The sequence below is a fragment of the Piliocolobus tephrosceles genome, chromosome 5, assembly GCF_002776525.5.
Source record: "Piliocolobus tephrosceles isolate RC106 chromosome 5, ASM277652v3, whole genome shotgun sequence".
NCBI lineage: Eukaryota > Metazoa > Chordata > Mammalia > Primates > Cercopithecidae > Piliocolobus > Piliocolobus tephrosceles.
This window is the reverse complement of record NC_045438.1, coordinates 47,601,183-47,673,271: the sequence shown is the minus strand read 5'-3', so window position 1 is coordinate 47,673,271 and position 72,089 is coordinate 47,601,183.

Sequence of the window (72,089 nt, the reverse complement as noted above, 5' to 3'; positions counted from 1 at the left end):
AGGGATCTAGGTGATTTAAGATATTAAGATGACTTAAACATTATCTAAACATTGACTCCCAAATTCGTTTACTTCAAACTTCTTCCCTGGACTCCATATTTGACTTGTGTATGCTTTTGATTTATATAAGAAGCTTATATCCAAAAGGCATGTAAAATTTAACGTCCAAACGCAATTCTTCACTTCCAATTGCAATCTATACCTTACACCTCCCCAAATCTTCCTATGTCTGGTGATTCTACCATCTCAGATGTTCAGGCCCACATCAGTAACCTCTAATCAGCAGGTTCCCTCACCTCTCACCCCTGGCCATCACACACATACCTCTATTTTAAGTCCATTGGCAAATCCTGTTAGTTCTAGCTTTACGATATATTTAGAATTCAACAAGTTCTCACAATCTCCACCTTCATACTTTGGTTCAGGACAGAATCATTTTTCATCTGGGTGGTTGCAGTATATGTTAAACCCCGTTTCACCTAGTCGAGTTTTTGTTTTGTTTTTTAAATTTGAGACAGGGTCTCATTCTAGATTGCAGTGGTGTGATTATATCTCATTGCAACTTTGAACTCCTGGGTTTAAGCGATCCTCCTGCCTCAGTCTCCTGAGTAGCTGGGACTACAGGTATGCACCATCACAGCTAACTTTTTTATTTTCTGTAGAGATGAGATCTATGTTGTGCAGGCTCATGGTCTCAAGCCTCCCAAAGGGCTGAGATTACAGGCTTGAGCCACCATCCCCAGACCCATGTCATCTACTCTAAAGAGAGTGATGACATTAAAATATGTCAGTCCTGTACTCAGCATCCCCCAGTGCCTTCTTATCTCCCTCTAAGTAAAGGTCAAAGTTCTTTACAATGGCCTATAAAGATGCTATAGGATCCATCCCCACTCTCTACTCTCTATCTGTCCTTATCTCCTCTCCCTCTCCCCTTGCCCATCACAATATAGCCACACCTGCTTTCTTGCTGTTCCTTAATGATAACAAGCAGCCTCAGGGCTTTGCATTTGTTGTTGCCTCTGTGTAAACCAGTAGTCAGCAAACCTTTTCTTTAATGAGCTAGATAGTAAATATTTTCAGTTTTGTGGGTCACATACAGCCCAAGTTGCAACCACATTGCAAAGGTGCCAGTGTTGCACAAACTGTGCAAATACAGCCGTAGATAATATGTAAACAACTGTGCTTGGCTGTGTTCCAGTGAAACTTTATTTACAAAAACAGGTAGAGGACTGGATAATCTGGATAATCCCTGGCCTATACTTCTCTTCCCCCGAATATTTGCATGATCCTTTTCCATATTTTCTTCTTGTCCTTGACTATTTGTGACAAATTGATGATATGAGAAGCTGGCATTGATGTCACCTCATCAATATAGCACTCCTTGACTTTTGCTCACAAACTAGGAATAATTTCTGATATGGTTTGGCTGTGCCCCCACCCAAATCTCACCTTGAATTGTAATAACCCCCACATGTCAAGGGTGGAGCCAGGTGGAGATATTAAATCACTAGGGTGGGTTTTCCCCATACTGTTCTTGTTGTAGTGAATAAATCCCATGAGATCTTATGGTTTTATAAATGGGAGTTCCCCTACATAAGATGTCTCTTGCCTGCCACCATATAAGATGTGGCTTTGCTTCTCCTTTGCCTTCCGCTATAATTGTGCGGCCTCCCCAGCCATGTGGAACGGTGATCACGTCCATTAAACCTCTTTTCTTTATAAATTACCCAGTCTTGGGTTTGTCTTTATTAGCAGCATGAGAACAGACTAATACAATTTCCCTTCCCCCAGCATTCACACATAGGCACTTCCCATATTCATACCAGTCCCCCTATGTGGACTTATTTTTTCCCCTTAGCACTAACCACTACCTGAGGCACCATACATTTATGTGTAAGGGACTTGGTTTTCTTCTTTGTGGCATCCCTGAGGCAGAGGACAGTTGATTAAGGAAGAATGAATAGACTCTGGACCAGAAGGCAGGAGTTCCTTTTAGCTCCAGTGTAACCAACATAGCCCTTACCACATAATTTAACCCATCCATTTACAAACATCTCTTTGTAAAATGGAGGAAAGTAAGACACACTGTAGCAATCAAATAGTAAATGCCAAAAAAGTCCTATTGAAAAGGAATCAAAATGTAAACTTTGTTAGTTGTTATACCCTAATTAGGAAAACTATAAATACCCTTCAAATCAAAGAGCTTTGAATAAATCTTTGATTTGAAGAACTGACTTATTTAAAGTTCTAAATAACCAGAGTAATTTTCCCTTTATGGTAATGTTCTCTACTTCAAACTTTATATAGAGAGAAAAAATGTAAATCTTCAGGAGTAATTTGAAGATCCAATGTAATTGTGTTCTCATTTCCCCAAACATCCTTTAATAATCTAAGCATCCACTGCACAGGTCAGGCACAGGTGATCAACTGGACCTCCATTTTATAATTTCACTATTAAAGGTTATTTAATTTTAGTTAATTAAACCTAAGGTCTTATCGTTGACCCACCTGTTTCTTTCACTAATTTGACTGGCAAGCTATGATTTATATTATCTCTAAAGTGGAAATATATGCCAGAATATTATTGTCTAATGTTTATGACTTCCAGTTTCTTGTGAGTTGATTATCGTATTAACTCTTATTCTGAGTGAACAAGTTTCAGAAAAACACAAAGCTCTGTCCAGCTGCAAACACTCATCTTCCACGGAAAGCCTTGGCATCTCCAGATACAGCACAATGAGCATTCCCTATGCCTGGGTGGAGAATCAGGATGCTATTGGCCAGGAAGATACTTCAGCGATCAGAGAACTGGGAATGAGGGAGTGTGACTAACCCAAAAATGCAAGCCAAACAATTCTGGCAGAGAGAAGCCCATTTTACTGGTTGCCCCTGAGCATGAATTGCTATGTCCAATTAGCAAACATAGGATCTGAGATTTTCTTGGCTGCCACACAACTCAGATTGCTGCTTTAGTGGCAGCCAAATGATTATCCAGGAGCAAGTTAGGGAGAAGGACAGAGATCCCCCAAACAGCCTGTTCGAAACATTATAGCAGCAGATACAAAGTTCACAGAATGCAGGTGAAACTTCCTTCATTTTCAAATGCTAAAACTAATTTCTAACTTGAAGCCTATTCCTCATTTTTTTTTTTTAACCTGATGTAGAAAATTAGTCTCGTCATGTCAGGTAAGCCAAGGGATTTTTTAGCCATTCCCAGTTTTAAACTCAGTCATTTCAAGATGTTTGCTTTTTGCCTTTCTCACAATGCTGCCATGGTGGTGAATGGAAATGGTGTTAACTTCTTAGCCTTGGTTTGTCCTGCCAGTTTCTCAGCACAGGTTATGAACCTCCACCTTTCAAGGGTAGGGATGGTCTTGGGAAGCTTACTCAACTCTGCAGCTGAGAGTTGGCTGAGATGAAGCCACGGACTCACCATAGCCATCTAATACGATACTTTTTTGTCTAATTCTAAGACCCACACTAGGGCCAAGAAGCCTTTCTCCAATCCTCCCCTCCCTACCATAGTGCTATGTTCTCACTTTATTGGCCATGCCAAATGAGTGGGGTGGGTGATTTCTTCTCTGGGAAGCTGGTAACTTCCTAGAGCAGGTTTGTTACTCTTAGCTCACCAAAATGAAAGGGGGCAAAGAGAAAGAAGACACTTGAAGAGATAGACATTGTTATGGACTGAATGTGTTCCCCCAAAATTCATATGTTGAAATCCTAACCCCTAATGTGACGGTGGAACCTCAGAAGGAAATGAGGTACTGAGGGTGAAGCTCTCATGAATAGGATTAGTGTCCTTATAAAAAGGACCCCAGAGATGTCTGTCTCTTTCTACCAGTCTGCAATCTGGAAGAGGGCCTTTGCCAGAACCTGACCATGCTGGCATCCTGATCTTGACTTCTGCCTTCTAGAACTGTGAGAAATAAATGTCTGTTGTCTATAGGCTACTCTGTCTATGGTACTTTGTTATAGTAGCCAGAGTTAAGAGAGAGATGTTTGTGAGGTGCCCTTCCTCAACTCTCCATCCACCTGTGGAAGGAGGCTTGAGGTGTAGAACTCCCCATACTTGCACCTAACACTTCTACTTTTCTCTTCCTTTCTTCCCTGCTCATATTTGCCTAGAGAGGGCAGAAAGAGCAGACAATTCTTTTTCTTTTTTCTTTTTTTTCCCCTCAATCACATTTGTCTGCTTCCTAAATCTTTTCATTTTAAATTAAGGATTGAATATTAAGACACTGCCCCTTTTGTTTGCCAGCAAAGTTTTCATGATCTCTCAGGGGGCCAAAAAGGGACCTACTTCTCTGACCCCAAAAGCAAGGAGGGTGGTTGGAGGGATGGACAATGAGTGAGAGAAAAATCATGCTCGTTACTACCTATTTACTTATCCGACCATATTACATTATATTGAACATTTTTGTAATATTCCAATTCTTATTTTACTTTGACATAAATTTATAAAACTCTTAAAAAGAAGGAACTCATTTATTTTAGTCTAAAATATTATAAAGATCCTAAGAGTTAGTTATCCACATTTAGCTTGGTTCTCTCCTTCATTCTTCCAAAAGTACCACACTTTTTCTCCTTTTAAAAGGGGAAAAAAATGTTATCATGCAGGTAATCTGAAGTCATGAATCCATATAAGGCAAGCGATGCTGTCAACAGCATAACATCTCACTTTTTTTTTTTTTTTTTTGAGATGGAGTCTCGCTCTGTTTTCCAGCCTAGAGTACAGTGACACAATCTCGGCTCACCACAACCTCTGCCTCCCAGGTTCAAGCAATTCTTCTGCCTCAGCCTCCCGAGTAGCTGGGACTACAGGTGCACACCACCATGCCTGGCTAATTTTTATAGTTTTAGTAGAGATGGGGTTTCACTATGTTGGTCAGGCTGGTCTTGAACTCCTAACCTCAGGCGATCTGACCACCTCAGCCTCCCAAAGTGCTGGGATTACAGGCGTGAGCCACCGTGCCCAGCCTAACTTCTCACTTCTTAAGATTATCAGACCGAGCCCCTCTGACATAATGACCAAACACATACCCCTTGACTTGACAGTGCAGTCACTTTTGTATGAGCACTCAGCTCTTCCACACAGCAATGACCTTCTAAAGGACTGAAGTCACTCACCTCTCCAGGGCCTTATTATTCCCCTCTCATTTTGTCTGGGAAAAGGGGTAAGTAGGGATAAATCTCAGAATTTATGGCAGGTAAGCATTATTTATTTTTCTCCACTTTTCAATTTCAATCTTCCATTCAATTTTTTAAAAATTAAAGTATTGTTCTAAAGCATTTTGTAAAATTTTTGTTAGTTTATAGCTTTATGGAAATGGTTAGAAGTTAAGGATATACCTTATTAATGAACATTTGAAGATTCTGAATCAAGGTTATAAATAGCATCAATAGCAAATATTCTATTAATTCAGTTTGACTTTGTCTTTCTTCCTAGGTTTAACTAAGCACTCAGCAGAGATTAGTTTTCTTCCCTTCCAGTTTTCATTGTATTTCACTTTATTTCACTTGTCCAAGATTTTAGTTGATTTTCTACCCAAGTACTGGAATAAATATCATTCCTCCTAACATTATCTCTACCTTTGTGATTTTTTTTTTTTTTTTTTTTTTGGTGTTGGCACTGAATTTTTGCCTGCTTTTTGATCAGTGACTTTTCTAAATCAGTAACTTTGAAAATGTTGTATAGATTCCCATTGCTTATAATCCAGATAATCAGAAAACTCAACTGACTCTAACAATCCTAAGACTCAGCATCATCTGGTGGTAATAGTAATGTTGCTGTCACAGTGGCTGAGGCTGACATCCCCAAAGAACCCTCTTAATAAATCTATGCTGAGCCCCAGCATAGTAAACTGAAACTTTACATTAGGCTGGTTTCCTACCAGCTGTCAGACCCTAACCTCATTGGCTCTGTTCCTTTGTCCTGTTTCACTCCATCTTGTGGAACCTGTTCTACCCCTAGAATTACTAGTGGTGAAAGTTGTTTGGTTGCAGTTACAAACATGCTCATTGTACTAACATTTTGTAGCAGAAATACTGTAATGAAGGAAATGAATGTAGTTTCCTTCTTGTTCAGGAGTTCATCATGCAGCTTATTTCTCTTACCTGAAATAGAAATATATTTCCTAAAATATGCAAGCTTAAGTACATTGTCATTATACTTGAAAATTGGAAACTTACAATAGAAGTCACAACACTCCAGTGAAGCCTGAGAAGATTGTGTAATAAAACTGCAACATAATTCAAAATTTACTTCTGTTTAATAAGGCATAATATGGAGTGGTTTCACATGTGCTCCTAACTTACATAGTCGGATTGCAATTTCTAATATCGAGTGCAGACAATAGATCCGTAGTAGCAGTTATCAAAATGCCTTCACATTGAGAGTTGCAACTATAATCCCCACTCTCTACCTCGAAGATCCAACATGTTCCCTCTCCCTAAGCAAATTAGCGCAATTCTCCTTTTATCAGGTTATCTTACACCTTCCTACAAGCCATTACCAGGCTACATTTTTTAATGTGGGAAGTTCTATTCCCAGAAACCCAAGCTCATCATTCTACAAATAGCCAAAGTGTTGTCCTCAATGATGCTTTTCTTAGTAGGTTGACAGGGAAATAACTATTTCTTTATATATATATGTATATATAGCCTCCGTGTTTTACTCTGAGCTAGCCATTTCTCACACTACATACTTTGATATTTGTGTGTGTTTGTGTTCAATCACTTTAGCCTGAGGTTGGTTGCTCATGTTGGTTTATCATTTTATAGTTGAAGTACTGTTCTCCAAATTCTGTTGGATGATGGACAGAGTGTAATGATTTTAACGGAATGCCTACCAGAGAGTTTCATCTAAATATATTCTTAATAAATGTGTTTTTGATACTGGTATAGCAAGGTAGGTGGTACTTATTTGTTTTTTCTAATTAGATGTTTTCAAATGCTAACTGTACACATACCTGGCTTCATTCGTATTTTTTGCAGATACAAGGACACAAGCTAAACATCCTCCTGATCAGAGAGAAGATGCATGCTCGATCCTGCCAGCATTTTCCAGAAAAGCAGCCTGACAGCAAACGATGGATGCGTTAGAAGAGAGTAAGTAAGCTCAGTGCTCACCTTGGTCAGGGCTAGCTTCAGTCTTCCCCACTCCCTTGTGAAAGCTGGCCCTGAGCTGCCAGGCCACTTCCCTCTGCAAGTTGCATGGTTCCCTGACATGTGTCACATACAAATATAGGGGGGCTATATAGATCCTGAAGTCACCAGTTCTTCAGTGTCAGTAAAAGGGAAGTGAGATTTAAATAGCCCGTTGTCATGTGGACATTTTTACATGAAGGCCATCTAGGCACTAAGTCAACATGTCTAAAACTAGACTGCTCATCTCTTCCCTTGAACATGTTCCTTTTCTTATGTTCGCTCCTTCAGAGAAGACTACCACTATTTGTCCCTCACCATCACATTCATTAGTCACTAAGCCCCAGGACTCTTACTCCTCAATAGCCCGGGGTCCGGTCCTCCTCTTCTCTCACTGCACCACTTGTCCTGGTTTGAGCCTTTATTATTTTCACTTAGATTATTGCAATATTGACTTCATTATCTTCCTGTCTCTAGTATGGAAACTCTCCTTGCCACCCAAGGATTATTTATCCAACATAAAAATCTAATCAGAGCTGGGTGCAGTGGCTCCTGTCTGTAATCTCAGGACTTTGGGAGGCCATTTGGACAGATCACCTGAGGTCAGGAGTTCAAGACTAGCCTGGCCAATATGGGGGAAACCCCATCTCTACTAAAACTACAAAAATTATCCAGGCACGGTGGTGGGTACCTGTAATCCCAGCTAGGGGAGGAGGAGGCTGTAATCCTCAGAAGGCTGAGGCAGGAGAATGGCTTAAACCGGGGAGGCGGAGGTTGCAGTGAGCCGAGATCACGCCACTGCACTCCAGCCTGGGCAACAGAAAGAGACTCTGTTTAAAAAAAAAAAAAAAAAAAAATCTTATCAGGTCATGTCTTTATTCAAAACTCTTCATGTCTCTTCACTCCCTGCCTCTGGGATACAACTTTTACTCTCTATATCCTCACCATCTGGTCCCTGCATGCCTCTCTAGTTTATCTCGGGTCACTACTCACCTTGCATATTACTTTCCAGAAGTACAGAAATCTGTCTTCTTTTCCCCAGCCCTGATTTTGCTAGTGCTTAGAACATGTCTTCTTTCTTAACATTCTATTAATCTCAAGCCCTAGGTCATCTGATACGTGATGCCTCTGTCTTTTCCTTGAAAAGACTGGGTGCCTACTCATCAGTGTCCCCACAGCCCACTCTTCTTTTTGTTTCCTAACTTTTTATAGGACTTCTGAGCAACTCCAAGTAATAGCATTCATTCCCTAGTCTACAAAGTAGATGCCTCCCCACCCCTAACCCCCAGAGTTAATACAGCACACAGCATCTGTGTGAGTAGAGGGTACTCCTGACTGTTTGCATGCCTGTGTCTCTGATAGACTGCAATCTCTTAAAGTACAAGAACTTAGTTGTTTTTATCGTTAGTAGCTAGCACCAGTGTCTGACCAGGTGTTCTGTTAAATGCATAGTGAATACACACACACACACACACACACACACGTGTATCTATGTATCTCTTATCCATCTGTCAATCATCTATCCATGCATATGCACATGCACACAAACATTCGCCTAAAAATAATTTTCCCTCCTCCTAAGGAATGTAAGCATATAGTATAGAGACGCATATTAAAATTCCAATTCACTTCAATCCAATTGGATCAAATCTAATCCAAATTAAATTAATTCAATTAAATCTCTTAAATGATTTCATAGCTTGGAGTTGGAATAATTAGAAAATTGTGTTACAGTTTATAGGAAAATTCCATTTTCATTTCTTTAAAAATTTTTAAATTAATGAACTGTATTTTTGAGAGTAGTTTTAGGTTCACAGACAAATTGAGCAGAAAATACAGAGCTCTGATATATCCTCTTCTCCCCACCACCATGCAAAGACCTTCCCAGCTATCAGCATCTGACACTAGAGTGGTCCATTTGTTGCCATCACTGAGACTACATCGACACCTTATTATCCCCTAGAGTCCATGGTTTACATGAGGGTTCACTTTTAATGTTTGGTTTATGATTTTGACAAATGTGTAATGACATGTATCTACCATTGTAGCATTATATTGAATCACTTCACTGCCCTGTTTTATTTATTTTAAATTTCTGCATTCAAATACATTACTTTTGATTTTCTTTTTCCTGGATCTTTTTATAAATGGTAGATATATTCTACTTTCCCTAAAGTTTTTATTTTTTCCTATTTCTTAGAAGATGGCACCAGTGGTGTCCTTGAAAACCTGTGTGAATGTAGCTGTGAAATGAACAACTCCTCCCAAATCCCCAAATCCCTTTTTTACAGAACCCACAAGGTGGAAACTCTCTTGTAGAGAGAGGGTGGAACTCTCCACTGCCTGCCTTATTTGGTGACTGCAGGCAAAGGAGACACTAGTCTCCCAAGTATATTTCTTATGTTGGCTTATCTATTTTTCTTCTTACCTTTTCAAAAGCTACATCTAATTTTCTTTTTAATGGTTATTACTGGCTTTTTAAAAATTGCAAAAGTAACTGCAACTAACATGGGAAAGTTTGGAAAATAAAGGCAAGATACACAAATGTAAGCCAAAGTCACCTGGGATACCCAGCAATAAGCATATTAACATTTTGATTCATTTCCTTCTATTTTTCCTGTATATACTTGCACAGGTGTACATGTCTATACATATGTATATTTGAGTCTTGCTATCTAATCTTGCATTCTCCTGTTTTTTAATGCATCATTATGTAATAATTTTCTTATCAAAATTCTCTGAAAATATTATATTCTATTGTATGTACCATGGTTTATTCAGTCTCTATTATTTGACATTTAGGTTGTTTGAAGTATATTTTTGCCAGTATGAAAAACATTTTTACATATAAATTTTGATATGCAATGCTAACTATTTCTTAGGAATAGATTTCTAGAAGAACACTCTTGGGTAAGAGGCTAGCCACATTAACTATGTAGTATTACCTCTACTCTTGTATGGAGTGTTTGTAGTCTTGAAGGTCTTTATGTCATTCACATGTAAGTAAGAAGGACAAGGACAAGTAGGCACTATTTTTGTGAATAGGAGCCACTGGGTTCAAATCCCAGTTCAAATCCTTATAGGGTGTGTGGACAAGTTATTCAATATCTTTCTGCTTTAGTTTCCTTATATGTAAAATTGTGGTAAAAATGATTTCTTTATAGAGTTCTTGCTAGGAATATAAATACACTAAATATATGTGATATGTTTTAAAATTCATTTAGTGACTGGTGTAGTTGAATTATAACATTAAGGCCAGAGTACTCCATTAAGAATTCTTCTGCATTCCATGTTAGCTATGGCAGTTGTGTCCTGAGGATGAAACTGCCCCAAGATACTGTCATGCCTGTAGTATATTTTTAGCTTATTTGGGATCACATTTAGTATCCTAAAACATATCTTTTAGATCTAGACTTGTATTTTTCTTTCTCTTTGAAATTCCATTATTGACAGCTGACTACGTAGGTGATTGCTGGATGATGGTCTGATCACCTTGGTTGGTATAAGTTAAAACATAAAAAATTATATCAAACAACATAACCAGGTTAAAGTAAATCAGAGTTTAAAATCTTTTCCATTCTTTAAATTTGTACATAGCAGATGGAAGCTGCTAGATTAGTGGATTATGGATTTATTATTTTTCATTCGAAGTATTTACCAGACTCGGTAAACAAGCTGTTGCTAACTATTGGGGTCAGATTCAAAACTTTTTATTTTTAGTTTCTAATTTTAACATAATCTTTTACTTACAGAAAGGTTGCAAAAAATTATAAAGACCTCTATATCCTCTTCCCAGATTCAGCAATTCTTAATTTTTGCCCCATTTAGCATTTGTTTCTTTCTCTTGGTGTTTTCTCTTTTGCACAAATACTTCTGTATGTATTTCCTAAATACTGTCTTACATAACTAAAGTACCTTCTTCCAAACCATTGATACAATATTGTTATGTGATTCGTAGATTCATAGTTTTTTTTTTTTTTTTTCTTCCTTGAGACGGAGTCTCACTCTGTCACCCGGACTGGAGTGCAGTGGCGCGAACTTGACTCACTGCAACCTCCACCTCCTGGGTTCAAGCTATTCTCCTGCCTTAGCCTCCTGAATAGCTGGGACTACAGGCATGCGCCACCATGCCCAGATAATTTTATATTTTTAGTAGAGATGGAGTTTCACCATGTTATCCAGAATGATCTCGATCTTTTGACCTCGTGATCCACCTGCCTCAGCCTCCCAAAGTGCTGGGATTACAAGTGTGAGCCTCCCCAAATTTCACAAATTCTTATAATATCCTTTTTTTGATTCTGGATGCAATTAGAATAACAGACTGTGTTAATCATCATGTCTTTTTAGTTTCCTTGAACTTGAAATGGTCCTTTAGCCTTTCTTTTTCTTTCATGATCGTGTTTTTGAAGAGTAAAGCCAATAACTTTTTACGATGTCCTTCAGTTTGGATTTCTTTGTTTCCTTACAATTATCTTCAGGTTTATATTGGTTGACTAAAGAAAAACAACAAGCTTTTAAAGAATTAAAGTTAGTTTCATTCAGATATCTTACTGATGCTTATACTCTAGGAACAGCAATTTAGAGAGGTTTGATCAGACTTCTCAAGCACGGGGTTTCAACCCACTACTTAGACACAGGTGCTGGGGGTTCAGTCCATGCAAAATCACATGAAACTTGCAAAATGGTATTTAGAAATAGATCTGAGTGTTTGATGTGCTCATTGCTACTGTGGTGGTTTCGCTAAGAAATGTACACACACATACACACACATACATGTTTATAACTCTATCAAATACATATTGGTAGTGTGTAATATGTAATTATACATAATGAATTCATACTGATACCTCAAATTCCAGTTCAATACCATAAGGATCACAACATTTAAAAAAGTTAGAATAAATGGGACTTGACATTAATTGGATGTGGTGGGAAGGGGGAAGAAGTCAAATGTGATTATAAGTTATAAATATGAGAATGGCATACCTAAGAGCTGAGTATACAATGTTTTGTGTACCAGTGTTTTTTGTCATATGTGCCAACAAACTAATAAAGCCCAAGACTGCATTACTTTCTTAGCAATTGTATCACAGCATTCTTGAATATTGATCTTCTGATTGAATAAAACTCAAGGTCTTTTCATATTAACTGTTGAGCAAGATCTTCTACCTCTTCTTTTGAATTCAGTTTTTTAAAACTGTACAGCATGTATGCCTAGGAAATTTTATCTCATTAATATTAAACCATCATTCTTTTCAAACCCCTGTAATCTTGGTTTAGCCAATCTACTAGTTGTCCCTACAAATCCTCTGTTATGCAAAGGTTTTATAATATGCTTTCTATATGCTTTGGCTGATCTCCTTAGCAGATAAAGCAGAAGGTCAGGAAGGCAAAGCGGCAGCATGCTGTTAGTGGTGGGGATGATAATCCTGGAAATACAACTCGAATTGGGGTCATTTCTCACACAGTATTATATATTATGAAATAGACAATTGGGAGTCAGGTCACCAAAAGCTCAAGAAAAAAGCAAGGTAAGAAATATGTCTCCTGATGTTTTAAAGAGATGAGGGAATCTAGAATCCAACTGATGTCTCTCATGCAGCCTGAAAATGACTAGTGAGATATGTGAGTTCTGTCCTTGTCCTTTTCTTCTCAGTTTACTCATTCTTCATAGGTTATCTAGTCCACACTTCCCTGGCTTTAACCTCTCCAGCTACTGTCCTGTAGCAATGACTGCTAGAAATTCCTTCTTCCGTGATAGAATTTTAGCTGATTTGTGTCAAGCAAACTAGGGATTACATTTCCTGATCCCATTGCAGTAGACATAGACACCTGGTGGTTCTCACATATAGGATATGATTAGGACTATGTGCAACTTCCCCCTTACTTAAGAGGAAACCTTTGGCCTCAAACTTCTATGCTTTTCTCCAAGCAGAGACACTAGAGAGCCATGGATAGGTATATTGAAATACCTATAGTTTTTTCAAGATGCCAAACTGTTTTGTACATCTCTATGCATGTTAATTCATTTGTGGGAAACTCCTTGTTTCATTGTCTTTTCCTAACTTTTTATCCATTCATCTTTCAAATCTCACCTCCTATGTTACCTCCTTTAGAAACTTTACATGACGGTCTCTGATGTGGTTTAAATGTATGTTCTGTGTATTTCCAGAAAAATCCTATGTTTTTCTTTATTGTGGTAACTAGGATAATGTTTGATAAACATTAACAGTAGACATGTTTTTGGTGTTTGTGTGGCTCATATTCTTTTCTTTGGGTATTATCCTGACTTGATGGGCTTTAGTGGCATTATTTATATAAGACTTTCACCATGATTATCACATATGATTAGAACATGCCCAAAGACTAGGCTGAGACTAATTGGTATGTCTCAAAAATTTCAGTGAAGAAACAAAATTATGGGTGGTAAATGTGGGTGCTAGACTTGTAAAGCATGGAAATTTGGTACCAGAGTCCATGCCTTAGGAAGGAAAAAAGACAAAAAAAGCTTACACATACAAAATCAGACAGAATATAGAAAAAACAGGAATAATAAAAGTGAATCTTCAAAGAGAAGAGTAGAACTGATGCTAGGAGAGAAACAGAACAAACCATTCAACCTAACTGGGCCAGAAGCAGCTGTCTCATGAATTTGAGCTTGGATTGATTTACTTCAGTAGAGAAATCTTTGTAGATGTCAGAGAAAAGAAAGTTTCCATCATACTTTTAACTTTCTTTTAAACTATATTTTTATAATAATAACCAAATTATACTGATTAGTAAAGTAACCATCGGAATTGTGCTGCTTGTCTTACTTTTGTGCATTTTTATCTTCAAAAATTAAAAATAACAAATTGATTTTCCTTTTTGACTCAGATGAAGATTTTCATATAATATACCGTTCAGAATACAATGAATGATAACTAATGATCATACACAAATCAATCATTTCTGTAGCCAGCATAGAATGGCAAAAATAAGCTGAAAAAGTGTTCTGTGTTTCAAATAATGTTATTAAATAAATTATAAATCAAGAAACTAGGGGCCAGGCATAGTGGCTCATGCTTGTAATTTCAGCACTTTGGGAGGCTGAGGTGGGTGAGTCACCTGAGGTCAGAAGTTCAAGACCAGCCTGGCCAACATGGTGAAACACTATCTTTACTAAAAATACAAAAACTAGCCAGGCCTAGTGGCGTACCTGTAATCCCAGCTACTTGGGAGGCTGAGGCACAAGAATCACTTGAGTTTGGGAGATGCAGTTTGCAGTGAGCTGAGATGGCACCGCTGCACTCCAGCCTGGGTGACAGAGCGAGACTCCATCTTAAAAAAAACAAAGTCAAGGAACTAGCAACTAGCCTTCTGAAGGTCAGCCTTACAATTTTTTGAGGACTGAAGCCTAGTATTTCAGAAAATGTTTTCTTTTATGTTTATGATGTTGTTCAAAGCTCGTATTTTTGCTTTGTTTCTCTACCTTTTCCTTTCAGCTCAGTTTTGTATTTCATATAGAGTTGTATATTTCTGGAAAAATTAAATTCATAAAAGTTCTAAGACATAGAAACTGAAGGACTAGAAATGTAAGTGTTATTTGAAGGGGATTCTGCTAGAAAAAAGCATTACATGAGTCATCAGAAGGCCAAGGTTCTAGACTCAGTTCTGCTATTTAATTATATAATCTCGTGTAAGTCAATTGACTGGAGTTCTCCCTTCAGTTATCTCATTCCTAAAGTAAGGATCATAATCTCTTTCATACTTATCTTGGAGTTGTAACAATCAAATGTGAACTTTGAAAATGCTAAGAATTTATATGTTAGAAACCCTTATCAATATCTGACAGTAGAATATTGGCAAGGATTGACTGCAGTGAGTTGGCATTCCAAAGATATTATACCGGTGGTGGTTGGTTTTGTCTACACAAGAAAGGATGCTTCCAGTTATATGCCATAGTCCTTAAAAGCATAGGATCTTAGTTTTCTCAACTGTAAAATTGGATTTAATAATTATACGAGCAAATGGTATTGTAAAGGGCTTAGCACAATTCCTGGCACAAAATAAGGGCTAAAAGAAAATTAGATGTGGAAGTAAATGTTAGCTCTGTTCTTTGACCCAGAACGGGCTTTGGAGAAGGAATTGCTGATAAGAAGTGTGAAGCCTACCAGGTGTAAAAATGTGGTCCCAGCTGTAGAGTTTCACAGCAAGTCATCTCTTTGCATAATGCCCCAGGTATGAAAGAACCTGGTTCCTTGCATTTGTCTCCTGGGAGATTGGTTGTTACTGGTCATTAATTCCTGCTAAATGTCAGTGAATCAGATAGCATTTTCCTGGCCTTCATTTCCCAACAAACTTTTAAATACAGGACTTTTTAACCAATGCTTTGATGAAACCTTGTGGAACCAATCAAGTACAGATTTAGGACACATTTAACCAACCCTACCTAGTTTATTAAGTTCTTTCCACAAATATTTACAGAAAGCTATTATTGAAATACCACTTCTGTCCTAATATAATGGCAAACAAAATGTAAGATGACTTTAGATGTAGATATTACATTATATGACAATGTACAAGAAATACATGGGAAAGTAAAAACATGTATGATAAACACTACAGATACACAGTATCTTAAAGGGACTAATGACATTAGTTCAAAAGAATAAATGTAACTTCTTCAGCTACTTAAACTATTAAGTTAATTGTGGCTTTTCCAAATATATTCACAATTGCCTGTAAGACATCATGAGTATAGTAGAAGGCAGGGCATCTAGTTGACTAAAAGGAGTAGCTGTCATTGAGAAAACAACCCCAATGTGGCAATATTAAGAATCATGAACTGTGAACACTAGAAATGTAATATGCAGAGATAGTACCCAATAGTAGTAATACAAGAACAATGTAATATTGTATACATTTTTCAGAAAACAAGGAGGAATAGCACCCTTGTAATGAAACACTGGGCATGCATCCTTGAGAATTTACCAGTCATTGTTTTAAATGAAAGCATATAGGGTTTTTTTTGTTTTGTTTTGTTTTGTTTTGTCTTAAAATCAAACCTCAAAAAAACCCCAATTCATTTCTAGAGTGCATAGAGTACCAGGTTTGTATGAAAAGATACTGATGGGAAATAGTGGCCTCAGGACAAAGAAGAGTGCCAAACTTAAGCTAGAATTCTTGAAGATTATCTGTGGACCTTCTATATTTGAAACACCATGTCCTAGTTCAATGCATTTTAAAAGCTGTCATGTTTCTAAATATGATATACAACTTAAACCCTAACATATATTAGTGCTTAATTATGGTTTTTCTTTTAGAGTAATAAAAATGGGGGGATACAAAAACATTACCTTTAGATGACAATTTCTGCTATTCTTTTGATTTGAAATGCTCTAGCACTTAAAGTCTCTTTTAAGAAACACTGCAAGATTAAATGCTTTTATTTTGACAGTGTCAAAACAAAATGCTCTGTCACCCACGCTGGAGTGCAATGGTGCGATCTCTGCTCACTGCAACTCTGCCTCCCGGGTTCAAGCAATTGTCCTGCCTCAGCCTCCTGAGTAGCTGGGATTACAGGCATCCGCCACCACCCCTGGCTAACTTTCCTATTTTTAGTAGATATGGGGTTTCCCCATGTTGACCAGGCTGGTCTTGAACTCCTGACCTCAGGTGATCCACCCACCTCGGCCTCCCAAAGTGCTGGGATTACAGGTGTGAGCCACTGCGCCCAGCCACCTTCACTGGTTTCTAAGACTAATTATTGGGTAGTTCTCCAGGATTCAAAGCCACATGAGAAATCACTAAGGGCAAATCTGTGAAAGCCTATTTAAAATGTACCGAGATACCATTCGTTAAAGCAGCTTAATAAGTCAGATTTGAAATTTTTAAAGTATATCATTTTTTGCGTATATTAGGTAGAAGTGTTTTTCTCTATTACAGTAATTCCACTTGTGTTAATGTACGTAACAGATCCTGATCGTCAGTGGTTCTCAAACTTTAATGTTTTTAACAATTCCCTGAGTTCTGAATTAAAACAACATGCTCCCAAATTCTAAATCTCCTCTCCATCTTGCAGGGCTGGGCTCAGGGATCTACAGTTTTAACAAGGCCCCAGGTGATTTTTCTGCAGGCGGTTTACCCATCATATTTGAGAAACTCTGAGAATTCTGAAATAGATATGAGAGGAAAACAGTTTACGTTCTAAGTTATCCAATTTTGGTATATGCCTAGCAGCTCCTAAACACATAGTACAGGATCGAAAAATTGTTTTAATCAGTTAACATTAGGTTTGAGCCACTGTGCACCCAGTTGTAGATTTTGTGTAGCATTTCTTTGAGCTTTGATTCTTTGTTTTTAAATGCATGTGTGTCTGTGCATGCATGTGTACAAGCATGCACATAGACTGTTATTTCTAATGTGCCTTCCCATCTTAGAAGATTCTGTGCTTCTACACGTCTGCTTTCCTTGGCTTCTGAGTTGGATTTTGCATGAGCATAAGACCACTTCCTAACAGTATTTTGTGAGAGCAGAGTGGAAATAAATGTTCTTCTCAATCTTCATAAAATCAGCCAGAATTATTTTTGAGAGCCCATGATGGTCTTCTGCTTTGGGAAGAGGGAATTTGGTAGAATGAAAGCAGAGGTCCTAAAATTTTATGTATTTATAGGAGTACAGGAAATAAAAAAAGTTACATAATCATTGAAGGGCAGAGTACATCCTCAGTTTCATCAGTGGGCAAATATATTTATGCCACAAAAAATGAATTTTGTGTCATTTACTATTTACAAACTTATATGATTAAGTAAAATAGATTTAGATGTGATATGACCTTCTGTTTTCTCCATTTCTAGGCATTTAAAAAGGTATTTGGTATCTTAAAAGTTAAAACTGCCAGAATAATTTAATGTGAAAATGAACTTGGGGAAAACAGGATGGCAGCTTATATCCAACCCTAGCATCTGTCAATAAGTTTCATGCTTCAGTAACCCATAAAAGAGGAAAATAAAAGTCCTTTGATTTTTCTGCCTTGCAATTCTGAAACAGAATGTCCCTGACTTTAAAATGGATGATCTCCAAAACGAGAAAAGCAAAAAGATAGCTTGACATACTATTAACTCCTAGTATTTTTAGTATTTTAAAACTTCACTCTATATCTCTTCTCAGAGAAATATGCAATGATGACATTTCCAAGAAGTGATGGCATCTGGTGCTAAGGACAAAGAATGGGATTTTGCCACAGGGATCTTATTCTCCCACATGTTCTGTCTGAAGGAGAAAGTTATCTGAGGCCTCATATGGTGTAACATAAACATGTAAAATTTTGTTATTTTTCACCAATGGCATTACTTGTGAATAATAGCAAATAATTAAATATTGTTAATTTAGATATTAAGTACTATATATCCATGTGTGTATATATATTCATATAATTGTCATAATATAACTGTTAATATCTTCGTCTTACAGATGCAAAAGTTTGGCCTCAAAGAAATTAAATCCCTTGTCAAAGGTTACATAGCTAGTAAGTGACAGAGCCTGCATTCAAACCTGTGCAATGTGACGCCACAGGCTATATTCTTAACTAGTATATAACACTACCGTTCAATGTAAAATTAGTTGTCCTGATAAACGGATATCCATGGAGGCTGTACAGTTAATCCATCTATGTTGGCATTGCTGAGAACATTCTTAGATTTATTTTAATGTGATTTATTGCTGATACATTAGAAGCCAGTTCAAACACAGAGTGAAATGCCCCCCAGCAGCTGAATCTGGCACTATAAAAAGGAAGTGAGCTGTCGTAGAGACAGCCCACAGATAAGCCTGGTTTGGTCTTTAGTTTTGGCCTTTACAGTATCTTACATTTTAAGTAGTTACCAAAATAAACACAAGAAAATTTAAAAGCCTTATACATGAACCAGAATTTCTGTTCTCTCAGAAAATTAGAGCCGTACCTTGGGCTTGTGTCACCAGCTGCCCACAGTCCTCACCATCTGGTCTCCCAGAAATGGGTTGAGGGTCACTCTGATCCCATCTACACGGGTTCCGTTTCATTTGTATATTTTACCTGCCTGGTCACTCCGACATTTGATTTCGTGGTACTTGGACAAAAACATTGTTCAAGGGGTAAATGGAAACAAAGCAATTATTGTAACTTGTAAAAGAGAATTTCGGAGGGATGGCTTTTAGATTAGAAAGGCATTTATTCCTGCTGCATATCCAAGAGGAACTGAGGGATGAATGCTGAGCATTATCATGAGCAAAAAAGAACTAAGAGACAGATTAAAACATAAAACATTAAAACTTTTATGGGGAACATAAAAGTTAATTCTGGCCCTTTTCTAATTTTCTGTGTGCCCTCAAGCAAGTTTCTCAGCTTTCATGGAGAACAGTCTAATTTCTAAGTTCTGGGTTCTATTATTCACACTACACAATAATAAAAAGAAATATTTTCATTTGTGTACTGTTCCAGGGAAGATCAAAATGTTAGCAGAATGAAGAGAAAAAAGATTCCATAGCAGTAGCACAAATCCCTTTTTCTCCGAAGGATGAAAAATTGCTGATTCTCCAAAAAAAAAAAAAAAAAAAAAATAGTATCCATCAAACAGAGTAATCATGAGAATAGACACTAATTTCATAATGTCTGCTGGACAAGAAATGGACAGACTTGTTTCTTTAATGTGCTCCTCCTATTTTTATCCTGATTAGAAATGTGTTCAGTGGCTGGGCACAGTGGCTCATGCTTGTAATCCCAGAACTTTGGGAAGCTAAGGCAGGTGGATTGCTTGAGCTCACAAGTTCAAGACAAGCCTGGCCAAAATGGTGAAAACCCATCTCTACAAAAAAAAAAAATGCAAAAATTAACTGGGTGCAGTGGCGCTATCCTGTAGTCCCAGCTACTTGGGAGGCCGAAGTGGGAGGATCACTTGAGTACCAGGAGGCTGACATCGCATTGAGACAAGATAGCGCCACTGCACTCCAGCCTGGACAACAGATTGAGATCCTGTCTCAAAATAGAAACTTGTTCACCAAGAACTATCCCATACAGAATTCCCTAACCAAATATGCTTTGGACTGTAACTTTAAAATGTTTACCTTAGTCCATGATACGTACAAAGTACTTTATGCTTTTAAAAAATTTGCACTGTTAGGGTCTGTGGAGTCATACACCCAAACCTCCGGGTATTTAGTTGTTGGTTGATTCATATATTCACTATCAAGATATTTACCCAGTGGGTACCACATGCCAGATTCTCAGCTCATTATTTCAACTTATAACCTGACTGGGGATATGATTAAAACAATGAGGGATTTTCAAAGTTACTATGGAGAACCCTCTCTGTGCTCATTGTTATATTTAGAAGTTTGAATGGGGTTCTTGATATTAGTGAAGAAATGTTTCCTCACATTTGAGTTCCAAAATGATTAGCAAAGTATCAAGCATCCTAAATGTATGTTGCCTTCCATGTTGTTTGTGACCCAAGCTAGGAAAGTCTCTCCATAGCAGTTTAATATCAGTCTGCTGACACCAAAGGGGAAGTGATGGAAGATTTTAATGAAATGATTATCTTCTTCATTAAAAATTGCCAATTTGCTTTTCCCCCTTCTATTATTACTCAGTCTATCTTAGACCCTTTGAAGCTCTGTTGCATTCTGTTTGGCCAATTGGTGCACGTCCCCTTGGCCTAGTGGCTTTCCCTTCCTTGCAACTTGACTTTTAGTATGTAACTTTAGAGAAGTGTTTTGAAGTTGAGTATACCGAGGCTTCCTTCAAACAATATACAGATGATATCAGTGGTTAAGGTTTTAGAATATCTTCAATTATTTCATCTAACACCAAAAAGGGAACTCCGTGATACTATTTAGATCTCTTAAATTTTCAGAATTACGATTCAGACAGAACCATTAAGCAATTATTTATAAGCCTGCTTCCTTTCCTTCCGAATGTTAAGCCACAGTAAACAGCACCTTGGTCACTTGTACAGTGAATGGCTACAACCTGTTCCAATTGAGATTACCAGCCAGAAGTCCATTAACGGCCTAATGAGAACAATTTATTTTATTTTATTTTATTTTATTTTATTTTATTTGGTGGGGTGGGGGAAACCGAATTTCACTCTTTTAGCCCAGGCTGGAGTGCAATCGCACAATCTCTGCTCACTGCAGCCTCTGCCTCCCAGTTTCAAGCAGTTCTCCTGCCTCAGCCTTCCAAGTAGCTGGGATTACAGGTGCCGGCCACCACGCCCAGTTAATGTTTGTATTTTCAGTAGATACAGGGTTTTGCCGTGTCGGCCAGGCTGGTCTGGAGTTCCTGACCTCAGGTGATCAGCCCGCCTCAGCCTCCCAAAGTGCTGGGATTACAGGTGTGAGCCACGGTGCCCGGCCTAATAAGAACAATTTGTATCAACTGAATAACATTGAAGACACAAGAGGGAAAAAGTTAACACTGCCTCATGGGTGTCTTAGTGAGTTAAATGAAGACTACAGTTCACTCTTTCCTCTAGCATCCTGGGTGAAAATTAGAAATATAAGCTATGTTGACTAGAAGTATTTTTACATTTTTTCTTTTCACTTTGTGGCTCAGCATATATTCATTTGAAAACTATTCTCTGCTTTTATTTCACTATCAAAAAGTTTCTTCTGTGATTCAAATGTACTTGGATGGAATGAGTAAGATGCCCATGTATGCATGTGGGGGTTGGAGGAGGTGGGACTGGAATCCCAAAGAGAAGGAAATCAAAATAGCTCAAAATGTTTCTTTTTCAGCCAGTTCAACCAGTGAAATACATGTTTTATTGGGTATTTAACAAACTCCCAGACTGGTATCTAATAGGTTCAGCCCTGTCAAAAATCTATGTAGTTGGATTCTTACAAGGTGGAAACATTTTTATAGGGATTTATTTCTTTTCCCTGAGAAATAAAAGTGTAGGTAATTCACAGCATCCTATCATCATCTTCAACATTTGTGAGCATATTTGCATAAGGATATTGTTCTAGGCCTTGGAGATATATGAATACATGAGAGTGTAAGGCATCATTTGTTTTTGTTTTGCTTTTCAGTCACCCAGGAGCTTACAATTTATGTGAGGAAACAGATTGTATACATATACAGATAATTAAAAATATGTATGGTAAGTGCTGTGGACAATAACGATGTAGACCAGGGTGAGATCAGAAGCTGAAATGAAAAGTTCCATTAGAATTATTAGCATTTGACATTTGCTGAGACTTGATGCTCTAAGGCTTAATATCAACCAGAAAAAAAATGACTATTCAAAAAGAATGAAAGAGAATCCAGTGGACAGAAAACATTTGATTTCTTTCCCTTCAATTTCTCTGCTAGGGAATCTGACTCTTTCCTTTGGTCAAACTACCTAGCCTGAAGTCACTCACCTGTGACTCTTTACATCGTCTCCAACTAATTGCTCTAGAATAAGGGTGGGTAAACTTCTATAGAGAGTCAGATAGTAAATATTTTAGTCTTTGCAAGCAAGATATATGGCTTTCTTTTGTCATAACTTCTCAATTACACAAGTGTAGCATAAAATCAGTCATAGACAATATGTAAAAACTAAAGATGGTCGTACACCAATGAAACTTTATGGACACTGAAATAAGGATTTCATATAATTTTAATGCATCATGAAATATTATCTTTATTTGATTTTTTTCCAGTCACTAAAAGTATAAAAACCACTCTTAGCTTGTGAGCTGTACAAAAATAGATAGATAGGATTTGGCTCTCAGGCTATAGATTACTGACCCTGGCATTGAATGACTTCAGCATTTACCAACCCTTACCCTCACTCCAGTCCTATTCAACTTCCTTATCTAACAGATAGAAACCAGGTCTAGGTGCTATATAAAATTTAGGTAACTTGGGATCTTCAAAGAATAAAGCCAAAGTTAATGTCTTGACTTATTTGATAGTATATGATTTACTTTAACTTCAGGTCAAAAGAAGTCCCGTGGATAAGTTAGGCATCAGGGACTGCTGTCCAGGGAGAAGTCAAGTAGCTAGAATGTATGTCGATAGAGGCAGAGTCTACATATCCAGTAGGATATCTGAGTCTCCTTCCTCTTGGCAAGTAGGCTTATACTGGAGACCAGATAATTCCTCTTTGCAGAAGAAATGGGCCAAAAGGAAAGACTCAATACTAGCACTTGTTGATTGTACAATGAAAATTCTTCAATGCTCCATTTTATTTTGAAATGTGAAAATAAATACTAAAAGAAACAGCTTTAAGTGTGGAACATGGATGCCTGAGGGAGGAAGGACTTGGGGATGGAAGGAAGTGAAACAGAGAAATACTGATTTTATTTTAAGGACTCCAATAGTATTTGAATTTAAAAATCATATGTATGTATTTTTCATAAACATGAAAATTTAATTAGAAAAAAGCAAACGAAACCCTCTGTAGGCTCCCTTTGCCTACAGGATAAATTCAAACCATTTGGCATGCCACACAAAACCCTCTGCAACATGGGCACGGGACACCTTTTTGGCTTCACTGCAGTCCCTCCCCAGCATACACAGGCAGGACTCTTCTGTCCAATCTTCTTTTTTTTTTGTTTTTAAACCCCTGTGTTCTTATTCCTGTTGGTTTCTCTCTTGAGTGTTCTTTTCTCACTATCTTTTTGGTGAACTACTTAGTTTTTTAAAATTATCAGCTCAAGGCTGGGCGCGGTGGCTCAAGCCTGTAATCTCAGCACTTTGGGAGGCCGAGACGGGCGGATCACGAGGTCAGAAGATTGAGACCATCCTGGCTAACACGGTGAAACCCCTGTCTCTACTAAAATATACAAAAACAAAAAGCTAGCCGGGTGAGGTGGCGGGCGCCTGTAGTCCCAGCTACTCGGGAGGCTGAGGCAGGAGACTGGCGTAAACCCGGGAGGCGGAGCTTGCAGTGAGCCGAGATAAGCCACTGCACTCCAGCCTGGGCGACAGCGAGACTCTGTCTCAAAAAAAAAAAAAAAAGAATATCAGCTCAAATATTGCCTCCACTTTGCTCCTTTCACAGACCCCATAGGAATCATTAATTGGTTCATTCTCTGTGTGCTCTCAGCACTTTTGACATGTGGGTACCACAGCACTTATCATGGAGGATTATTTATGATATCTCATTCTGGTTAGACTGTGAGGATCTCAAAGCAGGGATCCTGTCTGATTAATCTTTGTATCACAATTTCCTAGCACACAGTAGGTGCTCAGGTAATGGTTTTCAACTTAAAGATGGATTTGGCAACAGTCAGCCTCTTAATGAAGGGAGAATTTACATGATTAGTAACTAATTGGATTTAAAACATGAGGTCTCAAGTCAAAGATTATTCATTTAAATTCTTTTGAATAGCTGGTAACTAGAAGACAGTGCTACTGATTGACAGGGAAGGGGAAGAGCCTCTTCTGTGGCAAACATGAAAACTTTGGTTTTATTCTTCCTGAGCTATGGATTGATGGTGAGCTATCTAATATTTCTTATCACAAGTTAGAGAAACCAATTGAATTTCAAAAAAGAAAATAAAAGAAAAAGTACTTTGCTCTCATTGGTATATCAGACTATCTGCGAATCCAAGATATTTTATGAGATTTCTGAGGTAGCTCATTACATTAAACAGTAATTCTCAGCTTCGGATATGCATAGAATCATCCGGAGTGCTTGTAAAAATAGAAATTCCTTGAGCTCCACCCCCCGAGATTCTGATTCAGAAGGACTGAAATGGAGTCCATGACTGCATTTTCACAGGCACCTTTTGATGCTTCTGATGTACACAGCCAAAACCAATTATTTGAGGAATACTGGCACAATGGAAGAAGGAAGGAGTTGAAAAAATGAGCTTGGGAGAGATTTGGAAGGCTGGGAGAAAACGTGTACTTAAGGAGAGAGGGATAGACTGCTGCAATTTGGAAATGGCTTTGCTGCTATATGCAGAAAATAGAAAACACTGGAATTAGCATTCACCAGTTACTTTGTCTTCAGAATGACTTCTTCTAATTTATGGCTTGAATTTTAAAATGTACTCATGTCACAGAGATCATAAACAGCTTATCATAAGAACTGAGAAGATATCTGGGAACTCACGTCACTTTTCAATTTTGACTGTTAGAATCCCATGATTCTAAGTGTCATGCTGTTTTCTTCCACTTACCAAATGCTTTTGCTGTAATAAATTGTAATTTCAGATTTAATGCCCTTTTGTTAAGAAAATTATGTAAAAAATCTTTATTTATTTTTACTACAGAAAAATCTCTTTGGTGATGACTCATCTTTATGTGCAAAACCAAAGAATCTAAAATTGACTGCATGAATTACTATTGAAAAGTTTGCTTTCATTGCTAACTCTGGAAATGAATGAAGCCTTGTGAATATTTTCCTTTAGCAGTCTAAATTCCATTTTTACTCTAGCCATAGCAAATTCTACAAAGGAAACAAGTCCAGCTTAAATTTGTATGATAAAATGATAAATATTAATTTATTTCAGTGAATTATAAATACATATATATTAACCAAACATGTTACTCTTAAATTTACCAACTGCTTCATTGCAGTAAATGATATTAAGCATGAAAACTGTTATTGTCTGCTTGCTACATGTGGAAATAAATGAAGACCAACCAAACGAGAATAAGCAAGGGCTATTTATTCAGGGCTTGTTATAGCAAAAAAATCAGCAACCATCACCTGTGTTTTGGCAGAGACTCAAAGGGAGACAGAGGGGTGAGAAAGCATTGTAGTGGAAAAAAGAGGTCTTCACTTAGGCTCTGATTGGAGGTTGTTGGCATGAGGAAGCTATCAGAGGGCTAGCTAGAAGCAGGGCATCCCTGTGATTGGCGAAGGGAGCATATTTGGCTTTCTCTGATTGGTCCTAAGTTAGAAGCCAGGACAAAAATTAGGGAAGCTGTCAGTTATTAATTAACCCTTGGTTGCCTTGGGCTGGTTGTTAAAGGGGTTATTGTTTGGCCTCCAGGGCTGGTTGCTAGATATAGTCATCTGACTTCCAGACTTACAGATAGTAGAATGGCTTCCTGGGATGGTTACTGTAGATAACAGGAAGGTTTCCTGAGCTGGTTGCTGAGTCAGAGTTCTGTTTTTATACATGGTCTGGACATTGTGTATTTGTATACTGAGTCTTTCATACATAATCCTTTATATGACTTCTAAAGGAAATTTATAACTTCAAGACTTACTCTAGAACAACAAAAGTTGAAAAGAGACACATTTATTATTATGTAAAAAGAAAATAAAAGAAATTAAAAACCTATCTAAACAGTACTATAGATGTTTAGCCAACATCTAATGTTTATTATGTTTAACACCATTAGATGTGAATGCATATATTTATCAAAAGGTCTGAAATGTTATGCAAAAAAAAAAAAAAAAAAAAAGATGACTAGCCCAAGAGAATCACTAGGATAATGAATGAATAATACAGTTTACTCCTATACCAAAATGCGATGCAAAGAAAGCATGTTTCTATTTTTTTGTGGTGGTGTCCACATATGTGTGTGTGTGTTAATTTAGGATTTTTAAGATGAAGAGCCACCTCTTTGATTAAGAATGATACAAGAAGGAAATAAAAATGTTTCCTACTTACAGGTCCTGGGGGTAGACAACACACCTGGAGGCGACACACACGCTGGTCAGGGAGCTCAGGCAGGGAGAGACAGGTACTCGTGGGCCAACACCTTTTTTAGGGCCAGCACTGTTATCCAACCATGTTTCCTGTGGACAGTTTAATTGGTGGATTTAAAGCAAGCAGAGTCCAGTTCCAGGAGGTCACTCTGTGACTGCGAAATGGTCACTGTGGCCTATCTGCACAGCCCATGTGGGGTGTGAGCATCAGCAGGGCCTGTCAAGGAGGCCGTATGTAGCTGTCCCATAGGTATGTGATCACCAGGAGGCAGTTTTATATGGCGGATATCTGGATCAACCACATTGAGAAACTGGGAGGAGATGTAGATCTGGACACTGTGAGAAAATACAGCTTATGTTCAAACTGGATGCAGAGGCAACACAGAATTATAATAATTCACTATGGTGAGAGATAGACTTTACATGTGGGCAGGAACCTGAGGTGGCAAGCCAAGGCGAGTGAGCCACACTCCCTTGACATCCATATTCCAGAGAGGAATTCTAAGGAGTTGGAATTCTGAATTTTTATTTATAAATTCTAAATTTACTGTCTCAATGGCTATGATGGTATATTGTCAAGATAGGAGGATATGATGTATTTTATCAAACCATTTATTAGGTTACTTTATAATTTTAAAATATTCCAACATTTGATAAGTGCCTTCCATTGTTCTACAAGTATTATGGGTAAACCTGAGACAACCTCTACTGTTCTAGCTGATCACCTAATCAGAACCTGTTTTTCCTTTTCCCTGTCTCAAGCCATCACATAGTGAAGTCTGTCTATGGAAAACCCAGTTAGAGGGCTGGATTAAAGACAACTGTTCCTAAATACCTTATTTCTGGCTATAAGAGAAACATACACATTTGTGTCTAATAAGGAGGATAAATTGTCCCACAGATTAAATGTCCTTAAATACTTTAATGTGATTCTGTTCCATTTTGTTTGTTTGTTTGTTTGTTTTAATTCTAAATGGAATGGAAAACTATTAGATGACTAGGAGAAAGGGATTTTCATTATCCAATTTTGTTTCTTTTTTTAAAATTGGAAATAATATTATGCTTACTGAAAAGTTGAAAGTACCATACAAATAATTTTTTTCTTTACTGAGCCATTTGAAAGTAAGTTACCCATATAAAATTTCATCAACTCTAAATATTTCAATGTATATATCCCATATCCTACAAACAAGGACATCCTTCTACATGTACAATATACAACATACAACCATCAAAAACAGTTGCTCATCTGAAATTGTATCCACAATGTGACAGGGCTGGGCTTAGTGGGAGGTGTTTTGGTCATAGGGGAAGATCCCTCATGAATGAATTGGTGCCATTATTGTGGCCATGTGTGTGTTCACTCTTGCAAGACTGGGTCAGTTACCACTAGAGTGGGTTGTTATAATGTAAGTTTCCTTCATAATAACATGTTTTCTCCCTTCTCACGTGTGTCCACTTCCCCTTTGACCTTCCTGCCATGTTTTGACCTAGTATATGCCCTCACCAGAAGCTAGGCAGATGTGGCTCCATGTCTCTTGTACATTTCAACCTGCAGAACCATGAGCTAAACAAGCCTCTTCTCTTTATAAATTAGTAAGTCTCAGGTATTCTCTTATAGCAACACAAAATGGATTAAGACACAATTTAATTAACATTACTACCTTCTAATCTTCAGATTAGATTGTGCCACTTGTCTCAATAAATAACACATTAAGACCATGAATGATCTGGCCTCTGTCCATCTCACCAGCCTTATCTGCATCATCCCCCTGGCTCAGGTGGTGTCTGCTACCCACAGTGTTTTCAATACCTCAAATGCATGTAGTTCTTTTGCATTGGAGGCCTTTGCATATACTATTTTCTCTGTCTAGATGCTGACACTTTACCCAATAAAACCTACTCTTCTTCCAGTCAAACTAGTCATGCCTTCAGAGAGGCCTTCCTTAGATTCCCTAATCTAAAGTAACTTGCTTTCCCTCCCTTCCACATTCTTATAAAAGCTGCACTTCTCTGTCATTGCACTCTTCATGGTGTGGAGCTATGTTCTTATTTGTGAGATTATTTGTGAAATGTCTAATTCCCCTTCTCTAAATTCTTTGAGAACAAGGATCATAGTATTTTGCTCCTTATATTTGGAGGTTCTAACATACTATCTAGCATCTAGATGCTCAGTAAAAATTTTTGAAATGAATGAATACATCAAATGAATAAACTGTCATTTTCTGCTCAATGTTATACAAATGAAAGTAATATTTTTATCAGGATTACAATATTGAATCACATTTTGGACTTCTCAAGAGAGAAAGATAATGAGAGATTATGTCAAAGAAACACAAACGGATTATTCCATCAGACAACAGAGTATGCATATATGTTTCCTTTTAAAATGTGCCTTTTATACGTTGAAAGTGTGGTTATGTTTTATATTGCCTGCTATTATGGTTTATTTAAAAGTAATTTAAGGTGAGACTTACAGTGAGTGTAGATTCTGGTAAGATGACACTGAGGAGTGTTTTCATCTTTTTTGTTACATGCAAAATTATTTGAGAAGCACCTTTGTGATCTTAGAGACATGTTATTGTAGAAATGATGATTGTATAAGTCATAGAGGATATTTTATAATGTGGCAGAAATTATAAATACTCTAAACTATATAATTGAGAAAAATATAAGCACTATACATTTTTTAAAACAAAAGTTTACAAATTTTACTGTTTTTAAATAAAAATTGAAGAATACATTTAATGAAAATGTATTACTCAAATAATTATCTTGCTGAAAATGTCCTTTTATATGTGCTGTCTTTAAAGATTTTGACATTTCATTAAGCTCTATCCATTTAACCTAGGAAAACTGCAAATACTAACCCTGAATCACAGCAAATAAGAAGATAATTTGATTTATTCTACTCATAAGGAGAAGATAGAAGTAATGTTTCATTTGTATTGTTTTAATCGTCTTTGTATAATAAGAGGTTATTCTCTGGTATAAGGATATACATGGATGTATACAGAATTTATACTTAAAATACCAAGTAACCCAATTAAGAGGTGTAAATTATAAAAAGTACAAGAGTAGATCTGCTGATGAGTTCATAAACATTTAGTTTCAATAATCTGAAATGAGTTACTAAGGCGGAAAAGAAATTTGTTTCCCACCCTATTCCTAAAGATAAAAAAGATGGAGGTGAGTCATTACTTTCTGCTGTATTTTATAATCATCATAATATACACGAAAACTATCAGTGACTCATACACAATTCTTTTCCTGCAGCACTGTGTGTGCTTGTTCACATGAACTGACGACTAACAGTAAAACATATGTCATCATGCTTTAAACAAATATACTTTGAGAAGAGGTAGGCTTCTCTATGCCACCCCCTGCACCCCACCCCGAGTAACAAACTGAGTGCATTTAGAGCAATGCACTAGTGAATTATAATGTGGGCCACATAAATAAATCTGAATTGTTTAGTAGCTGCACTAAAATATGTAAAAAGAAACAGGTGAAGTTAATTTTAACAATTTTATTCAGCCCACTATGTGTTAAATAATATAATTTCAACATGTAATGAATATAAAACAATATTGATATTTTATATTTTAATAGAAATCAGATATGTTTTTTATGCTTACCATATGTCTCGGTTTGGGTTACCCACATTACAGGTGCTCAATAACTACAAATTGCTAGTGGCTAACATACCACACATCCTACTAACGTGTCGAGTGTCTTCCATGGAATATGGAGTATTGAAGGGCAGGGACTCTTGTTCATCTCATTACTGTCAGAGCCTAGCAAATTGTCCGGCATATATTAAACATACATGTTTATTGAGCATGTGAATAAGTGAATCAATGGCAGTATGATATCCTAAATATGCTTATTTTAAAGATTAAGGATACCCAGTTAGTTATTTTCATATTAGCAAGGGATTTAGGCAGAGTATGGAGGATATCAATTAGGAAGAGAAGTTATGGTTGATACCTTCATTATCAATATATGTGAAAATCACTGAAATAAACCAACCAGTATAAAAGTGACACCATCATAATACAGCATGCTTTTAGAAAACAATCTTTTAAAAAGGTGGTTCTTAGGTAGAATTTCATCATTTTACCTAATTTTAGAAGATGTTAGCCAAGTTCCATAAATAGATAACTAGATTAAATCTGTCGTAATAAAATTTCATATTAAAAGACTTTAAAAAATATGCTGCTGTGTCTCCAGTTCATCCATTACTTGTTATTTATTTCTCATTCTCCTTTTCCTTTAACCTAATGTATTGATTTTGTAAGGTGTGTACTTAAATTCTGAAAAGGATTGAGTTCCTCAAGGAGAAATCAAATTCCTATTAAACTTTGTGTCTCAGAGAAAAAAATTGCTTGGGTTTCAAGAACAAGTGAAGTATGTATTTCACATTTAAAGGAAGACTTGCAATGCCCTCATCTGCTTTCTGTCAAACTAACCAGATATCACTTTATTATCAAAACAATTTTGCTGAGTGTGACCCTAAGACATCTTTAAAAATAACACTTATATTTTTCTTTCTGATGTAAAAAACAACTCCTCTGCATGGTAAAACATTTGCAGAAGATTCTAAAGAAAGAAATAATAATTACCCACAATCTCATCATTCAGAGGTATTTTAATATTTTAGTGTATTTTTCCAAAATAATTTTAAAGAATATAAATTTATATTTATAAAATTTGGCATATTACATACATCAGCTTATATCTTGTCATATAAGAATTTTCATAAATACTCTTTGAAACTAAGAATTTATTGACTAGATAAAATACCTATAAAATTTGATACATGTCATGAAGTAAAAACATGATATTCACATATTTGACTTTGGAAGAAAGCATTGACAATTACTGGTAAAAAGTTTCTTCTAAACTGTCATCTCCTTCCTTCAACTTGTCAATACCACTTAACCTTTATATTATCAATGCTTAAGCTTCAAAATTCAGAGGCTTAAATGTTGATGGTATAAAGGTTTCAGTGGTGTTGATGAGTTGTTAGTAAGACAAGAAAGTGTGTTTTGTTGTTTTACTCCTGAATGGGAAGAGAAGATAGGAAGGTAAGAGGAAGCCAGTCAAATGGCAAAATGCAGTGTGGTATGGATTTCTATCTTTTCATCTCTTCTTCTGTCAACTCTGATGATTACTAGATTTCTACTAAACTCAGAAATGTTCAGGTGAGTGTGATTTTTATGAAAACTGATGATAATGCTTGATGCCAAGTGTTCCTGTTTAGGTTGACATGGAGTGAAATAGACATTGGAAAGTAGATGCCTGGGCAAGGGATAAAAGGTTTTGAAAGGATAAGCCCTCAGGAACTACAAAATATGATGGGAGGGCTTTGGACTGCTACCAGCCATGTTGTAGTTAGGTTTCTTGTCTTGAGTCCCATAGATTTCTCTTTGGAATGGACAGATTTGTTTAATTTTCCTCTATTTTCCTCCAGTAAGCTATCTCTTTCCCTTTCACACTCCTCACATTGCCGTCTCTGAGATCTATCATCTTTGATCTTTCTTTCTCAGTCATTTTTTGAGGCCTTTTCTTCTTGCATCAGCATTTTCTCCACTTGGAAAAGCCTTCCTGTTGGTGGTTCCTGTCTCTACCTATCTGACAAAGGCTCCTGGCTTTTCTGGGTTCTGATTGTGACTGGATCATGATCACATTGCTTACTGTGTTCCTTTCTGGGTTCACAGCATACAACTCATCCACTTGAACACATTAAAAGAAAACAGCAATGCTTTCCAGACCTGTGTTTGTATTTTAGTCTTAATTCAAATTTATCATTTGTCTCTACCAGACCCCCTTAACTTATTTTGTTCAAGTTGAAAGTTATTCAATGTTTTATCACATTTTGGGGGGAGAAGGGAAGAAAAAGAATTTACAAAGTGTCACTAGATGAATTAGTCCTACAGTTTAGTTTGAATTCCCGATCTCAATTTTATATTTTGTCTAGAAAAATACTCATTTAAGAGTTCCTTTTTTCAGTGTTTATGGAGAAGAGTTAGAGTATTATAAAGTGTCTATTCTACAAATACTATCAGAATAGAAGAAGACCTGATGCAATAATGGCTGCACATTTATTCTTCCTTGGAGAATTGTTCTTCACCAGAAACCCTGTTGCAAGAAGCAGTTATGTACAGTTAAGAGCTTGTTGTGCAGAACTCAGGTTACTTCACATCCCTTTCAAGAAGCTGTGGTCTGCCTCATCAAAATGCTTTCTAATGACTGTGAACAGTACATTTCTCCACACAACATCTTAAGAAAACATACTTACTTGGAAATTTGCTGTAAGAGGATTGCTGGTGTGGATTTGCTGAATGGAAACCATTTCTGGCTTCTAGGAAAGAAAATAATGAAGAAAATTTGCCTTAACCACACTCAGGCCTAGCTATTTTCTCCGAATGTTTCTATTTACCAGAATATGTTAAACAAATGTTTATTGAGTGGCTACCATGTTCAGACGCTGTGCTAGACGCTGAAAGAAAATAAGACAAATAGATTCCTTAGGGCAAGATCATGGGATTTGTATTTATGTATATTTGCTTAGTATCTTGGTGCTATCAGCTAAACCTTTAAAATTTTTTATACTACATATTCATTGCTCTACATGCTGACTTTCACTAATAAAATGACTTGTGACTTGGCAGAGTATTTGTAAATTTTCTTAGCCAGTCTGCAAAGATAACATGAAAGGAAAAAATTCAATTTTAAGAAACTCATTTACCTTGTCCTACTAGGACAAACTGGTCTTCCATGCTTAGACAAAGACCAAACAAACACAAATAACAAAACAAAAAAAGAAACAGTGTAAGGCTTTTTACCTTTTCTTCCTGTGAAAATTATTTACAGTAGGTAGTGCTAAGAAGATAAGCACCACATAAGAAATAATGATTATGTAGAACAAAAGACAATATAGAGTGATTTTCTAATAATGGATTTTAGGATTATTATATAAAAGCAAACATTGCATTAAATGTAAGGCTTAGGTGGTTATGGTGTGCTACAGGAACAAAGTCCTGTATTCTTGGGTAAAAGCTTTATTCTCTTGTAAGTTAGTTGATTGGCTTGAAAGACTGAGCTGTATGAACTAAGCTCTATGCACAAAAAATAGAAAATAGAGTTCACCTCCTTATATTTGCCTTTAGCTGAAATTATAGAGTTAGGCTCTCAACATTCATGATGTTAATCCTTCAGTCAGCCAATCAGTTAGTCTTTTAGTTACATTAAATCTTATACCTAAATAGTTTTTTAAAAAATGATCAACTTATTCAGAGAATAGTTTAAACTTCAATTTGTAGTTTGAACTTTTATGCCAATTAATCAAACATACACTCTAGCACCTATAGGGTTAGGTTGATTTATAGACATAATCCAGATGTCAGATGGGAGAAGAAACTTCCCTGCTTTTAAAAGAAACATTTAAGATTCAGAGACTTTCCCATTGCAAAGGTCTTTTGTAGTATTTAGAGAAAATAGGTAACTCTAAGCACAAAGCAGTCTTGTGTTCTTTTTCATAGGCTTTGTGTTTTTCTTTTTATTTTAGTAAGTTCTTGAAATATAACATCCTATCTTTATATTGCATATCATATTTTTTCAAACTTTGATATGTCATCTAATATGTTCCTCATAAGAACCCTATCAGGGAGACAAGCCGATGTTCCCCCAAATTTGCCAGGCAAGTAGTAGAGTAGTAGAGCTCACGGACCTGGGCTTTAAGTTTAGGATTCCTTAAATAGTGTTATACAGATTGATCCTCTACTTTGTGTTAATGCTGGAAATTTCTTCTAGTGGGACACAACAAATAAAAGAAAGTATTGATAAGCTTTGTGAGAGTTACCACCAAAACACAGACCTACAGAAGATTTTCTTTTCTTACAAGCCAAACTCTTTAAGTGCCTTAAAATAGCGCAAAACAACTGAGTCAAGATCTTAAAATAGCTGAAGAGAGGTTCCACTGGATTACAGGAATCTCCTGCCTCTAAAAACTGTGTATAAGCCTTACTCAGGAATACCTGAAGTGACATCCAGAAAGTTCTGAAGAATGCAAAAATAATTGCTTGATCAGTCCCTTCTTAGCCTGTTTCTTTGGAAATGACTCCAGAATATTTATGCACGATTCCTTACTGGTGCCCTTCTGGGAACAGGACATTCTTGCACTGGTATAGGCTCATGTGGAGATCTGAGGATGATGATAGTAGAAATCCAGAGAGAGAGACAGAGTTACACCTGTGACTCATCACAGTTTGATATCACATGAGTGTTCCCAGTTTTCGCCCTCTTCCTGACCTCCTCTCTGTCTCTGTCTCTCTCCTTACCTTTATCTAGAGAGGGTTCTTTTACCTTTTATGATGGGAAAGGAGATGTGTGAGAAGGACTCAGAGGGTTCAGTAGTTTTGGAAAGCCTTAGGAATAGTGCTTGGGTTTGGTGAACGTGGATGGATGAAGAAAAGGAGATTGCACATGAGTTTGAAAGGATGCTTGGTCATCCCATCTTCCTCCTCCTTAGTCCCAGTAGACAGCCTATACACCTGGGCTGAGCTGCAGCTGAGGAGGGGGCAGGTGGGTAGGTGGCTGGGTGTCAGGGGTTCTAGGCTCCACAGTTGTCTGGACAGGAAATGCAAAGCAATCTTCTCTTTGCACTGGAAGACGGCTTGGAAGCTAGCATTGGAGAGTGCTGGAGTAAGAAATTAAATGCAGAGGATATTAAGAATATTCTAATGCAGAAATCTGTAGATCTTCAGGCAGAAGATCAATATCAGCCCAAGTTGAGTTAGCCTGCTCTTTCTGGCACTGCAGGAGCTGAAAAGGGCCTTAATGGGTTGCCTGATGTCTCTCTACTCCTGATACTGTGAGAGCAGACAGAGAATAGGAAGCAGAGAGGTTTTTTTCTGCTCTCTGAGAGCAAAAGATGAAGACATCAGCTGGGGTTAGGAGTGCCAAAGCCATGGTGAAAGAGAAAGGCCTTTATCATTCTCCTACTCTTCCCTTTCCTGTGCCATTTATTCCCTTCTACATTCCCACTGCATTTCTAGACCTGACCTATGCTGAGAGAAGCAGAGAAGAGAGCTGGGAGCAATCTTTGAATGTGGGTGCCTCAAATGCATTATCACATTAAGTTCATCTTCAACCTTGGTAGTAGATTTGTTTGTTCCAGATTTGTATGTGTGGAAATAGATTCAGGGATGCAAGGAAACCTGCAATCACCACAAAGTAGAGATACTGGATCTCCAGTACATTGATTTTGCTACGCTTGTGGAGTGAGGTTGCTGGGGGAGAATGAGAAGAGATTCTGGTCCAAGCCAGTGGAGAAGGAAGGAGAGAGATGGGAAATTCCAAATACTGTACTGGGAGAGAAAGGGAAGTTTATTCTTGTCGTTAGCCATAGGTAAATCATTTTCTGCATGTTTTGTATGTATGTATTTGGGAGTTTACCTGTGTTTATTATCTCCCTCCATTAGCCTATCAGCATTTTGAGGAATTGTATTCCTTTTACCCTCTAGCTTTACACCCTCCGTAGTGATAGAAGAATGAATATTGGACTTGAGAACTGTCCATAAATTTATTATTCCAGTGCTATCGGTACATATGGAATGAGCCACAAAGAAAGTAGCAGGCATTAGGATTCCCAAATTGCTGCACCAGGCAGTTTGTAGTTGTTGCTTTTTGGAATATGATGAGCAGGAAATACTTCTTAATGGAGGGGTTGGGAGGACAGCAGTGACAGTACTTGTTATGTCACTTAAAAATTAGCCCTACTTGAAATTTATTAATTTGGATTATACTGAGACATAATGAACTATATCAGAAATGAATTAGGTAGAGATGATGTCCCAAGGTGAGGCATTTATCTTTTAACATAAAATTGTAAAGAATTCAAAACTAATATCAGAAAAATGTTACTCCTGCTCCATTCAGTGTCCATTCAATAGAGGAGAAAGGAATGAAATTACACCTGGCTCACAGTGACTTGAGTCTAACCCTTGAGTCCAAGTATTTAAGAGTAAGTATTAAGGTCAATGCCATTGATGGAGAAAATACTGAGAACTACAGTTTCTTGTCTTTTGTTTGGTCATTATGACATTGTGCATTGTATTTTTCATCATGTTTCACATGCACCTGATAGCTTTCCTGTTACACGGTAAGCAACCTGGGGTAATTCTTGTACTGTTTTTCTGTACCCCACAGTCTTTTTATATGGCACATGCCCAATATAGCCACAATACAACCATCAAAATAAGGATGTTAACGATGACACATTATTGCCCTCTAATCTTCAAACCCCATTTAAGTTTTGCTAATTGTCTCAATAATGTCCTTTATATTAAAAATGCATGATACTTAAGGACATGCCTGATGTGACACCTTTTTACCTGATTTAACCACTTCTTTCTCAATTTCTATTCTATGTGAAAACTAAACACTCCACACAAAATAAATTGCAGCTTCTAGCCAGGTGTTAGTCTTAATACAGAGGCTGTATACAAGATGTTTAACCAGGCACACCCTTAAAATTCAACCCTGTTTGTGTTTGCAATGAACACACAGGGTTGAGTCATCATGTATTAAAAAAAATGTAGTAATATAGTTCAAACAATCTTCAGGATGTTCTCTTCCTGGGAAGCTTCAATTTTGAGGCTATGTGTCTACTCACGACAGCATCACAGTGCTGACTGGAGAAAATTCATCAGGCTCACGAATAGATGGCTCCAGCTGGCTGCCAGACAACTGCACACTGATTGTCCAGTGTAGCTACTGCCTGGAGAGAGAATAAGAGTGAGTGATGGCAGGCAGCCCTGGGGTCTGTTTTCCATCTTGCCCCTTCCCTCTGCTACATGGTATGAGGGGTCTTGTGTTCTTGTCCCTAGAAAACACTGAGCGTGTTAAGATGCCTGCCTGTGTATAAAATGAGAGGTTGAACACTGGCTGTCCCAAAGTGAAGAAATTGATGGAATCATTATGGAGTGCCACTATGGGCTAAGAAGGGCCAGGCGCGGTAGCGGGGTGAAATCTGGATGGAATATGGAGCAGGGTGACAGTTTATGTAATGCTCTCTGCTTTAGAACACTGGAGATGACAGAATAGAGCACAACTTACCTTTCCATCTTAGTTCTGAAATACTAACAATAGCATCTAGCCAGGCTGATTCAAGTCCAATTTTTAAATTATTCAACCAGATATATTTTCAAACTATCTTGCCAAAAGAGAAAACCTTTTTTTTTTTTTTTTTTTTTTTTTTTTTAAGAGAAAAACTTTTGATGGAAATGTATGTTTTTTCTTCATTGGATAGTATGTTCAACTGCCCTCATTTCTGTTTTTTGTTTTTTTAAGCACCTCGGTTATGTCCGGACCATATTCCATGCTAGGCATCCGAGGGTGAAAACTAGTCCTGTGCTCAAGAGTTCAAAGAACTTGTCATGTGTCAAAGAGACAAGGAAGTAGCTCATGCAGCAGTAGAGTCATGTGCACGTGTCCAGGATGGCCTGGAGGTGGGATTTATACTTTACCAACAGTAGCAATTTTAGTTTTACATTTCAGAATAATTTTTCTTTTTTCTGCTAGCTTGATTAGCTTACTGATCTTAAGGAGGACATTTACCTTTATTTCTGCTCTTAGAACCTAGTGTTTTCTAAATTTGGTTGGTGGCCTACCTATAAGTACTTGGAAGGAGCCCTTCTCTTTGTATTGTGGTTGTGTTCTTACCTGTATAGTGAGAAAGCAGTATCACAGCACAGGCATTATCCAGAGCATGGTGAAGGGGATGCCTGGCTGAGCTGGGAATCGGATCAACAACGGGCTTTGTACCTCTCTGGCAAACTGCAGTTAAGCCTGGCGCACAGGCCTCTGAATGCATGGATGTGAGGATATTGGAGCTGGGGTGATATGAGGTGTGAAAACAGGAAAGGGAAGGTGAGAACGGGTGGAGGGGTTAGTAGTTTTATAGAGGAAAATCAGGTGCTTTTACACTGTCATTAGGAGAAGGGGGAATGGAAAGTGAACTCCAGAGTTAGACACCCTTGGACCGTTGGTTCAAATCCCGCTTTCTCCTTGGGCTGACCTCCTTGGACAAATTACTTGATCCCTCTGAACCTCAACTTACTTATATGTACAATGGGGTAGTTAGAATGTCAAAATATTCATGTAAGCTCCTTAGTTGTTGTTTGCTAAATGAGGAAGATGAGAGGGATGATGATGATGAAAAAGATGATAATAACAAAAATGTGGGATTCTCATGGTGGATAAGGTAGATATGGTCTCTGCTCTCCAAAGATGTATAGACAAGCAGAGAGGTAATTACAGTGCAATAAGATAAATGTTATTGTAGGGGAAATAAAGAATGTTCTTGGAGCTCATAGGAGGAGTCTCAAGTCAACACTTGGGAGATCAGGGAAAACTTCCCTGAGGAAGAGATATCCAAACAAAAATTTCAATTCCAGATAAGTAAGTGTAATCCAAACAAAGTAGAAGATGACAGGTTAGGGAAGAACAAAAGAGCATATGAGAAGACACAGAGGAGTGGAGAACAAAGTGATCTCAAGTATCAAGGAACTAGAGGGCAGCTAGAAGGCTGGAGTAGGCAAGTGGAAGATGGGGAGTGATAAGGAATGAGCCTGAAGCATGTGTAGCAAAGTATAGACTTGGTACTATATTTTTGCAGGCTTGGGGAGCCCCTGTGAAATTTTAGGCAAATAATAAATGACCAAATTCACATTTTTGAAAGCTTCCTTTGATGGCAATATGGAGAACATCCAGAGGAAATGAACCCGAGAGTGGAAATCAACTTGGATTGTTGCAGTAATCCAAGGGAGTGATGATGGTGGCTTGAACTAGAAACTGATATTCACTATAGAAAGGGCAGACAAATAATATATTTAGAAGGTAGAATGAATGACACTTCACAATAGACTCGTGTGGAGCAAAGAAGAGAGAGCTTAGGATGAGACAAGGTTAGGATGAGATTCTGGTTTTCACAATGGGGTCCATTAAAATGCTTTTGGCTGCAAGTAGTAAGGAAGTTGTAGGTCAATTATTTACACCAGTGGTTCTCAAAGTGTGTCCGATAGTTAAGTAGCACAGCATCACCTGGGAGTAAATTTTTTGGCCCTACTTTAGAGCCACTGAATGAAAATCTCTAGGGGTAGAACTAAGAAAGTTCTAAGAGGCACTTTAGAGTGAGTGAGTCTGATGCATGCTAAGTTTGAGAGCCACTGATTTGAAACATCATTCGAAAGAAGAGTGGCCTGAGGAACAGGACTCAAGTTCTGCTTCTCCACCATTCTTTGGATTGCAGTTTATGTCATATCATGTGTTTTTTTATTAGGCAAACTCCTGCTGAAAACACAAGAAGCCTGCAGCAGTTTCAGGTGTCAATCCAAGCCCAACAACATTGAAGGGCAACCAAGGAACAAATTCTTCCTGTATCTCTTATTTAGAGCAAGACCTTTCACCAAGCCCTCCAGTAGACTTCTGCTCATGTCTCATTCACCAGAATTGTATCACATGCAAACTCACTTACTGGCAAGGGAAATGACTCTGACATTATTGGTTTAAAGTACTTTCAACCAAGCAGGACACATCAGGGCAAAAGTTTGTGGATCTTATATAGGAAGGCAGAAATCTGTACCAAATTGAGTTTTCTTCTGGGTGCGGTGGGAGAAGGAGAAAAGGTGAAGGATGGGTTTTGGATAGGTATCCAACTACATTTGCTACTGCTGTGGCACCAGTTACTCGGATATAGAAACAGAAGTTATGGGAATAATGACTTCAATTTTAGATGTACTGCATTTTGGACTCTATCAGACATACAAGTGAAGATGTTCAGAAGGCAGTTGATTATAGAGATGTGAAGCTCTGTAGGAAGTTCTTAGTCAAAGGGTATTTGAGAATCATTAATTTAGAGATAGCATTTGCAGCCAACGGAGCAAATGAATTCACCTATGAAAAGTGTATATACAGTAAAAAGTGGAGAGTCACCAGGAGATATAGTGAGGAAAATCAGCATTTCAAGGGAGGAATATGAGGTGAATTTGATGAGGGGCCTCAAAACATGGTCCAGAGAAGCAGGGAAAAAAACTGAGTGAGCAGTGTTAAGGAAACCAAAGAAAGAGTATTTTATAAGGCAAGAGTGGCCAACTATTTCAAATGCTACAAAAATTTCCAGTAAGATAAGGACTGAAGAATGTGAATTGCTTCAGTGGAATAGGTGGATGGAATTCATATTTCAGTGACTAGATAATGACAAATGGAGACACCAAGACAGACAATACTTTACTGACATACAACCCAATGGACAATGAGTTTTTACAGATGAGAAATGAGATAGGAATAAGTCTCAAAATTATATTTAGACAGTTCAAAACCAGCGTAAAGTTAAAAAACTTTCAATTAGGAAGGTTTATGGTTGCAACATCATTTGGATGGATAGGGAGAAGAGTTGAGGCATTTGTTTCCTGAGAGAGAGCTAGAATGAAATGCGATGAAGCCAAGCAGAGTCCATGAAATAAAGGAAATGAGTGAAGAGAAGAGGAGAGGGAGATATTGAAATTTAAGAACTCTAAGAGCATATTGTTAAAACATATAATACTAATAGAAGACAATAAGATGTTTATTTGTGTAGAAATTATTGTAATTGCAATTGGGAGTTGGGGAGGAGATTAATGATTAATCCAGTATCTTAATAGACAACTTTTGAAAACCATGTGGTACAGTTTAGAGGACAATGGTAGTCCTCTAAGTACAAACTAGGGATGACTAGATTTTACTATGACAACTTTGTAGGAAGGGCTTGGCTCTGCATATACTTCTAAATTGCCCTCTATAATGATGCACAATCATTAACTAAATGTCCTTGTCATCTGTGCCCCCAACACTACCAAATGAAAGCAGCCTTTAAGTATTGAATGATCCAACTGAAGGAACACTTAGTTCATGTCATTTTATGGCATACAGTATCATTTAATGAGAATTATGTTTTTTTCTCAGAATAGTTCTATTTAAGTAATCTAACTCATTAATTGCTGCGAAGACAAGTGTGAAAAATAAGATTTTTTAAACCTTATTTCAGCCACAGAAGACTGAAATTAAAAATAAAACTGCCTGATAGATGAAAAAAATGCAAAGATCACATACAATAATTAGCAAATTAACTTGCTTTTCACCCTAGCATTTTCTGAGTTTGCTTTTCTCTCGGTGTAGTATGTCCTCAAATTTAGATGCTTCTGTGTTTTTCCATTATGAGTTCATTCTCTGTATATTAGAGATTTTTTTTTGTAGTGTCAGCAAATAAAAGTACCGTCACAAAATGTTTCTTCTATCATCAATCATCCTTGATGAGAATTTAAGTATGAAGTGAATACTTTTTGTATTTAAGTACAAAGTACATTTTTGTATTTAAAATTTACAAAGTACACTCTTCGTATTTAAGTACAAAGTGAATACTCTTATGCGGCCTGTTTCTAATAAAGAGCCTTGGATTGCTTTTGATATATCAATTTTACAAGTAAAATTTAATATTAATTTATTAGCTGTATCTTACAATTTGTTGTCCTAATTTTTAAAATTTTGATTTTTTAAAATTTAGATCTTGGAGCTACCATTTAATAGTGTTTCTCTCAAGTAGTCACCCAAGTACATGTATGCTCATATTTCAATTGTTCTTCATATTTGCAGAAGATTTTCCTGTAACATTACCTGCAGTCATGTTTCATAGTTGAAATGTTGAAATGCCCGATTTCCTTTAGTATTTTTTTCCTTAGTTAGCATTCAAAATTGAGTTGTCATAAAATTAGTGTCAATATTGGTGAACTGACTATACTTTATTAGTTCAATTTTGGTAAGATTAATTTGCTACTAGTAGTGATGTGTATTAAAAATAGCATCCAAAAATGTATCCTTCCATAAAAACAACAACAACAATACCTGGAAAATAGAATAAACTTTTTCGGATCTTTGGAAATTAGCCAAAGGCTTGTAGCAAACCAGGAAGCATTTATTTAAGAAAAGCTGATGAATGTTGGTAAGAGCAGCAAACTTTGTGGTGTTCAAACTTACCTTAGTCTCATTTACCACTTCCTAACTTAGAAACAGCCAAAAAAAAAAAAAAGGCTATATTCTCAGTATCAAAAGGAGCAGACTAGAGCTGACGCGCTTTCAAAACTTCATTCCCAAAGCATTAACATGATTTGATCTTTTGATCTGTCTGCTCATTCCCTAGAAGACCCAACTGGAAAGGCTTGTCCTTAATTGACCCAATTCAAGTTTGCTTAGTGCTAAAATCTTCTCCCCAGAGAGACCATTTGTTGAGAACATTTATAGGCAAGTGTTTTGCCATCATGATGCCAGAGGTGATGGCTAATACTTGGGGCAAACAACAGACTACTCAAAAAGCCTGAATGACAAAATCGAGGAATGGGGTGTCCACAGGGGCTTTGAAAATCTCTGAGTATTCCTGAGAATCTAAAAAGTCATATACATGTTTAAGGCTGAGTGTATAACCAGGAAGGATCTGAGAAGGCCCTCAGCAATTAACTCTGGCTTACCTTGAAGCTCTGCACAAGCAGGAAGTGGATGTTAAGGCAGACTTGTAAGCTAAATGTAGGAGACATGCCCCAAAATGCATACAAAGCTCCTCTCTGTAAAGACTGGGGGATTTACTGGTTCCAGGTACTTAAGAAATTACTGTTTACTCATTAGCTGATCACTAAGCTAACTGAGTAGAGATTGCGGTGGCTACAGGTGACAAAGAATAAAGACTTTACTGAATTAGTCCAGAAATATCACTAGACAAACAACAGGGTGAATTCTACCCAATATTTAAAGAATTAGTGGCCAGGCGCGGTGGCTCACTCCTGTAATCCCAGCACTTTGGGAGGTCAAGGTGGGCGGTTCACGAGGTCAGGAGATCGAGACCATCCTGGCTAACACAGTGAAACCCCGTCTCTACTAAAAGTACAAAAAATTAGCCAGGCGTAGTGGTGGGTGACTGTAGTCCCAGCTACTCGGGAGGCTGAGGTAGGAGAATGGCGTGAACCCGGGAGGCAGAACTTGCAGTGAGCCAAGATCGCACCACTGCACTCCAGCCTGGGCGACAGAGCAACACTCTGTCTCGAAAAAAAAAAAAAAAAAGAATTAGTAACACAAATCCTTCATAAACATCTCCACTCCCCCAGAAAAGAGGAGGAAACTCATTACGAGACTGTTCCTACTCGGACACCAAAACCAGACAGAAAAGCAAACTATAGACCAATATCTTTTATAATGTTGATGTTAATATCCTCAACAATATACTAGAAAACTGAATCCAAGACATATAAAAAGAAGTATACACCTCAACCAAGTGAGATTTTTATTCCAGAAATAAAAATGCAAGGGAGTTTCAACATACGAAAATCAATGAATGTAATACACTATATTAAGATAACAAAGAAAAAAATATGATTATCTCAATAGACAAAAACCAAACCAAAGCAAAATAAACACTTGACAGCATCCATTTCAGGATAAAATGCTCAACAATTTAGGAACTGAAGGGAACTTTCTCAACCTAATTAAGGGCATCTACCAAAAACCTACATCTAATGTCATAGTCAAGGTAAAAGACTAAACAAATTCCCTCTAAGACCAAGAACAAGATAAGAAGGCACTGTGACGGTTAATTTTAAGTATCAACTTGACTGGATGTCAGACTGCCCAGATATTTGGTTAAACATTATTCTAGATGTGTCTGTGAGGGTGGTTCCAGATGAGATTAACATTTGAATAGGTAGACTGAGTAAAGCAGATTGCCATCCCTGCTGTGGGTGGGCCTCATCCAATCAGTTGGAACCCTGAATAGAACAAAGGATGGGGTAAGGGAGAATTTCCTGTCTCTACCTGTTTTTGTTGGGACTTTGGTCTTCTCCTGCATCTGGACAGGAACGTATACCACTTGCTCTCTTGGTTCTCACACCCTTGTACTAGGACTGGAGCTATACCACTGGCTGTCCTAGGTCTCCAGCTTGAAAGGCAGCAGATCATGGGACTTCTCAGCCTCCATAATCACATGAAGCTCTTCCTTTAATAAATCAATATCTCTCTCTCTCTCTCTCTCTCTCTCTGCCTGTCTCAGAGATGAATAGAAGGTATAGATTATTTTTCTCTAGAGAACCCTGACTAATACAAGGCCCTTTCACTCCTCTGCTTACATCACATTTTCTCTTATCCCACTGACCAGAGCAAGGTACACAGTCAGGACCAGAGTCCTCATAGGAAGGGACTTTTCATGAGTGCAGAGAGGGATATTAAGGCATTCATTTTGCAAAAATTTACCAAACTGGGCAAACTTCTCCTTATGTATTCTACATGGTAAATCCCATAGTTTCTGAGCAATTGTCCATGTTGGGTGTTTCCCTGAAAACTAGGAGCATAACTTGAGTTGATCTTCTACATTCCTTAAATCATTTTAAAGCGTGGTTGCCCCAAACATATTAGATACCAGACTTATAAACCTTTTTCTCTGGGGAATTAGAAATGGATGAAGATATGCTTAATAATGAAATGTGTCTAGCAATGATCTGAGTTACCAAGATGGCAAACCTGGATGTTTCTAGCATCTAGGTTGCTTATAGGTTTCAGAATTAGGTTCTGAGCTACATTAGGTACCACAACTACACAAGTTGTACCATAACAACAATAACAATATTAGCAGTAGCAGCAGCAGCAGCAGCAACAGCTATCACTAATTAAATTATTGCTGTGTTTCAGGTACTATTCTAGGTGTTTGAATTGATCAGTTCAATCTACACACAACTTTATTAGATTGATCTTATTTTCATTTTTGAGCTGAGGAAATGGAGGCAAAGAGAAGTTATGCCAGAAGTGTGAAGTGTAAAGGACTTAGTAGTGCTTTTCTTCAAGACATGGTGAAGTAATGTTTTTTGTTTAGTACTTTAGTCTGTCCTAAAATCATCCCAGTTTTAATAAAAGTTCTATTAAGACTTTAATAAAAAAGTATAGATAATTGCATACTATTATTGGGGAGAAAATAATTGAAATACATCAATTAGATTGCAGTTAAATGCATAAAATGGAGAAAGTTCATTTCTGTTTCATATAAATTCTGAAACACTGCTTCTGAAAAGGTCAAAGTCAAGATTCATCAGTAAATAGAGCTCATACTTCTTCCAAATATAAAATATAGCATTGTGTTACGAAGTTCACACAAATTCAGGAGAATTAAAATAATTAAAACATTTTAAATATTTACATACTATTTACTTGGCATAACACTGCATACCTGAATTTCTTTTTCCCTGGTGAGAGAACTCAAAGGCCAGAGTAAGTGAAGAGAGATATAACTATGTTATAATATCAAATATGCAACTATGTTTGTTAAATTCCACTAGTGATGCAAAAAATTTCGCTTCAGTTTGCTTTAAGGTAGGTCAAAAATGAGGGAAAGTGACAGTGACTCAGGTGGCACAGGTGCCAGGGCAGCACTTTTTCTAAGAAGTCAGAGAAAACATTGCAGAGAGGAAGCACTAGGCCTGAGCGGAAGAGGTAGAAAGTGAGGAAAATAGAAAATATGAAAGAAAAAAGGAACAAGAAGACCCATAAACAGAGAGGTGGAAAGGGAGGAAGACTGAATTGAAAGAGGAGAAAAAAGAAGAAATGATATTTGGATAGATATATGGCAGTTAGACCCAGATCCAGAAATGAACATGGCAACTTCACCCCTTGGGAAAGCTGATCTCAAATTAGTTTTCATGAATGGTCAAATATGTATATGATTTTATGAGTGGTCAAATACAACCTAACAAAAGAAGCTGAGGCAAATTAATAGAGAGGATTTATTTGGGCCAAGGTTGAGGACTGCAGCCTGGGAAACACCAGCAAGTGCACTCGCTATTCAGCCTTTGTCACAAGAAGGTTTTTAAAGGTGAAAGGGGACAAGGAGTGTACTGATATAAAGGTGTTAGAAATTCTCAATGGTTTAAAGAAGTAACATTGATTAGTGATTGGCTATATACATTGTTGAACCATAAGGTATGCATTATGTTGTGCAGTGTATGGAATTTTATGGCTAATTGTCATCAGTCTAGAGCTCACATAGCAAACGAAGAAGAAATTATTTTGCTTAAGGGCTGACAGATGTAACTGCTATCACATTTTAATGCCTCTGTGGACCTGACAGTTGAAATGGGCTCACATTCCTCAGATAAAAAGTTTCTTTCTCAATTTTAACGTCTCAAGTCAAATATCATCTCCTCAGAGACCTCTCCAGACCACCCAATTAAAGCTGCCCTTCCAGTTAAACTTATTTATCTTCTTCATAGCACTCATTATTTCCTGAAGCAATCTCATTTACCCATCTACATGTTTACCCCATATCTCTTTTCTCCATAACATAAGGGCTTATATTGAGGTCAAGGCCATTCCTTGTTTTCCAGTACATTTCCAATGCTTAGAAAATCAAATGTTTGCTGAGCACCTATGCTATGCCAAGAAAAGTTCCTGCCATATAGTAGGTGCTCAATAAACATTTGATGACTGTTGAGTAGGAGAAATATATATATATACTTTTTTTCATGAGCTCGAGACCATATACCTTAAAAACAATTATATGTACAATATCCAGAAAAATGATTCTATATTTTACTGTTCTATTGAAGTTTTACTAGTGTAGAATTTTATGAAGACACGAACGAGTGGGAAGATGATGAATTCCCTACAGAGCCAGGATATTTATAATAAGTAAAATTACAGTAACTAGGATTTATATAGGGGAATATGGAGTGAGTAGGAAAAGTAGCAAGGTGTCATCTTAGGGAAAGAATTAATAAAACATTATTCACTATGAAATCTTTTCTTTTTTTGATTGGGTCTTCGCTCTGTTACCTAGGCTGGAGTGCAGTGGCACAAGCATAGCTCACTGTAATCTCGAATTACTGGGCTCCAGTGATCCTTCTACCTCAGCCTCCCAAGTAGCTGGGCACCACTACACCTGGTTAATATTTTATGTTTTGTAGAAATAGGCTCTCATCACGTTGCCCAGACTGGCTTTGAAATCCTGGCCTCCTTCCTCAGCCTCCCAAAGTCACTACTAAATCTTAAAAGGGGTTCTTTATTCCTACTATTCCCCCAAGCCAGACCCCCCAAGCCAGACACTCCTTGCCTATCGTCCATCATGCTACCTTCCAGTCAATGAATGAACTCACAGAAATCCTGGACTTGACAGTCTACAGATTTCTTCTCATAACAAAACAGGGACTCTCAGGCTGTATAAAAACAATAGCTGTTTTTCTCTAAATTTATTACGTATGAGATAATATTTAAAAAAACAGAAACCTCAGTTTGCTTAGTATTCCTCCACAGTGGGATGAGAATTTTTCTGTATACATGTGCATAAGATTGGGGCTTAAAGAAAATTTCCTTCTTCTTAATATCACCTTTACTTTTCCCCTTTTTGGAGAGGCTTGCTCATTTCTGTAATCACTTTTTCATTCCTAACACCACTTTGCTGAAGAATAACATGACATAAAAAACAATGTGTCAGGAAGATAAGAATTTTAAATGTTTAAAGGGTTTAAACAGAAAGATACTGGTGATTTTGTGAATCCTCAAGAGGCAAGTAGTTTATTTGTATTAGTAACTGTATTAGAATAAAATCTGTGACATAGAGTGGAAATAAGTAGAGGATCACTTCACCTACCAAAAATACAGTCATCTGAAAAGCGAAACTAGAGGCTATACAGAGTTTTTTGGTTGTAGTATTTAAAAATGAAAACAAAGGAGTTCAGTTAGAACTATGAAGGGATACTTTGGTGAACTGAATTCAGTTACATAGAGAACCAAACAAATTATCACAATTAATAGTGTTTATTTTTATTTTTTATTTTGAGACAGAATCTTACTCTGTCACTCAGGCTGGAGTGCAGTGGCGTGATCTCAGCTCACTGCAACCTCTGCCCCCCGAGTTCAATTGATTCTCCTGCCTCAGCCTCCTGAGTAGCTGGGATTACAGGTGCCCACCACCATGCCTGGCTAAGTTTTGTGTTTTTAGTAGAGATGGGATTTCACCATGTTGGCCAGGCTGGTCTTGAACTCCTGACCGTAAGTGATCTGCCTGCCTCGGCCACCCAAAGTGCTGGGATTACAGGCTTGAGCTTCCGTGCCTGGCCAATAGCATTATTTTAACCTAAAGTTGCAAAAAATTTTTTGGAAAATATTGCTGAGCCTTAATTTTGAATCTTGCACTCAGTAGGCTCATCAAGAACCATCATGGAGTTGAATATGGACCAAGGATTGGGAAGGGTAGAGGAAAGAAGGATTCCAGAGTAGCCCAGTCCTTGAATTTTCTACAAACTTCCCTAGGAAAAGTCTTTTAAAGGATCTGTATTCAGACAGCAGATTTTGATCACTTTGTATGTAAGGGTTCCTTTTAGGATAGGTCTGGTATGGTTGTGAAAATTGAGGCATTAAATGGATTGCTTGGTTTATCCCAGGGCTGACACATTCCTGAGGTTAGAATGTAAAACAATCTGGCTTATCCCTTGGGCACTCAGAATGAAGGTAACCAAGGTCAAGTTAGGTTTAGAGGGCTTCTAAGGGATAGAACAAAATGCCTAAGGCCAGACTCAATCTAGAGTCTCTGGATTGGCTATAGAATCAAGCCAGCTTCCAGAACTGAAGGTGAGGCAATGTATAAACAAATAGTATGAAACTATAAACTATGTTTTCTTCTATAAAATGCTGTCACCTCATTCCATGGTGACCTAGCATCTCAAATATATATATTATTGTTTTTATATTTATAATTTATTACATTTATGGACTCAAAAAGACCCAACAGCTTAATAGTATGTAACCTCAGTTTATCAAGTCCAGATGTCATTTGATAAAACCTACAATAGCAATTGACACAAATGCTATGGTTTAAAGAGTTTGAGTGCCACAAAAGTATTTATCTTCCTTGTGCAAGTAACTTTTAGAACCTATAAGGAGGCAACCCAACCCAATCCAAAACAAACCAACCATAGATCCCAAACTTTCAGGTACTTGAAGGTTTTGTAACATGTGTGAACTATCAGATATATTAAAGAACGATAAGGGACATAAATTGGGTCCATTTGTTTCTTCCATTGCTCTCAGAATACACATTCTAGGAATTTTGGCAGGGTGGAATTTTCGTTGGAAGGAATTTTCAAATCAGAGTTTTAGTCTAGACACAAGGCTAGCGCTTTTTACCAGTCACCAAAGGAAGCCTTTTCCTACCAGTGAACAGGGCAGGAGTACCGAGCCCATCACAAAGTTACGACACTATATACTTTACTAAGAAGGGAAAAGGGGTTACTCACACTGCATACGGTAATAGCACATGACCTCCAAACGTAGGTTAAAGCTGGCTCAGGATGGTATGTATGCAGAGGCATTTGGTCTTGGGGGAAGGTCCACTGGGCTTCGGGATAGATGAGTCGGCTTTGAACCTTACTTCTGCAACTTAATAGCTGTGAGCTCTTGAGAAGAGGTAACATTTCTGTCTCTCTCTTTTCATCTGTATTTCCATCTGCCCCATTTAAGTCAAGGATTATGTCACTATGTGTTTTAGGGCACTGTGAAGAAGCATAAAATTTCTAACTTATATTATATGCATATCAGATTCTAGATATGCAAGGCTTGAGAAGACTGAGAGGGAGATTTATGGTGTGTGACCCAGAGCGTGCAGAGGAAAGATGGATGCATGAGACACTCATGTGCAAACAGCTCCCTCAAGTACAATGTTACAGAGGGAGCTCAGCCACCTGGCTTTATTGCTTCTTCTCATCTCCCTGCTTCATCTACACCTCCTTGCCCCTAAAGTATAGCCTTCACAAAAGCCTTCAACTCAGCAAAGTGCATTTATCTTACAGCATTTAGTGAAGGGTAACTTTGTGGAAGCATATCAAAAACTATTACATAACTCTTTTAAAACCTGCATTTATTTACATATGTCTTTCAGTTTTCCCTGTTCTAGCTTAGATTTATACCGTTACACTTGTAAAAGAAAATAGTACCATATAAAATCTATGTATGATGAAGTTTACTAGCAGATTTACTTGAAAAAAATGTGTAAATTTTAACTTCAGAAGGGAAAGAACTAACGACAGGAGGCATTAGGTAATGTAATATCTTATTTTCATTGAAAAATCATATATAGATTTCTGTTGTTAGGAAGTCAGTGTAATTTGTGACTGACCTCTTACTTTTGGTAGCTTTTCATGGATTAAAAGGGAAAATAGTGGAGTATTTAGGGTGTTAGGAACTGCCGATTGAGTATAAAAGCCACTGACATCCACAATATTTCTTTGTAGACAAAATGAAGTGGGCAGTGACGATTGAGTTCTAGGAGGGTCTAATTTTAAGAAGAGATTCAGCATGAATTGAAATAACTATAAGAACTAGATCAGGGTTAGTTGGAGCAGTAACTGAAAACATTTGTTTTCATAAAGACCTAGTAGTTACTAGGTATTTCTTGTTATAATTGTCCATCAAATTAAAAAAAAAAAAAGTACTTAGTAATGCTGGTTAATGTTTTTGTTTTTAGGTTTAGTGTAGTAGTTATCTGTATTTTTTTTCCTTTTTAAAATAAATTTTTAATTTTAGAAGAATTTTTATTTATTTATTTTTTGAGATGGATTCTTGCTTTGTTGTCTAGGCTAGAGTGGAGTGGTGCGATCTTGGCTCACTTCAGCCTCCACCTCTCAGGTTCAAGCAATTCTGCCTCAGCCTCCCGAGTAGCTGGGATTACAGGTACCCACCACCATGCCTGGCTAATTTTTATATTTTTAGTAAAGATGAGGTTTCACCATGTTGGCCAGGCTGGTCTTGAACTCCTTACCTCAGGTGATCCACCAACCTCAGCCTCCCAAAGTGCTGGGATTACAGGTGTGAGCCACCATGCCTAGCCTTAGAAGAATTTAAGATAGTACAAAGTTATCATATATCCCATAACTATTTTTCCCTGTTATTAACATCATATATTTGTACATTTCTGTAGTACATTTGTTACAATTAATGAAAAAATATTGGTATGTTATTTAAACTAACGTCTGTAATTTATATGTATTTCTTTAGTTCTTATCAAATGTCTTTTTTTTTTTTTTTTTTTTTCTGTTAGAGAATCCCAAATATTATACCACATTACATTTAGTCTGTGTTTCTCCTTAGGTGCCTCTTGGTTGTGGTAGCTTCTGAGACTTTCTTTGTTTTTGATGACCTTGAGAGTTTTGAGAACTGGTCAAGTATTTTATGCAACATCCCTCAATTGGAATTTGTCTGATGTTCTTCTGGTTATTAAACTGGGGTAATGGGGTCGTAGGAAGAACATCAAGTGCTATTCTCATCACATCACATCAAGGGTACATACTGATAGTATGTTACTCTGTTGATATTTACCTTGACTGGCAAATTACACTGTTGATATTTACCTTGATCACCTGGCTGGGCTGGTGTTTGTCAGGTGCCTCCACTGTAAAGTTACTCTTTTATCTCTTTTCATACTGTGTTCTTTGGAAAAGAGTCATGACATGCAGCCCACAGTTAAAATAGGGACTTATGCTCCACCTTTGAGGGCAGAGTATTTACACAAATTATATGGAATTCTTCTGTGTGGGAGATTTCTCTATTTTCTTCCACTTATTTATTTGTTTAATTATTTATCTATATCATTGTGGAGTCAGATTTATTTTTTTTCCTTGGATTATAAGCCAATACTACTATATTTTGTTGTTCAAATTTTCCAGCTTTGACCATTGGTAGGTCCTTTTGTTGGCTACTTTGTTCCTTTCCATAACCCATAGTTTTTTTTTCTTTCTTTCCTTTTTTTAAGTACTTCCTTACTTTCTAGCACTACAAGATGCTTGCTGTAGGCTCATATTAAATATTTTCTGCACCAATCCTAGAATCAGCCTATTCTCAAAAGAGCCCTGATTCTTTTGATTGAAAAATGGTATTAGAAAACAAGATCTGGGTGTTAGGTGTGTGCTTGTTGAAAATGGGATGTTGTTGCTTTTAGGCCCTCTCCAGTGACAGAGGAAGGAAATATATTTGTGGATACTAACCCATGTATATATACATATCTATAATTTCTCCCATGTTTAACCATCTGTATCTGCATTAAGCTAAATATGAGTTCATACTGATATCTTCAAGTCTAATCCATGACCACATGGATCATTAGGAGATTCTTTCCCTTTCCTATCTGCAGATCTCACTCCAGCAGTGAGAAACCTGGCTGTATCATCCAGTTCTCATTTTCTTAATTGTTTAATTTTAGTATATGTATATATACTATCAGTATATATCGGTATAAGAATTGCCCATATTCTTATTAGGAACAATATTATTCATTAGAGTACACTGCTTCTGTACCAATTATTTTTCCTTTAGCTTTACACATTTCTCTCATTTCCAAAGTTACTTAGATTACCTTTCCCTCCCACCCCATTCAGTGAGTTTATTTCATACAGTTTTTTTGTTTGTTTGTTTAGATGGAGTCTCACTATTGCCTAGTCTGGAGTGCAATGGTGCAATCTTAGCTCACTGCAGCCTCCACCTCCCAGGTTCAAGCGATTCTCATGCCTCAGCCTCCCAAGCAGCTGGGATTACAGGCTTGCACCACTACACCTGGCTAGTTTCTGTATTTTTAGTAGAGACAGAGTTTCACCATGTTGGCCAGGCTGGTCTTGAACTCCTGACCTCAGGCAATCCACCTGCCTCAGCCTCCCAAAGTACTGGGATTACATGAAAGAGCTACCATGCCTGGCTGTGTTTCATACATTTTTAATACCCTTAGATTTATTTTATACATTGGTAATACAGTCAGCCTTGTCACATTCTGCATTTCATCCTGGGGTATTTGAATCTCCAAAATGGTTTTGATTTTTAAAGTTTGCATACAGTAAGGTTTACTCTTTATGCTGAAAAGTTCTGTGAGTTTTGACAAATGCATAGTGTCATGTATTTATTATTACAATATCATACCAGATGGTTTCAACACTCAAATAAATCCCTGTTCTTCATGAATTCAAGTGTTACCTAACACCTCCCAAAAACCTAGAAACCACTGGTGGTTTGACCATTGCTCTAACTTTGACTTTTCTAAAATGTCAGATAATTGATGTCTTTTTCTTTGTCAGCATAGTTGCTAGCCTACATTTATTAAGTATTCACCATGTGGCTTTTTCTATGCTATGTGTTCTTTAGGTACTATCTTATTTTAATTCTCAGACTAACTGTTTACAGGAGGTGCAATTATCATCCTTAATTTACAGAAGAGAAAACATAGAATGGCTATGTGTCACTCCTAAAGTTGTACACAGCTTAGAAAAGGACTTGTCAGTTTAAAACAAGGGTTATTTGGCTTTGAAACTTGTGTCCAACTAGTACATTATACTGCAAAATTCATATTAATAGTAGTTCTGTGCATAAAACATTGGGACTCTTTACAACTCCAAATATGTATTACTTTCATAGGAAAATATGTCAATACTAAGAAGGAAGGAAGGAGGAAAAAGGAGTAAAGGAGAAAGTATGTCAGGTCCAGGAACAGGTTCTGTGGCTCTGTTAGGTTCTGCTTAAGGTCATGCATTATCTCGAGAGGGTGCACAGCAGTGAACATTCTGCTGACTCAGAGCAGCCCTTGAGTTCTACCAACCCTGGAAAAGGTAAGTCCAGAGGGGCACATTTCATAACTCTCACTCTAAAGAGGCTGTGGTGTTCAACATTTTTTATTTTATTCACATTGCCAATTGACTCGAGAACATAGTAAATTTTGAAAGTTCTAGTTATGTACCTTATTTGATAATGTGGCTATTAATACATATTGCAACTATGATTCATGCCATGTTTTTAATCTTTTCACAAAACTTCAAAGAAGGCTTTTCCACCGTGTTTCCCATCAAACCCTTAAAAGTTAGCCAGTAGATGGATTATTGATTGTTGTTAAAATAAAACGCTTTCTTGATATTTGAGAATGTTTTAATGTGAATTTAACCTATGAACCAATGGGAAAACAATTCATTCTGAGTATATAGATGTGTCTTGGAAGCCCAGAATAAAAAATTTAAATGACCACTTATGAATCTGGTATCAGATTTCTGATAGAAAAGCATTCTCTCCAGAAAAAAAAAAAAAAAAAAACATTAGCCTTCTTTTAGCAAATGATGGCAACATATTGGGAAACACAAAAGGTAATATCTATGTAAAATCATTTAGAAGTGTTCCCTGTGAGGCCATAAAATCACATGTGGAATTTCAATAATCTAGATATTCTGTTGTGAATTGGCATGACCATGGGCTTATACACATGGCATCCTGAAAGAGGAAATTACCTTGTTCATTAGCAAGATGCTTAGAATGGTCATAACGTTTCTCAAAGGTACTTGCATTGGTGGGCTGGGGCTGCTGCAACAAAGTACCACAAACTGGGTGGCATAAACAACAGGAATTTGTCATCTCACAGTTCCAGAGGGTAGAAGCTTGAGATTAAGGTGTGGGTATGGTTGCTTCCTTCTGAGGGCTGGGAGGGAGAATCTGTTCCAGGCGTCTCACCTAGCTTCTGGTGATTTGATGGCAATCTTTGGTGTTTTTGCCTTGAAGATACATCACCCTGATTTCTGCCTTCATATTTACATGACCTTCTCTTTGTGTCTCCTTCATGATTTTCCCTCTGTGCAAGTCTGTGTCTGCATCCAGACTTTTCCTTTTTATAAGGACATCAGTCATACTGGATTAGGATCCATCCTTGTGACCTTGTTTTAACTTCATTATCTCTATAACGACTCTATTTCTAAATAAGGTCATATTCTGGAGTATTAGAGCTTAGGACTTCAATATATCTTATTTGGAGGACACAATTTAACCCATAACTCTGCCACTGAGATTTATTCTGCTAATACAGAGCCAATAGCCTGTACTATGCCCTACTTAAGCTCCTTTTCCTCGTTCTTTCCATTTACTCTCCGTTCAGCAAATTTCCTGGATGAATTCGGCCTGCAGAATGAACTGGGGGAGAATGAGGATGGGATTTACATTAGGCAAGAGGCTGAGATGGTGTGAGTGAAGTAAAAACTCAAAAAACACATGATTCTGGGTAACTGATACTGAAGCTGTTCCTTGACTCTCATGAAAAGATGGAACCTCTGAAAATGTTCCCTAGATAAGGAGGTCACACTCCGGATTTGGACCAGCTTGGTAATAACCCAAATCCACCATTTCCTTTGGCAGATTATATTTAACATTTCTGAGTCTCAGTGCCCTAATTTTAAAATGGAAATATTAATATTACTATCCATTTCATAGGATTGTTTTCAGGATTAAATGGGATAATCTGTTGAAAGAGCTTAGTGCAATGCCTATCACATAATTAGCACTCAATAAATGTTATTCAGTGTTATTACTGTTATTTTATTTTCCTAGTCTTGTTATTTTTGTTGCCCAAAAGAAGACATGAGTTCTCCTCTTAAGGAATTTGTATTTTATGAACTACAACTTGAATATGGATGTAAGAGTCTTTCTCAGTTCTCTTTCCTATTCTCAGTCTTTATTTCTCTCTTCTCTTTATTTTCTCTACCTTGAAAATTTCAGTTTCATCTCTTTCTACCACTTACATTTTCACCTATTGATATATTATTCCCGAATCCTTATCTTTGGTTCCAAACACTTTTATGACATATTTCATATCCTACTTTGGGTCAGAATTCTCTATCTTTATGCATTTCTAATTATTAGGAGTAAGATGAAATAACCTTTGTATCACTCACAGTGCCTAACAGAGTGTCTGACGCATAGTAGGAGCGAAACAAATATCTGGGGATAAATATATGAGCTAATGTTTCAGAATTTAAAGTCAATCTAGATGATTCAGGACCCAAAGGGTTTCCCAGACTTAACGGGATAAATTATTATTTTTTTTTCATTTCTTCTTTTTTGTTGTGAAAAAACAAAAAAGAAGTCCTTTTCTCAATTTCATGCGTATTTAGAGGCACAGCCAATTAAGGTGTCTGGTGACCACTCTGGCCGTAGGCATGGGTCCATGCCCAGGCTGACTTATTCACAGATGCTCTTATTTCTGGCACAGTGGCTTTTTCTCAGGTAGGTGTATGATCTGTTTAGGATTCAGCCATCTTCCCTGAGATTTCTCCATGGAAATGAAGGGAGAAAAAAAATGAAAGAGAGAGAGTGAGAGTGTGTGTGTGTGAGAGAGAGATTGATTATTATTTAATTGGGGTTGACAATCTGGTATAATATGAAACTGAAATTATCACCAGCTTTGTCTTTATCATACACAAATGACTTGTCTGTAGCTATAGAGAATAAGGTAAACTCTCAGGAAGTAAAGGAGAGTGAGACTTCCATTGAATCCTCTGGATCTGGCTGTGACTGAAACCAGATCTACCCATGGACTTCCCAATTACATAAGCCAATGAATTGCCTTTCATTTTTGCCTAAGCTAATTGTAAGTTAGATTGCTCTCGTTTGCAACAGAGTCTCAATTAATACAAATAATTAGTTTTATTTCTTACTGTCTTTGCTTGAAAGTTCTAATTGAAAGTCATACAAACATAAAGTTAGTTATTTTCTCTATGTAGACAAGTAGCAGAATCTTATTCTACGTTTTCTTGCTCCATGGATTTTTAGTGAAACAAACAGAAGGATCTGAATCTAATTTTCAGAGGAAGCCATAATTATACAATTAGTGATGTGAATATTTGTCTTATAAGCTACCTGAATAGGCTTTCATTGTCCTGGGACAGGACATCAACAGGTATTAATAAATACCATGTGTGTATATTGTACTGCAGCAGATTCAGAAGGCAGTCTCTTCCCTTAAGGAGCTCACAATCTAGCAGAGGAGATAAAGCATATGCACACAAACAAACAAACAAAAAAAACGAAACAGTACAACTATCCAATCAATAATTCATGCTGGACTTAGAAGGGTGTTTAGAATTCTAAAAGGGAAGGGAAGGAGAGGTGTGGAAAAGGGATGAAGAATTTCAGTGGTGACGTGGAGTAAATAAAAGCAGAGATGGAAAAGTGAAATGCTTACTTAGAGGCCAGTGATTCATCCATTTGGCTTGGGAAGGGATACCTGCAGAGGAGCGATGGATCCCAAGACTGAACAGTTAAAGACTGTGGTCAGATTTTTAAAAGCTCGGAATGTCAGGCTGAGGAGTTAGATTTCAGGTTTAAAGGAAGGAGAGTGGCTACAGGTATTTGGGTGGAGTGGGAGCTGCAATGTGACCAAGCTCTCTTGTCTTAGGTGTTTCAGGATGTAGGGCTATAGTGATCTGCCCTAGGAACTCTTAAGGCAGAAGCTAAAGCAGGGGGTCATGCCAGGAGCTGTTGAGACACCTAAGGCATGAAGCGATGAGAGCTCAAATGTGGTCAGGCCGAAGAGAAGGGCAGGGTGAAGACACATGAGAGAGGAAACAAATTTGGAAGAATGGACAGAAGCCAACTCTAGACTGGAGGAGGAAGATGAGGCAGTGGATTTTGATCTGGGATGAAAGGTTGAATTTTGAGGGGTAGAATTAGGAAATTTAGGAATTTTACTGTTTGAACACTGCTGTAATTTTATATTTATTTATGTTATCATTTGAATAATGTTCTTCTCTCATTATGGACTATACATTCCTTTAATTTGTGGACTATTTCACTATTTGCTATAGTTTTATATCCAACATTTAGCATGGTACCTGACACATAATAGTGGCTCAATAAATATTTGCTGAATGAACGAATGTTTAGTATGGTATGTAAACTAGCATTCAGCATACACATTAAATTATTAATATATTTATTTGAGCTGAAATTGATATAGTAGTTTGAATCATATTTAAAAGTTAAAGTAACTCTGTAAGAAAAGTTATAGAACTAATATTTCCCCAGTTTTATTGAGGTATGATTGACAAAAATTGCATTTATTAGGGTATATATTGTGATGTTTTGGTATATGCATACACTAAAAAATGATGACCACAATCAACCCGTGTAACATATCCATTACTGCACACTGTTATCATTTTCTTTCTGTGGCAAGAACTTCTGAGTCTACTCTCTTAGCAAATTTCAAGTTTATAGTACATTATTAACTATACTAATTGTGTTATACGGTAGATCCCTGGTACTTATTCATCTTACTGCTAAAAGTTGGCATCCTTTGACCAATATCTCCCCTTTTCCCCTTCCCCAAACTCCCTGGTAACCATCATTCACTTTTTGTTACTGTGAGTTTGACTTTTAAGATTCCACATGTAAATGAGAACATGCAGTATTTGTCTTTCTGTGTCTAGCTTATCTCACCTAGCATAACACCCTCAAGGTTCATCCCCATTGTTGCAAATGACATTCTATAAAATTACACTTTTTTAGGCTGAATAATATTCCATTGTATATATGTACCACATTTTCTTCATTCAAATGTTGATAGACACTAAGTTTGCTTTCATTATTCACTGTTGCAAATAATGCTGCAACGAATATGGGGGAGTGCAAATATCTCTAAGATATTGACTTCATTTCCTTTGGATGTATACTCAGAAGTAGGATTGCTGGATGATAGGGTAGTTCTGTTTTTAATTTTTAAGGGAAACCCCCTTACTGTTTTCCATAACGGTAGTTTTCCATAATATTCATACCAATTTACCATCTCCACAGACACCACACAAGTGTTCCCATTTCTCTACATCCTTGCCAACACACTTTTTTCTTTTGACTTTTTGATAACAGCCACCCTAACAAGTGTGAGATAATATCTCATTGTGGTTTTGATTTGCATTTCCCTGATGATGCGTGATGTCAAGCTTCTTTTCATGCACTTGTCGGTCATTTGTATGTCTTTGGAGAAATGTCAATTCAGTTACTTTGCCCATTTTTGAATTGGGTTATTTGACTTTTGGCTATTAAATTATATGAGTTCCTTATATGTCTGGATAGGAGCCTTGTACGAGCTGTAGGGTTTGCAGATATTTTCTCCCATTCTGTAGGTTACCATTTTCTTCTGTTGATTGTTTGCTCTGCAGAAACTTGTTTATTTTTGCTTTTATAGCCTGTGCTTTTGGTGTCAAATCCAAATAATCATTGCTGAGACCAATGCCAAGGAGAATTTCCCCTATGTTTGTCTTCTAGGAATTTTACAGTTTCACATCTTATGTTTAGGTCTTTAAATCATTTTGTGTTGTTTTTTGTGTATGGTATAAGAACAATGGGTCTAATTTCATTATTTTGTATGTGGATATCCAGTGAGGTAAACATCATTTATTGAAGAGTCTATCCTTTCTCTATTGTACATTGTCATTTGTAACCGATAAAGAAGGAAATGTTTTCAGGTAAATATTTTCTGAATTGCTAAATGTTACACCAACAGCAAAGTTAGTCATCAAAAGTGCTCATTAAGTCAGCCACAGGATTATCATCTGCTTTCTGCTTCAATGAATTCTACATAAAGGAATTCTTGCTCAGTGGAATGATGATGCAATTTTCAATTCTGGTCACAATGAGCAATAGGGAATTCTCTTTAATTTCTGTTTAAACATCATAAACATTTGGAGTTAGCCCTGACTTAAAATGCCAGCTGTGTTCTGAACTAGCTGTGTGACTTCGGGCAAGTCACTTTATCCCTCTGAGCTTCAGTTTTCTCACCTGCAAAACGGGAATAACAGTACCCACCTTCCTGCTTTTATTGTTGTGAGGATTACATCGGATAGTCTATGTCAAGTCTTCCGCATGGTGTCTGACTCATGGCAGATACTCAGTAAATATTTTTCAATTGTTGTTTGTACTTTTATTGCTATCATTATTAACTCAACATGTGTGAGTTTTTCATAGAAGACATTATGTCTTAGGCATCTTATACCTAATGTCCAACATGCTGTTGTAACCCTAACACCTAGTTCAAGTGTGTTTACAGAATTGAGCTAAGATCCTCCTCTTGAGAAGGATGAGAAAAACAAAGGAGCTGTTTAATAAAGAAGTTCAGCCTTTGTAATTATTCAGCCATGTGCTTCTAATTCAGGTTAAAAAAATGTGAAGGCCAAAGAATCTTTTTAAACATATCTTACACAGGAAGGTAGATTTAACTATTTAAATGGAGGCACTGACAAACATGTTCTAGGAAAATAATAATGAACTTGTGTAATCAAAAGGTGATCTTTATTATTGCTTTGTTAAAAATAGTCTTCTCATCTAAAGCTGCTTTTATATATGCAACTTTGTGAGATCCTTTTACAATTCTTGTAATGGAAAAGCTAGAATGACATGTTATTAGGATTTTATCATAATATATAATGTATAATATTACCCTGACTTATGGAATGACTAAATATGTGGAATAATTAGCTATGTTATAGTGAGATTCTCTTCTTTGTGGATTATGTGAATGCTTTAGAAGGTCAGTAGCATTACTATTTCTACTGGAGAACTTTCATTTTTAAATATATTATAAAAGTGACTTTCAATAATGACATAAAATGTAAAACTTTTTATTACAGGAATTATAAAACAGTTTTGCACCAACCATTGTTGTAATTTAGGCTGAAATAATGCCAGTTATTTTGCTACTCTGCTGAAGTCCCCTTTTTTGAGCCTACACTGAACCTGTAATACTTATGGAAAGTGTTACCATAGCAACCTATATTGATGTCACAAGCTCAGGCTTCTGACTTCATTGCATAATGCAGTAGCAACTGGATTTGCAGCAGAAACACTCTGCTACAGAACAAGTGTCTTGGTTCACAGCAAAGAGGACAAAGAAAACAGCAAGTTTTAGGGGGTTGAATCCTGGATTGTGAGTCAGATTGCCTGAGTTCTTATTTTAACCCTGCCTCTCACTTGTTGCCTTGTTTTGAGTAATTGTGTTTACATGTGTGCACTGAGGTTTGAAGCAAGAAAGCTTCCATTTCTAGGATGGACAGAGCAGAGAAAAATTCAGGATATCTAATGTTTTGCATTTGGTAGAGAGCTCAGTAAAACTAAAACACCCTAAAAATAACTTGACAGGAAAGGAATTACTAATGCTTTGTAGTAGGTATCTAGCTAGCTCACAAAGATAAAAAGGACACTTTGAAATTAAAGAGCATCTGGCTGGATTTTTTATTTTTAGTTTTCTGAAATAGTAATGGGTAAAGGACAAGATTAATGTCCTAATCTTAATTTTAGTAAGAATATAGAGAACTTGTACATAAATATGTCACTATATCTATGTAACTGTATTAACATAAAGATCTATTTAATAGGTATGCTGCTTCTCATGTTTATACTGTATACATTAAAAAAAAATGTGTTCTGTGTCATATAAATGTTGATTCTCATTAGTAAACAGCTGAATAAGTGAAATGGCCTTGCTAATTTAAGATGACATTTTAAACAAATCCTGATGATACATTTCTTAAAAAGACTTTGCATTGGAGCCTGTAACCTGTTCATTATTTCCATTGGTCTGGCTTCTTGTTAAAGACCACATTTTAGAATTGAGATGTGAATATTTTGGGATTTGAAAAGGCACTTAAACAAATCAACTTCCACACTAGAAACTAGGGTGAAAACATGATATGTCTTTTCATTTTTATTTTCTCTAAGGTAATAAGGCTAGACATTTTGATAAGGAGAACTATGACCCTTTATAACCATTCTATTCATAGGCTTCAGTCATTCCAAATTATCAGCCAAAATATCACATGCTATAAACATCATTAGCTCAATTCCATGTTGAATAACCCCCATGAAGACACAATTTGTTAAGTCTTAGGAAATTTTTAAGTTACTGTTGAAAATGTAGAGTGAGGTAGAAGTTGGGGGCATATTTTTGAATAAGCACTTAAATGCAATTAAACTCCACATTATGAAGAAGCACAAGCATTTGCATGAGGTGCAAAACCATCTTTTAAAAGCCAGAATTTAGTGTACAGTGTTTTATAGAATATATAAGAATGCAAATTAATTCTTTCATTATAGGCATCATGCCTCTCAAATTAGCTAATGTAACCTTTCTTTTATACTAACAAAAACTTGTGTGTTTGTGTGAATTTAATTAAACAGATTTTTATTCACTTTATTGACATGAAAAGGTCCTAAATGTACATAGTAAAGTTTTGTAAAAGAACAGGTTGGACCCCATTTTTTTATTTTCATCTTAAGCAAGACAGCAATATTGGTAATTTTCTGGACTCTATGTAGTCCATGTGCTAAATTCCACCATTTTCTCTATACAACTTCTGCGAATAGCAGAGACTAAGCACCCACTGCAAAATCATGAATATCAAGGAATCATACGTATAGAAGGGACTTTAGTTTATTGACCAAAGAGAGATCTGATAGATTTAAGTAACTTTCCAAAACTTAATTGGTAGAAGAATCCATACCTCAGCCAAGTACTTGTTCTGTCACATTAGACTGTCTGGATCCTGCTGGACAGCTTCTATCCAGAATCACTTCCTTGACTAATCTTGAAATTTCTATACTGTCCATTTCTTGAGATCTGTTCTTTTAGCTAAGTTTGTAATTATAAACTAAACTTGGCTATTGATAGTTATTCAGTTAAATTTATTCAACATTTTGAAGTGTCTATGTATGCAGAGTTTTATAGTATATAAAAACAGCATAAGAGTGTTTATAAAATTCTGGTGGGGTGATATTACTTTGAAAAGTAAATCAACCAGAAAACAAAATCAGATGCACAGTAATGCTATCAAAATCATATACATAAGAGGTAAGGGAATTCCAGGAAAGGGAATAATCAGAGGCAATGAGACCATGGACTTAGCCAAAGAACATTTCTTAGTGGTGTAATATTTCTTACATTTTAAACCTTCTTCTGTCCTGTCTTTCTATTGCTCCCCTTCTCACCCTCACTGTTTTTTTTTTCTTTTTCATCATACAAGTAATCCATATTTATTGTTGAAACATTAGGTAGAAGAGTTGAGCAAAAATAAAAGGATAATTCTGTGATCAAGAGATTATCTACAGCATCCTCTGCATGTCTTTTCTCAATGTTTTAATCTTACCTGTAGGCTCAAACAGTTTTTTTCAAAAAAAATGGGAGCATATTCTGCCTATTACTTTGTAACTTTTTCTTCTTATATAACAATCTTTCTGTGATTATAATTAGAGATTTATCTGAATTTCAGTTACAGAAAATTCTATATATGGCTGTACCATAATTCATTTAATCATTTTGCTCTTTTTAGACTAGTCAATTCCCAGTTTCTTGCTGACATAATTTATATGTAAATTGAAACCTATATGTGGCCAGGCACAGTGGCTGTAATCCCAGCACTTTGGGAGGCCGAGACGGATCACTTGAGGCCAGGAGTTTGAGACCAGCCTGGCCAACAAGTCTCTACTAAAAAAACAAAAAATTAGTTGGGTGTGGTGACATGCACCTGTAGTCTCAGCTACTCTGGAGGCTGAAGCAGGAGAATCGTTCAAATTTGGGAGGCAGAGATTGTAGTGAGCCAGGATCACACCACTGCACTCCAGCCTGGATGACAGAGCAAGACTCCATCTCAAGAAAAACAAACAAACAAAAAACCCCACCTTTATATGACCTTGAACACTTGTTCAATTTTTTATTTAATTGAAAATAATTTTGTCCAAATTTTTTGAGATATAATGGACATACACTCAGATGTTTTCTGATTGTAAAACCCTAGAAGGGGAATAGCTGAGTCAAAGGGTATAAGTTATTTTAAGAATTTTGATACATGTTGAAAAATTGATTCCTAGAAATACATCAATTGATAATGTCACAAGAATGAGATGTATTTCCCTGCTCCCATGCTACTAGAGGATATTAACATAATTTTTAATCATGGTAAAATGCTGGAGAAAAAATAGTATTTTAATAAATTTGTGTTGTTTTTGTAAGATCTTCTGATGTTGAACAGCTTTTCCTATTTGAATTTAATTCAATTAAAATTCAAATTTCTTCTTTTAATTGACTATGTATATCCTCTGGTTACCTATTGGGTATTGGTCTTTTTAAAAATTAATTTAGAAGGGTTACTTTTATAGTAAAGTTATATAATTGATTGCCACATACCATGCTAATTAGTGTTCTAGTTAGCCATTTGTGTTTTAACTATGGCTTTCATTTATTTGTTTCATGTTATTTCATAATTTTTACATACGCAATGTATTAGTGTTCTCTTTTATGGTTTCTTCTTTTGGCGTCAGCCTCCAAAAGATCATATAAATATTTGCCTGTTTTTTTTCACAGCATTGATTTTTCTTTTCATTTATTTCTTCTAGAAATTATTTTGACTTAAGAAGTGAGATATATTCAAATATTTATTTGAATATTTTTCCCAGTGTTTTTCCCCACCCTTCTGAAATCCAAAGTTTATATGTAATTTAAAAAATTCTGTTGCATGATCTAATCTCAGTATCACAATTTTATTTAATTAATTATTGTTTAATAATTAAATAATTGCTTACTTGCTTAAATAAAACAATTGTTTTATTGTTTAAAGCTTTTTGTATCATACTTATAATAATATTGTAAAAATAATTATAAAACCTATGCTTTCTCCAATGGGTATACAAAAAGGGGATACTGCACTAGACTCTTTCCTTTCATTTGTTATTTTAATCCAAGACTCACAATTTTATCTTTGTTGTATCTAGTTGAAATTAATTAATTCTAACTGCTATATTTTTTATTAACTATATAATAATATGTTACCTTATCTTTTCAGGAGGCGTTTGATTTGTTTATTTGTATTCAGTGCTTTACATGAATCTAGTAAGATGATTTTATGGTTTTTATTCTTAAGCTGTTAGTGAAGTGAATTACACTGGTAGATTTTTCTAATGATAAACGACTTGCAGTTTTGGCATCAACTCAACATAGTCATGATAGTATCATTTTATAGACTATGGGGGTTCAACTTAGTGATATTTTTATTTAGGATTTTCACATCTGTGGTGTCCAAGGAGATTTTCCTTTCTCATACTATCCCTGGTTTTGATATGAGAATCACACTTGCCTTAAAGGATGAGATTGGAGATGAGATTGGAGCATTCCTTTTTTCTCTTTTTCCCTGGAAAGGAAATTTTGTCTGTTCCCGTATTTATGGTAGAATTTTTTGTAAAGCTGTTGGATTTTGCAGTTGTTCTTGTTGTTTTTATTGTTTGTTTTAGAGACGTGTGACTCCTTGAATTATGGTGGAATTGCCTGTAAAGCTATGTAAACTTTTGTTGTTCTTATTCTTGTTTGTTTGGGGGAGGGATGGAAGAATACGTAATTTACTGGTTTCAGTTCCTTAGTGGTTATTTAAATCCATGTATATATGATTTTGTTTGGAAAATTTCTACTTAGTTTTGTTTGGTAAATTGTATTGTTTCTAGAAATTTGTTTTATTTTAAAGTATTTATTAGTTTTATCTTTTGAATGTCTGAAATATAGTCCTTTTTAATGTTTTATTTGTGTCTTCTCTCTTTTGTCAATATCACTGAAGAAATTTTTTCAGCCTTTTCAAAAAGTAAAATTTTAGCTTCCCTTACACCTCTTGTTATCGTTTGCTGTCTAATAAAGTAGGCAAAAGCTGAGTAGCTTAAAATAATCATGATTTTATTACAGGTCATGATTTTGTGGGTCAGAAATTCAGATAGCGTTTGCCTGGGTCATTCTTTTGCTCCGTGTGATATTAACTGGGTTCATCTCGTGGTATTTGCCGGTGGCTAGTCTGATCTGGAGAGCCTAAAATAGCTCTACTCGCATGCCTGGTGCCTTGGTAAGAACAGCTGGAGGGCTGAACTCACCTCGGTTTTTTCTTCTACCCATGCAGCACAGGGTCACTCCACATGTCCTCTCCAACAGAGTAGTCAGACTTCTTATGCTGCAGCCAGTGCTCCAAGAATGTTGCGAGAGACAGAAAGTGTACGTTGCAGGTTCTCTTAAAGGCTAGACATAGAACTGGCAAAGGGTCACTCTGCCATATTTTTTGTCAAAGTAGTCACAGAATGAAGATTCAAGGGAAGGGAAATCATGCCTCTTCCTATTGAGATTAGTAACGAAGAATCAGGGCCATCTTTACTCCATCACATTGATCCCATGTTCTATGAGTATTTAGGAACAATGTTTTTAAAATTCTAATCATGTGTATCCTTAACAGTGTGTCTCCTTGGGACCTAGGAGACATATCCATCAATTGCAATATATGATTCTAATTTGGATCCTGACTTGAACAAACAAAAATATGAGATAATCAGGGAAATTGAACACTGACTAGATATTTGAGACTTTTTAAAGATATACCATGATATTTTGGTTATGTTAAAAACAAAAAAGCCTTTCTTACATAAAGTTACAAACAAATATTTATGGATGAATTTGCTTCAGAAAAATATCAATGGGAATGAGTATGTAGATCGGCTATGAACTGAATAATCGTTGAAGTTAGCTGAAATGTACCTTTGCATTCCATATACTATTTCATCTACTCCTGTTCGTGTTAGAAATTTTCATTAAAAAGTGAAGCATTTATCTTATTAATAATAATTTCTAATTTAATTTCATTGTTGTCAGAAAAAGTAGAATGCACACTTCCTCACTCCCACAAATATACACACACGTACTTATGTACATACATATACATTAAACGAGACTTGTTCCTTTATACCTTAATACATTAAATTATTCAATTTTGGTAAATGTACTATATGTGTTGGAGAAAACTATGGAATCTCTAATCGATTTATCTGTCTATATATACATTAAATCATTTGGTAGTCCTAAATTTTCATTTTTTATATACTTTTTCTGCTTAAGCTGTTAGAAAGGTGTGTTTAATCTTCATATTTTTATAATGATGTGTTTTTATAATTCTGGAAATGTTTTGCATTGTGTGTAATTTGAGGTTATCTTTAGCTTCATATTACATGTATAGTTGTTATATTTCATTGAGATTTAAAACTTTAAATAGTATCACTTCTTACTAATAATCTATTTTATATTAGAAACTATCTTTAGAATATTGATATAGTTTTCCCAGCTTTTGTTGAGTTATTATTTACCTGCTCTATCTTTATTTTTAATTTTTAAATTTTTTTTTAAAATTTATTTTTAGGTTTTGTAGGTACATAGTAGGTATATATATTTAGGGGGTACACAAGATATTTTCATATGACATACAATGTGTAATAATCCCATTATGGAGAATGGAGTATTCGTCCCCTCAAGACATTTATTCTTTGTGTTACAAACAATCTAATTATACTATTTTAATTTTCTTAAAGAGTACAATTAAATTATTAATTACTATAGTCACTCTGTTAAACATAGACAAACCTGTAGCATTTCTCTATGCCAATACTAAACAATCTGAAAAAAAATCAAACAAGTAATCCCATTCACAATAGCCACACGTAAAATTAAATACCTACGAATTAAAAAAAAAGGAAAGATCTCCATAATAAAAACTATAAAACACTGATGAAAGGAATTAAAGAATATACCAAAAAATGGAAAAAATATTCCATATTCATGGATTGGAAGAATCAATATTGTTTCATCAAAATGCCAAAAGCAGGCTGCAGATTAAATGCAAAATGCCGATGACATTCTTCACAGAAATTAAAAAAATTTTTTTTTAATGTATGTGAAACCACAAAAGACCCAGAATAGCCAAAGCTAATCTGAGCAAAAAGAACAAAACTGGAAGAATTATATTACCTGACTTGAAATTATACTACAGAGATAGCTCTATTCTGTTCCATTGTTCTATGTGTCTGTTTTTATGTCAGTACTATGCAGTTTTGGTTACTATACTATAGTATAATTAAGGTTCTTTCTAAGGTAAGGTTCTTTTGTGGTTCCATATAAATTTTAGGATTTTTTGTTATATTTCAGTGAAGAATGTCGTTGGTATTTTGATAGGGATTACATTGAATCTGCAGATTGTTTTGGGTAGCATGGACACTTAACAATATCTTTCCATTTTTTGAGGTCCACTTCAATTTCTTCCATCAATGTTTTGTAGTTTTTATTATTGTTATTTTTATTGTAGAGATCTTTCAATTTCAACTCTTTAACTCCTAGGTATTTAACTTTATGTGTGACTATTGTAACTGGGATTACTTTTTTTGATTTATTTTTCTATGGTTCACTATTGGGATATAGAAATGCTACTAATTTTTGTATGTTGATTTTGTATCCTTCAGCTTTACTGAGCTTGTATATCAGTTCTCATAGGTTTTTGGTGGAGTCTTTAGGTTTTTCCTAATACAAGATTATATCATCTGCAAACAAGGATAAGTTGATGTCTTCCTTTCCAAAGTGGATGACCTTTATTTCTTTCTCTTGTCTTAGACTCTCTAGATTTCCAGTATTATGTTGAATAATTGTAGTGAGAATGGACATGTATTTAAATCATTTTCTGTCTTGTTTTATGTATGTCCCTTAAATAGAGCATATAGTTTAATTTGTTTGGTGAGCTTTAAATTTTTTTTTTTTTTTTTTTTTTTTTTTTAAGTGACAGGCTTGGTCTACACATATAAATATTGTGATTAGTGACATCTTTTTCTTTTTCTTTTTCTTTTTTTTTTGAGACAGAGTCTTGCTCTGTCACCTGGGCTGGAGTGCAGTGGCCGGATCTCAGCTCACTGCAAGCTCCACCTCCCGGGTTCACGCCATTCTCCTGCCTCAGCCTCCGGAGTAGCTGGGGCTATAGGCGCCCACCACCTCGCCCGGCTAGTTTTTTGTATTTTTTAGTAGAGGCGGGGTTTCACCGTGTTAGCCAGGATGGTCTGGATCTCCTGACCTCGTGATCCGCCGTCTCGGCCTCCCAAAGTGCTGGGATTACAGGCTTGAGCCACCGCGCCCGGCCCATATTTTTCTTTATTTCTGTGACCTTTCTGTTTGTCCTCTGCTTGTTAATTTTTCTGTTTCACTTACCATTTTCCTTTCCCTAAGTCTCTCAGATTTTATCTGAAAATACTAGAAATATCTTTACTTTGAATCTTGAAGACTTTTTTTAGCTATAAAATAGTAGATTAAGAATCATTTAAAACATAATTTCCTGAAGAAATTATTCCACTTCTAGCTTCCATGGTTTCTACTGGGAAGTCTGCTTTTAATTGTCATTCCTTTATAGATGGTCTCTTCTGTCTCATTAGTTTTAAGACTTTCCTTTAAGTTGTGTGATTCTACATTTTTCTACACTATGTGTAGGCATAGATATCCTTCACGTATTTCTCCAGAAACTTTCATTAATTCTAGAAAAATTTCCAGTATAATGTCTTTGAATACTCTTCTTATTCATCCTTTATAGTATTCCTTTCTGAGCTCTTCTCATTCGAGTATTCATGTACAATTATCTTTCTTCCACATGTTGCATTTTCTTTTTTCTGTTTATTCTTCCCATAATTTCTTCAGATAAATCTGCCAAATTCCTAATTCTCTCTTGAATTATACCTAAACTGCTAGTCACTTCATCTCGAACATTTTTTTTTCTTTTTTTTCTTTTTTTTTTTTTTTTGAGACGGAGTCTCGCTCTGTGGCCCAGGCTGGAGTGCAGTGGCCGGATCTCAGCTCACTGCAAGCTCCGCCTCCCGGGTTCACGCCATTCTCCTGCCTCAGCCTCCCGAGTAGTTGGGACTACAGGCGCTGCCACCTCGCCCGGCTAGTTTTTTGTATTTTTAGTAGAGACAGGGTTTCACCGTGTTAGCCAGGATGGTCTCGATCTCCTGACCTCGTGATCCGCCCGTCTCGGCCTCCCAAAGTGCTGGGATTACAGGCTTGAGCCACCGCGCCCGGCCTCATCTCGAACATTTTATCTTATTTATTTTCATTATATTTTTCATCAGGTCCCTTAAACTTTTTTAGGTTGTTTTAATATTTTTTAGGAATACAGAGTTGTTGAACACATGGAATCAAATATTGCTTTTTAGATTGGAACTTCACAAATTATTTTCTGAAAAAGAAGAATTTTCTATTGAAAAGGATTAAATGAGTTTAATGTTGACTTGATGGGGAGGGAAAACATTTAGTATTACATTTATCCACAAAGTAAAAATTATCACTTTTTTCATAGAAAACTAAATGATTTGATGAAAACTATTAGAGAATGGCAATTATGAATAATATGAATGCAGTTAGGAAGAGACTAAGATTAGAGAAACCAGGTTAGAAATGCTTTTTCTATTAACTAGGTATGACAAAAGGGCTGAATTGATCTGGAAAGGAGAGCTACTCTCTAAGGGACTTAAGTGTTGGTAGCATTTAAGGAATTAAAGGTGAGAGAAGGAATCAACATGTCAATAATAATAATGCTGATGATGTCATCACTACTACTGGGAGTCCAAGAATGTAATCCCTAAAACTTGCTATTTTATGATATATTACACAGGAATATTTTATTTATTTTCTTTTTATGCACTGAGAATAAGTATGAAGTTGCTAAGCTTTACAGCCTAAACAAGCTATGTCTATCATTGAGTTCTGTATCCAACACCTCTTATATCCCAATTCACAATCTTTCAGCTTCATGTGTCTTTTGTTTCAACTGCTGCTGCAGTAACCAGCTGTGTGTGGGTTCAGAGTGATTTCACTTGGAACTTGACAGTGTCTTACTTTAAGACTATGCCACGTGCTTCTTACCTCTCAATCCAGGACTCCCCTGTTGAAAAGGAAGTTTAAGTAATCTTACTTAGTACCCACAAATGCACAGTCTGGAATTTCGTGGGAATTAAGTCCCAGTGAACAAACTTTGGACTAATGGCTAATAAGATAAATGATAAATACTTTCCCTTTCTTCTCAGCTATCTATGGCCTTGAGGTGCGGTTCATGTGACTTTCCATGGGAGAGTTCTATGACATGAAGAAGCCTAATTACTGTTAACTAGTTTAGCAACACTCTTCAATCACCTTCTCCTTTTTCCCCACCTTGTTTCTTTTACACTCACTCTCTGATAAAAAGTAGCAGCACATAAATCTTGACATTATGCTGTGCTTGCTGAGGTGCTGAGGCTAAAACACCTGCCCATATCTTAGCTCGTACTGAGGGGATATGGCTATTTCCTTCACATTTTTCAGAAGAGGATTGAATAGGGATGGACATCTAACACAAAGGCTAACACACAATTCAGCAACTAAGCTAATTATTTTACTCGATGTGTACAGGGAGATGGGAGTCTGCTTCTTTAGTTGGTCTCAGTTCCACTTAACTCATGGATTATGAGCATTTAGCTAAATGGAATTTGAATCTATTATATATAATAGATTATTTACATAGAGATTATATATATATTATAATATGATTTTTTGAGACAATACAGATCTTA